The sequence below is a fragment of the Odocoileus virginianus genome, chromosome 14 (genome assembly GCF_023699985.2).
Source record: "Odocoileus virginianus isolate 20LAN1187 ecotype Illinois chromosome 14, Ovbor_1.2, whole genome shotgun sequence".
NCBI lineage: Eukaryota > Metazoa > Chordata > Mammalia > Artiodactyla > Cervidae > Odocoileus > Odocoileus virginianus.
The window spans coordinates 60475358-60547446 of NC_069687.1; the positions used below are offsets into that span (position 1 = coordinate 60475358).

Consider the following 72089-nt stretch of genomic DNA (forward strand, 5'->3'; position numbering starts at 1 on the left):
GAAAAGAACGGGCCCCTACTCCTCTTAACTCCTCCCATCCCCCACCCCCAGGCTCTAGGAATGGCCCTAACTGACCTCTATTATCCACAAAATAACTCCATATGTATATGGTGGGTGAGATGGGGTGCTGGGAGACAGGAGAGGGAAGAAAGAGAGTGAGCAACACAAATCTCATTTATTTTGAAAGCTTTCAACGTCCTCTTCTTGTAGGAGAGCAGATCCCAAGCTAAGTCCCCAGCTCCTTTTGCTGCCTGGGGAATCTAATGTGAGAACAAGAGAAGGAAGGAAAGGAGAGCATAGTTGTGCATCCACACCCACATCCAGTCCTGTCCCCCTCAAAATTCTCTTCTCCCCCAACTCCAATCCACCCTTTCAGCTTTTAGAAAGCCTGGCAGCAATTCATTCCCGCTCAGGCCAACACCCTCCAGGAGACTCACTGGTCTTTGAGATTTGCTGAAATCAGAACAATGAATTCCTGTGCCTGGGTTAAAATCAGTGGGGTTGGGATGGTGTTCGGGGAGTGCAGAGGGCAGTTTGGGGCTGTGGTGCTTTGGGGGAGCGAGATGAAAGAGCTGCTGTGGCTGAAGCTCTGTAGAGGTCAGCATGAGAGCTCTGGGTCTTGGGACGACTGTTCTGCTTCTCCCAGTGTGGGTCAGATGTCTCTCCTACATGCCTGTGGAGGGCCTCCTCATTAGTGCCAGCGCCTGTCCAACTGCCTGCTTTTCATATGACCCTCCTCTGACGCTATAAACTCCTCAATGATGTAGACTGCTTCCAGGTGGGCACAGCATTCCCAGCCCCTAGCCCTAGCTCCCAGGTCAGTAATGTCACTTGTCTATGAATGGAGTGGGCTGCCATAATGATAAGGTCCCTGGACTGAGACTTAAGAGACATGAAGAATTCCTGTTCCTCATTTATTAACATGGCTGGAACAATCCCTCTAAATCCTTTTTTTTTTTTTTTCCCCAATAGCAAAATATCAATTCATCCCATCCTACTGAGGAAATAATGGGGCAAAGTGGAATAATAGAGGATTTGTAGACCATGTAGATTTAGTCACAGGGAAGATATGCTGATGAAGCTTGAGCAAAGAAAAGCACAAATCTGGCCATTGTGTGAAAGCAAGTCCATGTACTCATGTGAAGAGTTTCATAATACCAGCTCTTTAGCCTCGGAGTAAAAGTAAAAACAAAGAAGAAGAGGAAGAAAATTATGACAAACAATTATGAGATAATACTTTAACATTTTGTGAATATTGTATTCACTATGTGTCAGGAAATGATGTGAAACACTCGACATGCATTGTCTTATCTAAAATCCCTAATGATCATAGAAAGTAGATGCTCTCATTTCTCTGAAGTTTAGAGGGTCAGGTGACCCGTGGTGGGCCAGAATTCAAATGAGATCTACCTGATTTGGGAGCCCAGCTCTAAACCAGATCACTAAGCCATGTCAAGTAATCACTAGAACTAGTTGGAAGTAGTTGACCTAGTTTGAATCTCCTTAGAAATGAAGTCTTAACTAAAGACAAGCAGTCTTGTGTTCAAATCTTGCCACCTCTGAAACAGTAGTAAGTTGGTTTTTGCAAAGGACTATAGGAAATGCTGGGCTTCCCCAGGGGCTCAGCAGCAAAGAATCCACCTGCAAGGCAGGAGCCCTGGGTTCGATCCCTGGGTTGGGAAGAGCCCCTGGAGGAGGGCTGGAAACCCACTGCAGTATTCTTGCCTGGAGAATCCCATAGACAATAGAGCCTGGTGGGCTACAGTCCATGGGGTTGGAAAGAGTCAGTGACTGAAGTGACTGAGCCTGTAGGCATGCAGAAGGAACGCTTGTTTGTCAAACACCAAGGGTACCAAGGGTCCGTGCTGCATGGGAGGGCAGGGGTGGCTCACAGGCCAGGCCAGCTGACCTTCTAAGTTCCTTGATTAATTCTGCTTTTTTCTGTTGTGAGAGTTGTTTGAGGCCTAGAGGAGATTTCGTTGTCTGAAGAGAATTTGCATTGGTTCCAACCAAAGGTCCCTGAGAGCTTCTCATTTGGAAAACATCTACTTTGGATGTTCTCAACTATGTAGGGGGTGTAAATTCAAACCCCAAATCCCCAGAATGGCAAGCACAGGCTATGGATTTTCCAGGAAATCTTGTGTCACCACTAAGAACCCAAATCCAGCAATGCACGTTTCCTTGTCCTCTCCCTTTGCCAATACACTATTTTCCCAGGTTTTAACAGGAGTCTTAGCTGTACCTACCTACCTTGCTCAGACCCTGTCCCCTGCATGGTTGACAAGACCCAAGGGCATCAGAATTCTCCAACACCCTCAGCACAGCCTGACCTGGAACCCACCTCCTACTTTGAGTTCTGGCCCCCTCTTCATTTTGAGCCTTTTAGGGTTTGCTTAACGCTCCTTCTGTGATATTTTCCCAGCATTTCTAGGCAGTTGTAGTACGACAAGGTTTCAGAATACACAGTTGGCTGCACTGGCAGAAACAGAACCCGCACCAATACTTTTACGCAAGTGAAATCTGGTTAAGAACTGACATGAGAAGAGGAAAAGAAACCAGTTGACTTGTCAGTGGTCCTCCATTTCAAATCAGAAGTCAGGGAGAACAACCTTGGAGTTGTTTCTTTGGAGTTCAAGGGATGGAATGTTAAAAATAAGAACTAGCTCAAGAGATCCTTGCCTAGAGGGGAGACAGGCATCGCTACCAGCAGGACTCAACATGGTCCCTGGGTAAGGAGAATGTCTCCAGAGACCAGCACCCATGTGAAACTATACCTGCCTCCCAGCCCTGCCTCTCATGAGGGGAGTGCAGGGGTGGACAAGAATCCCCATCTCCTGACCTGGAAAGAGTCTCTGCCCTAGCCTTGAGTGCCTCTAAGGACAGACTCTGCAAAACACAATGTGTGTGCAAACGTTAAGTCTTTCTTCCTCTCTCTTTTCTTATGACCTGCTGGGAAAGAGCTCAGCAATTGGCGCTTGCTGTAGGACCCCAAAATTAAAACACTTGAGTCCAACATCCAGTTCTTTGGTCACATTAATGGCTTGACATAAGGTGGCAGGGAATGTTCTTGATTGAATCACATCCATTCAGTCATCCCCAAATGTCTTCCTAAACAAGCAGATGGCTAACCTTGGGAGGCTTGGTGGTTGGTGGGGAGTGTGTGAGGAGGAGGGCACGCCTTTGTCCACTGTTCACTGCCCATTTGACTGACATCTGAGCTGGGTTGACTTCACCTTCACCTTGTACATAGTCACCCACGAAGCCCATTTGTCTCATTGAGCTCTTCGTAGACTTCCTCCAGTGAATTTTCATCTTTGTTAAGGAATCAGGGCCACAACTGGCAAGCTTAATGTGTAGGAACCATTTTTCCTCATGTGAGTTCTTCAGCTGGGGGAGAAGAAATGCCCCCACAAAATTAATTAGCCTCAGGTGAGTGGCACAGGCGGCGCTTGCCATGTCGGACCTGCTTCAGCAATTGAGAACAAATCCACATTTATCCTGGAGATGGGAAACTTTGGGCCTCAAAGCGCAGTGCTCTTAGAGTTCACGTTTTCTTCTCATTCCCCTTAAGGCTACTAAAGTGTCTCAGCCATTGCAGAATCTACTCTGTATTTTAAATTCACAGTCCTTTTGGTTAATTTTAAGAATGGAAGGGTTTCTCTCTCCTCCTACCTCTTAAACCAAGGCCCAGAAAGATCTGGGGATAGACTCAGGATCACACTAGTCCCCAAGGTGGACCAGTTCTTAGGGCAGTTTTCCTTCCTCCATATCCTCAGGGCTTCCCATAAAATGGTAACAGAGAAAGCAGGCAAACAGCTGGAAAATATTCCTCCCCACCCACCCCAAGCCATGGAAGGAGTGGCCAAGGGGCCTGCTTGCCTGTGGTGGAATTTTGCTGAATAAAGACACCAAACAGACCAAACCATGGGCTCTGTCTTTAAATCTTCAGCTTAACACTTTCAGTGTCCAGTGAGGGGCCTAATGAAACAAACACTTGCTTTTGATTTTCATCATAGGCTACTTGTAAAGAGGGACCGGCATTTAATGGGTACATAATATCTCCAACTCTGTTCCCCCCTCTCCTTCAGAGGAAGCCAAGGCAACAGTGTCCACGCCTGCCTGTTCCAAATGGCCTTCTTGTGAACTTTCCTGGACAAACAACCTCAGAGCTGAGTTTCCTGTAAACCCAGGTCAGAGAAATCTAAGCCTCCTGGAAAGCACAGAAAGCTGACCATTATACCAGTCTTTGGCTCATTATGCTATTGGGCACTCCTCATTCTTTGTGCCCCTCTGGGAAGAGGAGATTATAGAGGAAGCTCTATGGTAAACATCTGGCAAGTTTGCCCTCAACAGCACTGGAATCCTCAAGGTTATGTTGCAGGCAGGGCCCTCCCCTCACCTCTCGTCTCTCTTCTCTCATCTCTCATCTCAAAGCAGAAGCAGGTTAGATAGTTCCTCTCTCAGCAACCTGGCATGTGGCATTGGGTGCAACTGGCCTTGGAATCTGAAATGGATGACACAAAGAAATGTGGGGGTACTTAAAGATGAATCTTGGCAGGACCAGCAACAATCAGGCTGCAGTGACATCCAAACCCTTCCATGGCATTACCATGGCTGTGTATCTAGCATCTGGTCTCCCTTAGCACCTGTGTATCACCCAGACCTGGTTCTCGTGTGGCCTTCTCATCAATTTTGCAGGTTATCCAGTCTCTTCCCAATAAATTCCCTTTCTGCTTAAGTTAGCCAGAAATGGTTTCTGTTGTTTGCAATCACAGATCCTGGCTTGTCCCGCTTCCTTGAAGTTGTTTCAATGAATGGATGAGTATTTGAGGACTGAGCTATGCTCATGGCATCTATATTAAAATGGAATGAGGATGTGAGAGCTTCATGATTGAGGCTTGAAGGACTTTTACGTCTCCAGCTGCTGGCAGTGGGGACAGGAAAGGGGACCATTTAATGTCAGCAGGAGGTGGTGGTCTATGTTCAGTCACCCACGTGACTTTGCTATAGCTCCCAACCCCCAACTTAAGAAAAGGTACTGACAGGCATCTTGTGGATTTATTTTTCCAGCTCTGGTCTCCCTCTTTCTCTGGCCCTCCTTTCTAGCCAAAAGTCAGGCCCCACAGCTGGATGAAATAAAACAGTTATATTGGGAGGCCTTAAAATTAGCATGGCTCAGTATGTTTTAAACTTGGGGCCTTTCCCTGAGTACAGAATGGAAGCTTTTCTCACTTTCTCTGCTGCAGCTGCTGGGAATGAAGTCAGGAGCAGTCTGCTCCAAGGGCTCCCCCAACCCAGACCTAACACCCACCCAGGCCCCCCTCCAAATCCAGCCACTACCACACCCACCATGGACCTCAGTGAAAGACAACCCCACTCCATCAACGGCACATTATCATGTGGCTTTCCATTTTTCTTAATCACCTTATTCTTTTGCTCTTCCAAAGTTGAGGATAAATTATTTAACAAGTCTCCAGGGGTTAGCTTTATGAGAACTTAAAGCCAGTGCCCATATGCTATAGGTTAGGGTAAGCCAAACGCTGAAAGTTAATCCTTCTTGTTCCACTCTGGAAAGCACCCAGCCATGCACACACACGTGTGCACACGTGAGCAATCACAAACCCACACACCCCACAACAGCACCTCCCAAACCACATGGCCTAAGCAGTAAAACATCAAGGTTTGAATCACCCTACTTAGGCCAATAAAAACTTAACTTTGGGCCCTTATGTAGTTGAGCCTGTGCTTGCAAAGTATCCCCCACATGCCTGGCTCTGTGAGAAAACCATTGTCATGCCTTTCAGAAAAGGGAATAGGTTGTGTTTAAAAGCTTATGCATTCATTTGCACCTATATCTTTCTGACATCTGCAGTGAAGTATGGAATATCAGAATTGAAAGGGTACATATGCGACATATATAACGTTGTACATACACTGTATTTTATCATTTGATAATGTATTAATTCCACCACATTTTATTTAGTTTTAATTTAAGGGGCAGAGAGCAGCTAATGCAGTAGTTTTCAATCTTCGGCAGAAGAAATGGATTTGAATGTTGGCTCTGCCATTTTCTTACCAGATAACCTCGTTAAGCCAGAGCTGCTTCTTTATCTGTAAAAAGGGGATTGAAAATAGTACCTACCTTGTATTATTGTGACAACTAAATGAAATAGCAAATGAAGTGTTAGCACAGAGTTTGGCAAACAGAAAAAGCTATTATTAGCTAGAAAAATGATAGCTATTATTATTATTCACCCCCGAATGGATTCTATTTTGAAGGAGATAGACAACAAAACTATGTTTATGAATTAGTAATGAATTTACTCTCCATATCTTTTAGTTTTCACACACATTAATATCACCCCATCAGAACTTCTCAGCTGAGAAATCAGTTGCTATAACTCTGGTAAAGGTAAAGACCATTCTAATTAAGTTTAACCCAATGAGTCTTATTGTCAATGATGATAGACATTATAATTAAAAAATTTTGAACATTAAAATTTAAAATATTTTAAAATGTTTCATAACTACCTAGAACCAGCCTAATGCAGTTTCTGTATTTTTCAGAAGAAGAAACTGATATCTAGAGACAGGACCTTGCCTTAGACCACCGAGCAGAAACTAGAACCCGAGTCCCCTAAGACTCTGAGACCAGCTTCAGTCTCCTTCATTCTGCATCCAGCTAGGAACCTACAGCCCACTTACAAACCACTGGTTGGTACCTTTATAGGCCACATCCGAAACCAGGAACTGTGGCTACCCTACAGGGAACCCTACTCGGTTATGTGTCCAGCAAGTCACCCCTATTCCACCCACAGTCCTTTTGGGGAACTGCTTCACCCCTCCCACAACTCCCCACCCATCCCCCTCCATGGCTCCTGGCTGCCATGTTTGTATCAATTTCGAATCAACTCCTGGCCACAGGAGTAAGCACCAGGACTAGGCCCGCACTGGGCCAATCGGAATAGCTCTTCTCCTGAATATGGAATGAAGTGAGGGAAGATCTTTTTCAAGTGAGGAAAGAGTCTTTTTCAGATCAGTGGACACCATTATTTTTTGTGTTTTCAGTGGTGCTGTCCACAGAAGCAGAACAGACCAGGGTATAAAAAGAGAAAAGAAAACTGACCCATCAGGAGGAGATGGAAGAGTCAGATTTCTTATGGCTTCTGTCCTGCAGGTTCTAGTTTATTTTGAGGTCTGTTGCCTGCTAACCCAAAGATTTTTTGAAATATTGTTGAATGAACTCTTTCCTGATTTAAACTAGCTTGAGTCATTTCTCACCTCCTTGTACCCTCATAGTGGTTACGTTCCAGGAGGTGAGAGCATTAGGGAACCTACACTACATTGCCCATTTGAACCTCATCCCAATGGGGAGATATTTTCTCATCATTAGAAATGACATTTCCAGAGTCTTCCTGTGCTTTCTCAAGAGTGGCATGAACTGCCCTATAGCCCCAGTGATGAGAATCAGAACAAAAGCAGTTAAATAGATTTTCTCCATAGTCAAGAAGGTCTGACTCTGGAAGGTCCCTTTCTTACACAGGCCCCCATGGATGCTGGGAGTTGCTGGGATTGCAAAGGTCTAGGTGAGAAGGAGAGGTTAAGCTGCAATCATGAAGTATTTCTATGTAAGCACATAAAAAGGTCTGAGAAGAAACGGACCTGATTTGTTTCAATCTGTTCTCTCATCATAAATAAAATTCTCGTACCCCCAAAAACGAAATGGCATTTCCATGCCTCACATCTCATTAATGCGTGGCACGCCTCTGTCTGTGGTCTCTGAAGCCCCCAGGTCTACCATGACCTGTCGGCCCTCCCAGGTCCTCTGCTGTTTCTCCAGCAGATGTCTAAGGAAGCCTACCAGACCCCCACACACTTCCACTCTTCTTTTCTGCTTTTACCACCATTGTCCTGAAGGCCTTTGGGCTTCCATGAAACTTGCATTTTACCTTCTAATAGAAAGCCCTGATCCCTCATAGCTTGGTTGGTAAAGAATCCACCTGCAATGCAGGAGACTCCGATTTGATTCCTGGGTTGGGAAGATCCACTGGAGAAGGGATAGGTTACCCACTCCAGTATTCTGGCCTGGAGAATTCCATGGACTGTATATGGGGTCCATGGGGTCGCAAAGAGTCAGACATGACTGAGCAACTTTCACTTTCACTTTCAGAAAGCCCCATGCTTCCCCTGGGCAGCTATAGGTCCAGCACTTGTCAGCCATCTGAGGTCAGAAAACTCCTGTCATCTATCTGGGGCCCAAAACTGTCCCCCTAGAACACAAGATGAGTGGCTGGAAGAGAGATCACAGCAGAGAAGACAACATGCATTATAGGAGAAGGACACTATAGCCAACTGTTACGTGGCCTGGACATGAAACAGCCCTCACACGTCCTAAGTCTCACAAGGTCCCTACTCTATGTCCAGCCAAACACCGTCTTTGAGCCTACATCCAGGAGGAGGAAGCCTGGAGTCAGAGGCCCTTGCATACATTCAGGTGGCAGAGTACCAGGGAGACATGCATTCTTTGTGGAAACTTGTGCATCATTGAGTACTTAGAGTAACCAAGTACTATGACTTTGCTAAATGATGTACCATCTTGCATTTGTATCCCAACAAGTATTAGCAGGTGTTAGAATGTAAGCCCAAACCCACAAGTACACACACACACAAAGGCCTTACAACAGAAGAGATGCAACTCATTAATGTACGTGTGTGTGTGTGTGTGTGTGTATGGATACAAGAGAGAAAGAGGGAGACTGAGGTTGGAAAGATGACCGTGTATGGACACATCCACGTGTGGCAGGCATAGCCCATGGATGACCAGTATTTTGAAGGAACTGGCCTGGAAAGCCTTAGAAAATGGCCGAGCCTTTGGGGGTCATTTGGGAGACCTGGTGAGTGTGCATTGGGGCTCAGAATCCATGTAGTGTCATTCCTGGGAATCTCAGCTCCTTCTCTGTGGACACGAAGTGGTTAGACTTGAAGCCCTACTGGTGCTTCTCTAGTTTCAACCTTCTGAGATTCCTCCTGAAGTTGGTAGGCCAAGAGAAGGTTTGGGGTAAAAGAAAACGTTTTAGGGAGGGAAATGCCAAGAGAGGAGGTTTATTAGGTGGGAAGACGTTTATAATATGGCTTAGGACCTCACAGTGGTCTGTTATCTACAAGGGTGGCACTGTAATTACAAGGTATTTTAAAGGGGAACATTCTCAGCCAGGAATAATATAATTCCAGCCTTTGCTCCAAGCTGCTCAGGGCCTATGCACAGGAACTTATTAAGCCCTACAGACCCCTAGAATGGGCTATAAGTATCATTGTATCTTTCAGGCAATAAAAGGCACTGTGGCTGCAAAGAGGGCTGCCTTTGTGCTCCCAGAGTTACCCACTGGCCCAGTGGTCTTCTGGGGTGGTCCAGGCCTCCCTGGTGTGGTCTGCAGTAGACTTTCAGAGGTCTGTTGGTTGGTCTATGCTTTGTCTCTATTTACACTCCAGAGGGATTTATAATTTACTCCTGCTCCCCCTTCTGAGAGTTTGCCAGATTTTAATGCCATTCTTCTTGCTTCCCCTTATGACACTGTCCATGCAGACCCTGTGCCTCATTTTTACAATGCCAAGGCGGCCTGAGTGTTCTCTGGTTCTGACAAAGTAGGCCTTTAGTCTAAAGTGTCAGCTTCTCTGGTTCATTCTGGCTTTTAGCTAACATAATATCTTATAATGCTGAATTTCAGCTCCATAACTGGGCACAGCATCCCTCAAGTCATCTCCTCTTTTACTAACAGCCGTTTTTCTCCTCCAAAGGCGGGTGTTGTCAAGACATCATCCAGACTGTGCCTAGTAAAAGGCCAAGAAAGGAAACCAGGAAAAACAGAGAAATTATTTGTGGGTCAAGGTTTGTTATTCAAATATAAGTTTCATTTTAGTGGACAGACAGGAAAAGAACATATGCATGCCCACCCAGACAGCTTATTAATAAGCACAATTGTTTTCCTTTGTTATTGGCTGTTATTTCAAAGGCTCTTGAAAGTATTCACAGAGTCATTATTTTTTAAAGTAGTAACTCTTTGCAAAAGTTTACAGAAGCATCTATCTATTGGCCTAATTTTTCAATGAAAGAACATTTAAACCACAACAACCTGAGAGTCCCAGAACCTTTTCAACTTTTTTTAGTCTGTTTGTTTGACAATGAAATTTCACATCTGGGTTGACAAGCTTGGTGCCAAGTTTTAACATAACGTGATTTCAAATGGATTAGCTATTATGTTCGAGCAGGAAGACTCAGACTTCTAACGGACCTCCTTGACAGTCCTTCACCCAGAACTTGCTGCTGGAACAAAGGGTCCATCACTTTGCTTAGTGGCCGGTGAACACGGGCTCTTGCCCTAAACTATTTTCCTCAGTTCAGTTCAGTGCAGTCGCTCAGTTGTGTCCGACTCTTTGTGACCCCATGAATCACAGCAAGCCAGGCCTTCCTGTCCATCACCAACTCCTAGAGTTTACCCAAACTCATGCCCATTGAGTTGGTGATGCCATCCAGCCATCTCATCCTCTGTTGTCCCCTTCTCCTCCTGCCCCCAATCCCTCCCAGCATCAGGGTCTTTTCCAATGAGTCAACTCTTCGCATGAGACTATTTTCCTAGAGGGGACCAATTACTTTTTCATTCACTGTTTGTCAGTTGTTGGGCAGGGCCCAAACATCCAGGCTCCTCCGTTTATGTCATCTGTGTTAATGTGCTCCTATGAGCCTAGGTGTGAGACTCAAGTCAACACAATCCAGTTTATTCAAACTTGTCCTCATTGAGAGGGCCACTGCTCCCCTATTAACTATGCACAGCAATAGTACCTCACCCAAAACCTACTGTAAAGATTCTGGAACAAATTACCCCCCACATGCTAATGGCTCAAATGTGATCAAGGTTTATTATTTTTTGCTTCTATCAAGTGTAAAATATGTTCTCCATCAGCAGCCTGCTCTGCTTCAATATGGGACACGTGGGCCTAGGGTGACTCAGCCGTCAGTCTCACATGGGCCGTCTGTAATAACCCAGCACAAGGAGAAAGAACAGGGCAAAGCACATCTGGAGGTGTTTGAGGGCCAGGCCTACAGTGTCACATATCACTTCTGCTCACATTTCTTCAGTCACAAGGCCAGACTGAATCACCAAGAGCCACGGAGGAGGAAGAAGAAATGGGATTGGTGAATCATGAACCGGTGTCTGCCCCTCTTTGTTCTAGCCCCAAAGCTCAGCTTTATAGCACCTCCCAGCTCCACCCCCTAGAGATGATAGGGGTCTCTGGCACAGGAACTGGAATAGAATCATGTCTACCCTTCGTCCTCATCCTGGTCTCTGGGGGAATGAATGGATGAATTTCAGCCAAAAGAGTGAAAGTGTAGACACATTTTATGAATCTTGAACCTTTTGATGGTAAGGACAGATGGTGAGGCTCAACAGATGTAGCTGTTAAGGTCATCTTTTGCAAATTGAAAAAGGATTCTTGTCTTTTCTAATTGTATAAAGCTAATATGCGCTCATCATACAAATTCAGAAAAATGCTGAAAATAAGTTAAGGAAGGAGATTAAAAACCACTCATAATCCCTTTTCCCAAGAGACGCTAACATTTTTCTTGCTTATATTCTGATAGAATCTTTATGTGCATGTCATTTAAATTAATTTGTGTCTACAAAACTGAGATCATACTGTATAGTATATGCTATTTTGCAACTTGCTTTTTTACTTAACAGGATACATTATGAATGTCTATACATGTACAGAAAAATAGGTCTGCATCATAATTTTTGGTTATGTATTATTTGATTGTGTAGACAGGGATGAGAATGATTGTATAATACACTGAGCTGAAAAGTTATAAACTAGGTGGTCAGTGAGACCTGGGATTATGTCTGTTTTATTTATCAGTTTATTCCTGGGCAAGATATGATGTCTTGCTCAGAGGGGGTGCTCAATCGTATTCTAATTAAGCTGGCCTCAGCAAGATGAACAGAGCCTCTCAGACCTTCAGTGAGTGATAGTCTCTCATTTGTGTCCAATTCTTTTCAATCCCGTGGACTGTAGCCTGCCAGGCTCCTTTGTCCATGGAATTCTCCAGGCAAGAATACTGGAGTGAGTTGCCATTTCCTTCTCCATTTCAGACCTTTGTGTGCATACAAATTAAGTGGCTTGCTTATTTGCTTGCTTTGCTTCAGTCATGTCTGACTCTTTGCGACCCTATGGGCTGTAGCCCACCAGGTTCCTCTGTCCATGGGATTCTCCTGGCAAGAATACTGGACCGGGTTGCCACTTCCAACTCCAGGGAATCTTTCCAAACCAGAATCTTCTGAACCCATGTCTCTTGTGTCTCCTTCTTTGGCAGGGGTGGGGCGGGGTGGGGGGCGGGGGGTTCTTTACCACTAGCACCATCTGGGATGTGGGAAATCTTGTTAAAACACAGGGTGTCATTCAGAATGTCTAGGTGGGCCCTGAGATTCTGCAATCTCACCAAACTTCCATGTGATGCCCCTGTTACTATACATACAGTAGCAAGGATTTAAACTAATGGTTCTCAGCTGGGGGTGATTTTGTCACCTGGGCTCACTTGGCAAGATCTATAGACTTCTTGTGTCTGTGTGTGTGTGTGTGTGGTGCTAGTGTTAAAGCCATGAAATTAAAAGATGCTTACTCCTTGGAAGGAAAGTTATGACCAACCTAGACAGCATATTAAAAAGCAGAGACGTTACTTTGTCAACAAAGGTCTGTCTACTCAAGGCTTTGGTTTTTCTAGTAGTCATGTATGGATGTGAGAGTTGGACTGTGAAGAAAGCTGAGCACCGAATAATTGATGCTTTTGAACTGTGGTGTTAGAGAAGACTCTCGAGAGTCCCTTGGACAGCAAGGAGTTCCAACCAGTCCATCCTAAAGGAGATCAGTCCTGAATGTTCATTGGAAGTGCTGATGTTGAAGCTGAAACTCCAATACTTTGGCCACCTGATGTGAAGAACTGACTTATTGGAAAAGACCCTCATGCTGGGAAAGATTGAAGGCAGGAGGAGAAGGGGACAACAGAGGATGAGATGGTTGGATGGCATTACTGACTCAATGGACATGAGTTTGAGTAAATTCTGGGAGTTGGTGATGGACAGGGAGGCCTGGAGTGCTGGGGTCACACTCCAGTCCATGGGGTCACAAAGAGTTGAACACGACTGAGCGACTGAACTGAACTGAGTGTTTAAGAACATGCCTGCCAATGCAGGAGACAGACAGATGTGGGTTCAGTCCCTGGGTCTGGAAGATCCCCTGGAGGAGGGCATGGCCACCCACTCCAGTATTCTTGCCTGGATAATCCCATGGACAGAGGAGCCTGGAGGGCTACAGTCCAGAGGGTCACAAAGAGTTGGACATGACTGAAGCGACTTAGCATGCACGCATGCATAGACATTTTCTGGTTGTTATGACTGGGGTGTGTGTGATGGGGGTGGGATGCTCCTGGCACCTAGTTAGTGGACAGAGACCGGGGATGCTGCGATATATCCTCCAATGCACAGAACAGCCCCCACATAAAGAATTATTCAGCCCAAGTTTTTAACAGTGCCACTGCCAGAAACTCTGATCTAGCCTTTCTCAACCAGTATTTTTCATCTGCACACAGACAGATAATTTGATTTCTCAATTTTCCCAAGGATAGTACATAACTAGTACTAATCTGTATACATAGGGTAAGTTGATTGATTACACATAATGGATGCTTTAGGTAGTTCCAGCTTAATTCTTTCCCAGAACTTAGATTTACAGCTGGCCATACGGCTATCCTGTTTCACGGATTAAGGGAAGACAAAAACCTCACAGTTTCACTTCTCTCTCTCTCCCTTTCTCCCTCCCTCCTTCTTTCTTTTTGTGGAAAGAGGTATTGAAAATTACTGCTTGCACTTAAGCTTTTCTTGAGAGTTGAAGAAATAACTTATTAGAAAAATATAGACTGCATTGATTATTCAGTTGGGGAATATTCATAGGAGTTTTTTATAAAGCCATGATCCTAATATATTACTCTTCACACAGAGTTGCAGCCAGTAAAACACAGTTTAGCCACCAAAAATTACTCAAGTTCCAAAAAGGAACTTTTTGAACACCATGAAAGAAATAACAGAATACAACAATATTTAAAAACAAAGAAAACAAGCAAAACTTATGTACTTGTTTCCTCCTATTCTTAATGCAAATACCCCTCAACTTTTCAACCAGATTTAACTTAGGTCTTTTCTACTTCTCCCCAGTTGCTCTTAGTTTGCTGTCATAAAAGGCCAAAAGAACTAGCTTTGATGAGGATAATTTTCCTTGATGGGCACAATAGATAAGAATTTTTATGAACAAAGTCAGAATTTTCTTTAGAAGACAGGGGAGAGGATATAGACAAAGATATAGCTACAGATACAGTATTAGCACTCTTCAGAGAAACACAACCAATAGATGTATAAAACAAGGAACTTGTTCACATGATTATGGAGGCCAAGGAATCCCAAGATCTGAGGTCTGCAAATGGGAGATTCGGGAGAGCCAATGGCATACGTCTCAAGGCCCAAGAACCAGAACTGATGGGGTAAGTTCCCATCTTAAAGCTGACAGGCTTCAGACTCAAGAAGAGTCAGTTTTCACTTCGGTCCGAAGGTAGGAAAAGACCAATATTCCATCTCAGCAGTCAGATAAGAGGAGTTTGTTCTACTCAAGTCTTCAGTTGACTGGGTGAGGCCCACCCACATTAGGGGCTTCCCTGGTGGCTCAGATGGTAAAGAATCTGCCTGCAATGCAGGAGATGTGGGTTCATTCCTTGGGCCAGGAAGATCCCTTGGAGAACGGAATGGCCACCCACTCCAGTATTCTTGCCTGGAAATTCCATGGAGAGAGGAGCCTGATGGGCTACAGTCCATGTAGTGGCAAAGAGTCAGACACAACTGAGCAACTAATACTTACTTACTTACTTTGTTCAGGTTACCATCTCAAATGTAAATCTCATCTAGAAATACCCTCACAGACACACCCAGAATAATGTTTGGCCCAACATCTGGGTACCATGTGGCCCGGTCAAGCTGACACAGAAAAATAAGCATTACAGATATAGCTATTAAACATACATGTGTGTGTGTGTGAAAGTCCCTCAGTCATGTCTGGACTCTTTGTGACTCCATGGACTGTAGTCCGCCAGGCCCCCCATCCATGGGGATTCTCTGGGCAAGAATACTGGAGTGAGTTGCTATGCCCTCCTCTAGGGGATCTTCCCATGCCCTCCTCTAGGGGAATCCCTAATCTTTGATCTAGGGATCAAACTCAGGTCTCCCGCATTGCAGGTAAATTCTTTACTGACTGATCCACCAGGGAAGCAAGCCCTGGTGTGGGTAGCCTATCTCTTCTCCAGGGGAACTTCCTGACCCAGGAATGAAACCAGGGTCTCTTGCTTTGCAGGTGGATAATATTGCTAACATAGATACTATTGGTCTGATCCCTCAGTATGCACCTATGACAGTGTTCTGGGTGTCTCCAGATAAGGTTACTTCTGTTGATCTAAACTCTTCTGAAGATTTCCTCCAAAGTTATAATATTATGGCACAATGGTATAATATTGCTTTCCTACAGTGACCCACAGAGAAGGGGGAAAAAAGCAAATTTTTAAAAATTTGGGACTATCTGAACTGTGATGAGCGGCTCAGAGGACAGTGACCTTTCTCAGCGCCTTTGCCTAGAATGATACACCATGTGCTTGGTCCAAAGGAAACCAAGCCCCTATTGATCTCACCAAGCCCAGTGTTATGCCTCACAAGGAGCAGCTGTTTTCTGATTGGTGCACCCAGAAGGATGCCTTTTTCTGATTGGTTTCTGGAGACCAATGGTTCTGTGTAGTCTTGGGCAATTACTTGCTGTTCCTAGGGAGAGAGGGCTGGGGGTACTCCTCACCCTCACTGAGAATTCCTCTAAGAATGAAAAGGGTAAGTATTTTTAGAATGCCCAGCACCAAGTTTGAAACACAGCAGTCATCACTCAGTACATAGCAGGGGCAAGAGGAGGAGGGCAGGCTGGTGAGAGGATGCTGGGCAGGGAGGGGGTTAAGGTGGTTAGAGCTTGGCCTCAGGAGGGGCACCGTCTCTAGATCCGACTTCTCACCAAATGCCTTCAGGTTATGTGACCTTGAACAGGTTGAAAACTACTCTACTTCTCAATTTTTGAGCTGGTGATGGGGTTGTTTGGGGATTAAACCAGATATCAGGGGACAGACTAACGTAGCATTTAACATGAAGTGCTTCAGACACTTTCAAATCTAAAGCACAGCATGTTGATGGTTAACAACTCTTGCGCATCTTAGGGTAACATGTATTCTAGACTTAGCGAATAAGAGTGGGACCTTGTTTTAAATCAACCCCTGGCCAAAAATCAGGAACATACCCTGCTCCTTGCCAGACCCCAAATTACTTATTAGGTAGCAAGTGAAAAGATTTAGAATTCGAAGAAACAGGGAGCAAGCTGAAGGGATTTTTCAACAAACTCAGATCCTATTTCTACTCGAGACATTGTCTTGAATAATTTCAAAGGTCCCAGTGTATCTAGAGAATGCTCCCTTCTGAGGAGGTTCTCAGAGAAATACGTCATTTAAGGTCATGCTCTCTTTCTGCAATGCAGGAGACTCTGCCTGCAATGCAGAGAATTTCTGCAATGCAGAGTCCACCTGCAATGCAGGAGACCCCAGTTCAATTCCTGGATTGGGAAGATTCTCTGGAGAAGGGATAGGCTACCCACTCCACTATTCTTGGGCTTCCCTTGTGGCTCAGCTGGTAAAGAATCCGCCTGCAATGCAGGAAACGTGGGTTCAATCCCTGGGTTGAGAAGATCCCCTGGAAAAGGGAAAGGCTACCCACTCCAGTATTCTGGCCTGGAGAATTCCATGAACTGTATAGTCCATGGGGTTGCAAAGAGTCGGACACGACTGAGCGACTTTCACTTCACTTCACTTCTTCACTTTCTGCAAGGTGACCAGCCTCCATTACTGATAATAAGGATGACTGACAGAGATGACATCTAATTATAGCCTTTCTCTTTCCATTTGGCACAAAGAGACACTTCCTCTCCTTATAAACAGAAATATTAAGATGTAACCAGTATGCCAGTAACCATGTCATGAGGTCCAGTCAGACATTAAGAGTGATGTTTTCTTTCCCTCCCCTTCTGCATTCTATAAGTGATCCAGTGGGCATAGAATGGTCCCAGCTCAAAGTTCCATGTGCTCCTGATGGCAGGTTACCAAGGCTGTGTGTTCACAGAGAAAGGAAGTATTGTAACTTTGCAGCTGACCTAGTGGGATTGTCATGGCATTGTCTCGGGACCAGGTATATTAGCACTCCATGCTGCTTTTGACGTGTGGTCTGGGTTGAGACCAACAGACTAAAGGCTCTTGGATGTTCAGGATGGTCCATTCCTTCCCAACATAGGCCATGTCCTCATTTAACCGAGTTTCTTGCTAGTATCTGTTGCATAGACTCCTTTCCCGTTTAAGAAACTGACCTCTATGGGGCCAGATGGCCTTGTACCTCAGGGCTCCAGGTGCCTGGTGTTTATCCTGTAGCCAAGCTGGAGTCCCCATGGTTACGTAAGCCAGGGGCACTTCCAAACATGACATTAGCTGGAGTATATTTGCTTAGCAAATTAATAGCGTAAATAAGATTAAAAGGAAGCAAGGAGTGGGTTTAAATGTTAAAATGCCTGAGGACAGACTGTGTTTGAGCATCTTAAAAGCCTCTATTAATATTTAAGTAATTTAAAATTACTTGTACACGCATCATACCTATGACACCAGGCCAGGCTTGATTGAGCTGTGTATATTTGTACATGTAGCTGGAATAAAGAAGAAGCTGCTTTTTCACTGTTCAGTGATCTACATGTTTCACTTACATCTCAAACATCCTTTGTGTAGCAACCTATGGATTCAAACAAAAAGATATGACTGCTACTGCCCAGGTCTTGGAACCACCAAACTCCCATTGTTCATGCAGGACCTCCCATGGTCTCCCCACGTATGTATGGAATTCATGGAGAATGACTTACATCCATCTGTGAATCAGCTTAGGAACATTGATCTCACTGCCTCTTCTCCCCTTGTTCAGCCTCCAAGGGGCCCTGCCGCCCTTTGCTCTGACCTCTGCCATCCCGTACTGTTTGCAGCTGCAGTCGCCTGCCTCCCAAAGCCACATTCCTGCCTTTGACCTGGGTCCTTTCCAAAAGCCCTCTGCCTGGCCAAGTTTCCTCTAATGCGCCTGGCCACCACCAGGGCTATCAGTCAGCCTAGGACTGTGACAGCTTCAGTCTCCTGTAAATTAGGAAGGAAAACATTCATTCCCTCTATGTCCCCTTCTGACAGATGGGGGTGGGGGACAGGGTGTTCCCACAGCATGGTTCCTTGGCTCTTGGATTGTTCTGAGGTTTATTGCAACACCTGTCAGTTTACACACCCAGCTCCTATTCTTCAAGGAAAGGACAAAGGTCACCTGGGGACCGTGGATGGGAGGATTTCACAGCCAGACACCATGCTGCATGTTCCAGAAACATCTACTGTTTCTGGAGGGAGAAACAACAGGACTCTAACAATAGGACCCTGCTCTTGGATCTGGCTTGCTGGACCATATTTATCCTTTTATTCCAAATAATAAATTATTCCTTGAGGAGGCTGCTTTTCTCTCTGCTCCCCACCCATCTCCCACCTCCTAATCACCACCCTCCCACCCCAAAATACATCCACACACATTTGAATCCCATGGGAGACGCAGGGACTCAGGCAGCAACTCACCCCCAAGTTTATCAGTTGGTGCAAATAGATTTGGGGGGTGGAGTTTTGGAGATTTGGGTAGGCTGGTGGCAATAAAAGGTGGGGCAATATCTACCACATTCCACAAATGAATACTAGCCAGGCCCTTTGTTTTTTATTAATTCATTTTTGCATTTCTCCAATTAGTCTGCATCAGGGAGGTCATGCACGAGAAGTTCATCTTCTTATAAGCTGCTGACCAGAGAACACTAATAGAAAGATCCAAGGACGGGGATGGCATTTTGAAAAGTTAAGGTATATAGTTTCCATTGAGATAATTTTTAAAGTTGAAAATGATGAAAAATGACAGGCACTTGTGTGTGAGGTTATTTATTTAGTACAAAAAAATCCCAAGGCTCAGACAGTGAATGATACAATATGTAACATAATAATATAATTCTTCTCTATGTATTTTTCTAAGGGCTCTTAATTCCAAGTTTACTCTGATTTCCCAACTCTTTATTTAGAAGGCAGTTCCAAGAGAACTGTGGAAAAATAAATAGTGGGAGACTAGAACATCTTGGGTTGAAGTCTTTGAACACCACCCTCACCCCAGCTCTTCCCCTAAAGAAAGTTTCTCTAGAATGCTTAAGAAGCCAGGAAAAGAGCTGCCCACACTTTGTCTTTGATTCTTTGGTTTTGCCAGCTACAGCCTTGTCCTTCATATTTTATCTTTGCCTTTGGGGTTTCAACTATCACCCAAATGAAAATGCCTTGATTTCCATCTCCAGCTCTGATCTCTACTGGACCTTGGATATGAAACCCTCCAGAGCCACACCTTGTCCTTTCTCCCATCATCTAAAACACAAGATCTAGAAGCAAATCTATTCATTTCTTTTTTCCCAAACTAGGTCTGTATCTGGACTTGTTCATTTCAGTTAATCACTGTTTTGTAAGTTCAGTTACAGTTAAATATATGAAAACTTTTCAAAGGATTGGGAGGCTTTATTTTTCCAAAAACTGAAAGCTTTTTAAAACAAACAAACAAACAGTTGGTTTTTTCCCCTAGCATTGAGTTGGAAGTTTTTCCATTTCTCTTATTTCTTTTCTAAGGGAAGGAACAAAGTTGAACAGCAAGCAGACATGGATGGTGGCTGCAGGAGAAAGCCTGAAGGAAAGTAGTTACCGTGTCTGTTGGCTGAGCTGATGAGTGGACAAGGAGTCCAGCCCCAGATGCCATTTCAGGATAAGATCAGTGGTCTAAAGCCATTGCTCCCACCTTCCCAGCATCCCTGGGGAGCAGGAGCTGGGTGTGGTACCCCTCTTGGATGCGATGCCGAGTTTCCAGCCAGCAAGGCCACATGCGGATGGGCATCAACTAAAAATGCAAAGGATGTCACAAGCACAGCTGCCGCTGTGTCCACCCTTGGGTTTTGCTCACAGCCTGGCTTCGGCCTGGTACTGAGCACATTCTCTGCTTCCTGGTCTTCTCCAGGCCATGCCTTGCTTCTCCCACCCATCTACTCCCAAGCGGGAGGCTGCAGCTGCCGCTGCTTACAGCCTGTTTCCATGGTCTCTTTCCAGGCCAGTGTCAAGAGTGGGAATGTGGACTCACAGCTGACACTGGCTGGCTCTTTGTCTTCTTGTCAAATGGAACAAATTAGGGGGCAGCTGAACTATCTGTTCTTTTTATATTACTCCTCCAACTTCCAAATTTTTCTTAGTGGCTGAAAGCTCAGTCTCTGTCGCCAGGCTTTCTGGGTTCAAGCCCAGGCTCAACCATTTTACAAGCTGTGTGAAAACTGGGCAAGTCACTTAACCTCTCTGTGCCTCAGTTCCCCATCTGTTAAACGGAGATAATAACAGGACTTATAAAATGAATAAGGGGATTAAAGGAATTAATATGTGTAAAGAACTTAGGATAGTGCTTGACCTATAATAAATACTGTGCTGTGCTTAGTCGCTCAGTCATGTCCAACCTTTTGCGACCCCATGGACTGTAGCCCACCAGGCTCCTCTGTCCACGGGGATTCTCCAGGTAAGAACACTTGGAGTGGTTTGCCAAGCCCTCCTCCAGGGGATCTTCCCAATTCAGGGATTGAACCCAGATCTCTTGCATTGCAGGCAGATTCATTACCATCTGAGTCACCAGGAAAGACCATGAATACTGGAGTGGGCAGCCTATCCCTCCTCTAGGGGACCTGCCTGACCCAGGAATCAAATCGAGGTCTCCTGCACTGCAGGCAGATTCTTTACCAACTGAGTTACTAGGGAAGCCCATAATAAATGCTACCTATTACAATTTTTATTACTGAAAAGATGTTCACTCTACAGCAGTAGGTCATATCATGATTGAAATTGTCATTTCTAAGAGAGGTGTTTATTACCAGTAGCAAACTTTTTTAAACATTTTACAATTTTAAGACAGGATATTCACTATTTCACTAAATCCTATAATACAGACAAGGAGAGGTTTTTGTTATACCCAGAGAGGAAGCTCAGAGAATTTTAATAGCTTTCTAAGATCATTGAGTTTGTCAGTACGGAGTAGAAACAAACTTACAGCCAATGTGGCATTGAAGAAGACTCTTTAGAGTCCCTTGGACTGCAAGGAGATCAAACCAGTCAATCCTAATGGAAATCAATCCTGAATATTCATTGGAAAGACTGATGCTAAAGCTGAAGTTCCAATCCTTTGGCCACCTGATGCGAAGGAGTGACTCATTGGAAAAGACCTTGATGCTGGGAAAGATTGAAGGCAGAAGGAGAAGGGGATGACAGAGGATATGATGGTTGGATGGCTTCACCAACTCAATGGGTGTGAGTTTGAGCAAGCTCTGGGAGTTGGTGATGGACAGGGAAGCCTGGTGATGGACAGGGTGCTGCAGTCCATGGGGTCACAGAGAGTCGGACACAACTGAGTGACTGAACAATGACATCTCCACATTTCATACTCTTTCTACTCTATTAAGCCACCTCAATTTTTATTGACTTGTTCAATCAATTTTTGCTGAGGAAGAACATGGTACTAGGGTGAAGTGAAATCAGGTATGATGAAGAAACAGACGCCAACAAAAAGACAAGTAGGCAAACGGAGGTACAGCCTTTCACCCAAAGGCAGTACCCCTCAAATGTATAAAATTTAATTGCTATAATTGAATGATGGATTGGATCCAGTTAACTATTTAAAGAAACTTTTCTAAATAGATGACCTCCTAAATCAAATTTTGGTCAGAAAATCAGAAAATCATCTAAATATTTTAGCAGGAAGGGATTCAATAGTAGGAACTATGTGCCTCTGAAACTATCAGACGAGTTGAAGGCATAAGTCACAGAGATGCTCTGATTTTTTTAGGAGATCACAGAGAGCCTCTATCAGACCCTTAAGAAAATAGACAAATCACAAGATCTCAGTGGGAAGCCATTGCAAACCTCACTTACTACTTTCCATAGTCTGCCTCCAGCTTCTAGCAAGAAGAAATGGCTGATTCTCTTCTGCCATGGAAATCTCCTATCAGTGCCTTTCATTGGCTGCATCTGAAGAACTCTCCTGGCAAAGAAGTCTGAGAAATGTAGCTTCTAGGCTTCCAGCTCTGTGATAATTGAACACACTTAGAAGGGCAAGGACACTGTTGTTCAGTTGCTCAGTTATGCCCAACCCTTTTCAACCCCATGGACTGCAGCACACCAGACTTCCCTGTCCTTTACCATCTCCCCTAGCTTGCTCAAACTCATGTCCATTGAGTCGGTGATGCCATCTAACCATCTTATCCTTTGTTGCCCTCTTCTCCTCCTGCCCTCAATCTTTCCCAGCCTCAAGGTCTTTTCCAATGAGTTGGTTCTTCACATTAGGTGGCCAAAGTACTGGAGTTTCAGCTTCAGCATCAGTCCTTCCAATGAATATTTGGGACTGATTTCCTTTAGGATTGATTGGTTTGATCGCCTTGCTGTCCAAGGGACTCTCAAGCATCTTCTCAAACACCACAGTTCAAAAGTATCAGCTTAGGTGCTCAGCTTTCTTTATGGTCCAACTCTCACATCCATACATGACTACTGGAAAAACCATAGCTTTGACTATATGAACCTTTGTTGACAAAGTAATGTCTCTGCTTTTTAATACGCTGTCTAGGTTGGTCATAGCTTTTCTTCCAAGGAACAAGCGTCTTTTAATTTCATGACTGCAGTCACCATCCACAGTAATTTTGAATCCCAAGAAAACTAAGTCTGTCACTGTTTCCTTTGTTTCCCCATCTATTTGCCATGAAGTGATGGGGCCAGATGCCATAACACTAGCTTTTTAAATATTGAGCTTTAAGCCAGTTTTTCACTCTCCTCTTTCACCTTTATCAAAAGGCTATTTAGTACCACTTTCTGCCATAAGGGTGGTATCATCTGCACATCTGAGATTATTGATATTTCCCCTGGCAATCTTGATTCCAGCTTGTGCTTCATCCAGCCCAGCATTTCACATGATGTACTCTACATAGAAGTTAAGTAAGTAGGGCCTTGATGACAATATACAGCCTTGATGTACTCCTTTCCTAATTTGGAACCAGTCTGTTGTTCCTCATCCAGTTCTAACTGTTGCTTCTTGACCTGCATACAGATTTCTCAGGAGGGAGGCAAGGTGGTCTGGTATTTCCATCTCTTTGAGTATTTTCAATAGTTTGATGTGATCCACACAGTCAAGGCTTTAGTGTAGTCAGTAAAGCAGAAGTAGTTGTTTTTCTGGAATTCTCTTGCCTTTTTTATGATCCAACAAATGTTGGCAATCTGATCTCTGGATTCTCTGCTTTTTCTAAATCCAGTTTTTATATCTGGAAATTTTTTGTTCACATATGTTGAAGACTAACTTGAAGGATTTTGAGCATTACCTTGCTAGCCTGTGAAATGAGTGCAATTGTGTGGTAGTTTGAACATTCTTTGTCATTGCCCTTCTTTGGGATTGGAATGAAAACTGAATTTTTCCAGTCCTGTAGCCACTGCTGAGTTTTCCAAATTTGTTGGCATATTGAGTGCAGCACTTTCACAGCATCATCTTTTAGGACTTGAAATAGCTCAGCTGGAATTCCATCACCTCCACTAGCTTTGTTCATAGTGATGCTTCCTAAGACCCACTTGATTTTTGCACTCCAGGATGTCTGACTCTAGGTGAGTGATATTGTTGGGTATCTATAAATATGATATATAGTACTCTCCCATTGACTTGAAAAGTACCTGCAGATGGGGATGATTCTCTTCTTCAGGTCCGGAAACCAAAGTTTCATGGAGATAGGTGTCACATTGTCTACTTCCATGCCCATAAAGGGCTTCCCTTGTGGCTCAGTCAATAAAGAATCCTCCTGCAATGCAGGGGACCCAAGTTCCACCCCTGGGTCAGGAAGATCCCCTGGAGAAGGAAATGGAAACCCACTCCAGTGTTCTTGCTGAGAAAATCCTATGGACAGAGGAGACTGATGGGTTACAGCTCAGGGGATCACAAGAGTTGGACACGACTTAGTGACTAAACCATCACCACCCACATTAAAGAGCTGAAAGCTTTTCCTTGTACTATCTTATTGGAATTAAAGTCCCCAGAGATGATGTTTGAGGGTATTGCTTTGAGACAAGTGGGTCCATATCAAGGAGGATGTCCTTCTGAGTCTCAGAAGATCTTGGGGTTTGGGATACTGTTCCTTTTGTTAGATGATAAATACATGGGTGACTTGCACTCAGCAGTCAGGGGAAAACCCTCACACTGTGCATCGCTTACGGGGCTTCGCGGCCTTGGTTGTGGGTCCTGTTCCTGAATCGGTGATCCAGAAACAAGCACGTGATCGCCACACCATTGTGTTGATCTCTTTTCATGCTGATTTCTTTCCTCCCGACAAAACGCTTGGTCCACTCTCCAGGCTTCAGGTGCGCATGCCCCATCCCACTCTCTCCCTCCTCCCAGCCCTGGTCCAAAGTGATCCTCAGGGATGGAGTCTTTAGCCAGCATCTCTATCTTCTCTCCAAGTCCAAGTTGTCACAATGCTGATTTCCTTTCAGTTCCCAAGGGCTTTCCCTCTCTGGACCAAATCTATTCCAACAAATGAAAAATGTTGGCCTTCAAAACAATCATTTCTGGTTTAAGATGCAAGAGCTTACTCTGGAAGTGAAATCTGCACATCAAATACTGCTCTCTAAAAATATTTCCCAAAACAGATACATACATATGCAGTTGCTTGGTTTATGACAGAACCACAATTAAATGAGAGGGAAATCTTTCTCATAAGTCATGTTGGAACAGTTAGATATCTGTATGGAAATGTTAATCCCAATAGCCTTTATTTATTAATAAACTAATAAATATCTTAAAAAACAGAGTATTCTGATGACCTTGGCACAGGCCATAATTTTTAAAAGTCAAGACATAAAATGGACGAAGCACAAAAGAAAAAAACTAAAAAATTGGACTTCATTAAAATTAGGGACTTTTGTTCTTCAAAAGTTCAAAAATGGCACCAGTGAGAGATAAGGCACAGATTGGAAGAAGATACATGCAATATATATGTCTAATATGAGATTGACACCCACAGTATCCTACGAATCAATAATAAGAAGAAAGATAAATAACTGTAAATATACAATGAGAGGGAGAGTTGAGCTGCTGCTGCTACACTAGGTAAAAGAGAATGTATAAAGGACCAAAAACCATGTGGAAAAGCCCTCAACATTGTTAGTTATTAGGACAGTGCAAGTTAAAACCACAATGAAATGCCATTACACACTTACAAGAATGTTAAAATTTTAAAAAGATGGACAAAACCAAGTGTTGGCAAGGTTGTAAGCAACTGGAACTCTCATATCAATACATTGATGCTGGGAGTATGAAGTGATGCAATCACTTTGGAAACGCCCCGTCAACATCTAATTAAGCTAACGATTAATTGTTTTTCTAGATATAGGCCCAAGGGAAATAAGTATTTGCATCCAGCAAAAACAAAATCCTTAGAAGCCTTATTCATAATAGTCAGAAACTGGAAATAACTCAAATATCATCAACAATAGAATGGATAAATATATATGATATATATATGATATATAAATATATATATATATACATATACATATACATATACATATATAAATATATATGATATATATATATGTATATATATATCACAAGACATCAAATAGGTATATAAAACTATATTTTAATGATTTAATGTAAGTAAACTAGAAATGGATTATATATATATATATGTATACACATATATATATAACTCAGCAATAAAAAAGAATGAGCTAATGCTCAAACAGCATAGATAAATCTCAAAAACATTATGTTGAGTGAAAGAAGCCAACAAAGAAAGATACTCTCCAATTTTAATCAATATTGTATTGTAATCAATACTCTCAGATTACATTTATATAAAATTCAAGGACAGGCAAACGGGTCTATGATGATAGAAGTTAGAATGGCTACCTCTTGAGAATGAATGGCTGCTGACCAAGAAGGAGCCAAGGGATCCTTCTAGGGTGTGTGGGAATGTTTATGTCTTGATCTGGGTGGTGTTTACATGCATGTATACATTTGTAAAAATCTAGTGAATCGTGTTCTTGATACCAGTGCACTTACTGTAGGCATCTCATACTTCAACTTAATCAGAAAGGGAAAAAGAACTCATTTGAGAAATTAAAAAGATAAATATTAAATATTCCTGTCTCTTTCTCTTCTTAGAGCAATTTAAATTCTTCCCCAAGAAATGTATATACCTCTGACTGACTTGGGGAAGGACTCCAAGCAAGAGAGTCTGGAAAAGAAAAGAGCACATGTTTGTTTCGTTGCTGTTTCATATCTCTTTAGCCTTTTGCTAGAGACGTACATGCTTCAGGATCGGGGACAGAAAGAAGAAAGAAGGGAGCACCCCCAATCAGGCTGCCCTCTAGAGCGCTGGTACATACCGTCATGCTACAGACACACGATAGTAGGTAAACATTTGCCACTTTTCTGATTGAGTCTTTCTAGGTGGACTGGGCCCCATTAAAGACCAAAGAGACAAGTCTGATTGCATGAAGGTGCAGGCTAATTTCACAAGACGCCCTTGAGTGGACTCCCCGCTTTCAATGCAGAGCTGGGTGCTGTGCTCAGAGTAGCCCCTCTCTCTTAGGTTAGCACTCAACTTCAAGTGGGTCAGGATAGCTCTCCTGATGAAGATTCTGGGCTCACCTGATTCTTGCCTCTGAAGCCTGGGAAAGTCCTTTTTCTTTAAAACTTCCTGGCAAGCCTCCCACTCCCCCTCCTGCTCTGCTTGGTGGCCTCTGGGTAAATTAGACATGCTACATTTGAACAACCCCAGCATCCGCAGACAAGCTTATCTCAGTCTGGCCACAGACTTAAAAGTACCTGCACTTCACATTTTGGGTAATCCATCCTTTGTCTACAGAAATGAACATCCCCGCCCATGAACTCCTAATAAATATCTGGAAGATCTCAAGGAATGAACCTTGGCTGACCCCCACGTGCACATCTTTGAAATCCCTCCCTTCCGCACTTTCTGTGGAGCTGGGCGAGTGGTCTGAAAACCCTTGAACACTTTTGTGAACCATAAATTCAGAGAACTGTGAGTTTGGGGATTTGAGGAACAGATTTCAGGAAGTAGCAAGGAATAATCATGTTTTGGGTCATTTCATCATTGTCCATTCCCAAGAGATTACATATGTTCTCTGCCTGTATCCCTACAGATCCATACTTCCTGTTGGAAGAAAAGAAACCAAGTCAGTACTTGATTTGCAAATGATATTAATCAAAATTTTATTTTAAGTGACAGCTCTTGGTAATGTGGGGATAGCTCCATCTCTCACAGAAGATCAATTCTGTCTGTTTGAATGTGCATGAAAAGCAATGTATGTCCTCTCTGCATAAAGAATCATCTCATAAATACATATTCCTTTCCCATATGGCACGTTTTCAGCCCTTGTTATGTGTGTAGTCAGAGGAACAGCAAGCAGTAGCTTTGAGCTGCATGACCAAATTCATGTTATTTTAAGAATCTAAGAGTTTGACCTCAGTTCAGAGCCATACTTAAAATGGATAGGTTTTATGAGTTGCAACTGTAAAATGGGAATTCTTTGTTTGATGAGTTTATTTCATCATTGCTATGGGATGGAATAAGTGACAATAGTGATCATTAGGGAGAGAAGCATTCATTTTTCTCTGTGTAGAATTTACCAGATCCACAGGGTTTGGGTTCTAGCCTAGAAGTAGAACCCTCTGGTGCTTGAACTTGTTTACTGTGGTCAAAAATATGACTACAGGGGAAAAGGATTAGAACATTTTTTAACGACTTCCAAAAGCATCTAAGACATCAAAAGTGTTACATGAAGAAACATTTTAATGGTTTAATGTAAATGAACCAGAAATGGATATATTGCATTTCGTTTAGAGGTACATGGGGATTAAAATTAAAGGGGAAATGCTTACAGAGAGGGTTTCTGACTTTAATAAATCACAAATGTTTCTAAGACCAATTCTGTGCTGCATAGGATTAAGAAAGGATCGCTTGATTTTCCTAAAAAAATGTTAATCTGTCGTATTTTTAACTCATAAGATTCTGTGTTAGCTAACAGTGTTTAAATACCAATCATCTCTACCCATCATTGAAAATACTGAGGCTACCATGGAAACAATAGATTTCATTTTTTTTTTTTTTCAGTCTAAATAGCGACATTATCACAGCTCTGAAAAACGAAGACTGGAACATGGTATCAACAGAAATTTCAAGGATGTGTCAAGGTGGAGATTGCAAGCTTGTGGCCCATGACTGAATCTGTTTGGCACTGATGTTTTATCTGGTCCAGAGAGCACTCAAACTGTTTTTGAATTATTTTCCAGCATTTAAACAATCTGTTGATGGGATCAAAACATTAAGATTTCTGGTTTCTCTGGACAAATAGAGAATCTGGCCCCAGTGACCTTGATTGCCTGATGGCCACATCGGCAGGAGCTAAAGCCAGACTGACTCTTCAGAAAGCAAGTTCTCCAGTTTGCTACAGCCCCCCTCCTGAGCTACTTCAAGCAGCCACATCACCTTGTCCCTCTAGGCTTTAAATGTGAGCCAAACCAAAGAACAGAGGAAGAATGCAACACCCGCTGAAAACCGCATCCATCTTAAAAAGCTATGGAGCATTTCTGCTCTGTGTCCTTCAAACGGAATATCAACTTTGTGTCTTCAAGTACAGTTTCTTTCCTTTACCAACACTCAATCCCAGATCTCTCAGTTTACTGTTCAGAGCCCCTTCATTGAAGAGACAAGGAGAAACACAGGGAGTGGTATCTCTGCTTAATACTTTAACTCTTCATTCAGTCGATGACAAAGATGGCCCTTGAAACTAAAATCAAATTATGGAATTAACTATGACAATTATTTCTCCAAGTTCTGTCTTCAGCCACTGAGATTTGGGGGCTACACATTCCACTGGCTATTTAATTATTACCAGGAATCTTTGGTAAGCACAAGATAACGGTTCTGCTGGCCCAAGCTTATAACTAATTTAGACATTATCCTTAGGGGGGAAAGATAATGGGATCAAGTGTGGCATGGGCCAGTTACAAACTATGACCACAGAAAACACCCTTAAATCAAGCCAACCACCTCACCCAAGTAAACTGCTTCTTATAAGGAAAAAGAGGTTAAAGTGTACCTGAATCACTGCAAACCTATTGTCATCATGGATAAGTAACTAAAAACACACTTGTAAGCAGAGAGGTACCATTTATATTTGCTTCATAATCTTGATTTGAGTAAAATGGCTAAAACTAGGCAAGGTGTCCAGTTATAACTCATAAGGCAACCACTAATTACACCCTAGAATAAGTCCACCTTATAAAAGAATGACACAACCCCTGGGTTGTGACTTACAGCACTGAGGTGAAGGTGACTCATGATTTCAGCAGAATTCGGAGCTAAAAACAATGTCCAGAAGATTCACCTTCATGGAATGACAAGAGTTAGCATTTGGTCTGGACCCTCTTCCTCCAACTGAAACCAATGCAGACAAGACTTACTACAACCTTTCCACGAGTTATCTTCTCTGCTTGTGCTTCTTCTCAATCTTTTTTTGCGTTTGAATATTACTACTAAAAGATGATGCTGTGCAAGTGCTGAACTCAATATGCCAACAAATTTGGAAAACTCAGCAGTGGCCACAGGACTGGAAAAGGTCAGTTTTCATTCCAATCCCAAAAAAAGGCAATGCCAAAGAACGCTCAAACTACTACACAATTGCACTCATCTCACAGGCTAGTAAAGTAATTCTCAAAATTCTCTAAGCCAGGCTTCAACAATACATGAACTGTGAACTTCCAGATGTCCATGTGGTTTTAGAAAAGGCAGAGGAACTAGAGATCAAATTGCCAATATCCGCTGGATCATCAAAAAAGCAAGAGAGTTCCAGAAAAACATCTATTTCTGCTTTACTGACTATGCCAAAGCCTTTGACTGTGTGGACCACAACAAACTCTGGAAAATTCTTCAAGAGATGGGAATACCAGACCACCTGACCTGCCTCTTGAGAAATGTGTGTGCAGGTCAAGAAGCAACAGTTAGAACTGTACATGTAACAACAGACTGGTTCCAAATAGGAAAAGGAGTATGTCAAGGCTGTATATTGTCACCCTGCCTATTTAACTTAAATGCAAGTACATCATGAGAATCGCTGGGGTGGATGAAGCACAAGCTGGAATCAAGATTGCCAGGAGAAATATCAATAACCTCAGATATGCAGATGACACCACCCTTATGGCAGAAAGTGAAGAGGAACTAAAAAGTCTCTTGATGAAAGTGAAAGAGGAGAGTGAAAAAGTTGGCTTAAAACTCAACATTCAGAAAACTAAGGTCATGGCATCTGGTCACATCACTTCATGGCAAATAGATGGAGAAACAATCAAAACAGTGAGAGACTTAATTTTTTTGGGCTCCAAAATCACTTCAGATGGTGACTGCAGCCATGAAATTAAAAGAGGCTTGCTCCTTGGAAGAAAAGTTATGACCAACCTAGACAGCATATTAAAAAACAGAGACATTACTTTGCCAACAAAGATCTGTCTAGTCAAAGCTATGGTTTTTCCAGTGGTCATGTATGAATGTGAGAGTTGGACTATAAAGAAAGCTGAGTGCTGAAGAATTGATGCTTTTGAACTATGGTGTTGGAGAAGACCCTTGAGAGTCCCTTGGACTGCAAGGAGATCCAACCAGTCCATCCTAAAGGAGATCAGTCCTAAGTGTTCATTGGAAGGACTGATGTTGAAACTCCAATTCTTTGGCCACCTGATGTGAAGAACTGGCTCATTGGAAAAGACCCTGATGCTGGGAGGGATTGGGGGCAGGAGGAGAAGGGGACGACAGAGGATGAGATGGTTGGATGGCATCACTGACTCGATGGACAGGAGTTTGAGTAAACTCTGTGAGCTGGCGATGGCCAGGGAAGCCTGGCGTGCTGCAGTCTATGGGGTTGCAAAGAGTCAGACACGACTGAGTGACTGAACTGATTACCACTATTGCCCCTCAAAAAATTCTTTGAAATTGCCTTTTCTCTCTATTGCACAAAACTCAACTGAGGCCCAGACCTTGCTGTCCTTTCTAGATGAAAACCCCAGGGCAGGGCAAAGATTTTGGTGTGCAAGTGAGTCCCTGTGGAGATCAGTAATTGTGATTTGCTTTCATAATTGATGACATCTGTTTACTTTCCCATTTTAGATTTATTCAACAAATATTTATTGACTGTGTATTCCAGGCCAGATATAATCCCTGAGTTATGGCATTTAAATTAGTTCGCTGGCTATTTCTCAATATCTCCAGGGATGGAAAATGAAACCCTCACTTTGCAACGCTTGTTAGTATATGATCTTCCACTTAGTGACATACTTTCTCAGGACTAGTCAAAGATTTTCTGACTTATTCACAACGTATCGGTTGACTTAGCAATACTCATTGACCTTTTTTATTGTTGTTGTTCTCGAAAATAGTTTTCAAGAACATGTCAGGCGTAGCAATCTTAGTCACCATTTGAATATCCTTTTTCTTTCAAATGAGTTAAATCCATTTAGTAGGAATGTTTTTGGTAGGTATCTTGTCTCCTACTGGAGAAATAAGGCAATGCCTTTGTTATTTTAAACAATTTGTCCCACTCAGGTATGCAAACTTGTTTCTTTGTTGCTACCAGTTTGTGATGTGTGAACTGGGCATATCTCGGGGATGGTATTTTCATTGTCAGCTCTCAGTAACTACTGAGTCTCTCTCAGTACTTACTATACTTGTCCAGAGTTGAAGAAGAATCTATATAATAAGACAAGAGGTTCCAACCAGTTAAAACTATCAGCTGAGGAGTCAGATAACGAAGCACAGTGCCACTGTAATGGTGTCCCTGCATGACAGGGACATCTAGCATCATGCTGGTGCACGTGCATACTCTGCCTCCTTGTAACTCTGATTGACAGAACCTGACCTTAATGATGCTCTTTGGATGTCCATAGGACTTCCCAACAAAGTCACCTTGCAGGGCGCTCTCAGAACTCAAGTGCGCATGAAGAGAAAAAGAAAATTGCAGGAGATGTTGGATACCAGAAACCTGGACACAAAAAATACTAAGAGAAGCATGAGAGAAGAAAAGTCTTCCACTCTTCTCTCACGATGGATGCTTGGTTATTTTGAGATGCAGTGTGTTGACATGGAAACTGATGTGAGGGTACAGTGAAAGCTAATAACTATCAATTTTGGTTAAATATAGAACTTACAGATAAGTGAGATGTACAGAATATTGATATTGATACATGTGATATTGATATTGATACATGTGATCCAATGGAGAAAAAATATCTATTAACTTGGACTCCACACTCAACAATTACTTATCCTTATTTTTATGAATGTGTGCTGTGCCATGCTAGGTTGCTTGTCATGGCTGGCTCCTTGTGACCCTGTGGACTGTAGTCTGCCAGGCTCCTCTGTCCATGGGATTCTCTAAGCAAAAATATTGGAGTGGGTTGCCATGTCCTCCTCCAGGGGATCATCCCAATCCGGGGATTGAATCCACATCTCCTGGATTGTCTGATGTGTTCTTTACCACTAGTGTCACCGTGGAAGCCGTTTCATGAATTTACCTTTTGCAGAAAAAAAAGTCATGTGATAAGTGCAACGGAGACCAGTAGGCAGGTAAGAGGCTCCACAGCACAGTGTGAAGAGAAAGAATGCATTCAGCTTATTTCAACTCTGCAGTCTGCATCTTATAGTGAAATAAGCTTTCATTCTGTGCAATAGTCTGGCCAGCCACCAAGAACTAGACTTAATTTTTACCCAAGAGTATAAATTAGTCCAGCACGCTGACTGCAAGACCCCAGAGCTCAGCTCAGACGGAGCGTGCTTGAGCCCCACCATGCGCTGCAGCCAGGTGTCTTAAGCCCATCAGCTAATTAAGCTCACTTCCTGAAGGGAGAATTCCAAATGAGTGGGGGTCATGAAATAGATATAAGTGAGATGCTACTGAGATGGTCGGTAAGAGGAAAGGTCATACCTTCACTAGAAGTCTGATATGACTTATAATTTTGTAAATACATATTTCTTGAACACATACAGGGTGTAATTCATGTCTAAAACACAGCAATTACATTAAGTCTTTATCTTTTATTGGAAAAGACTGTTAAAGGAAGTGAGTGAGTGAAAATTGCTCAGTTGTCTCTGACTGTTTGAGACCCCATGACCTATACGGTCCATGGAATTCTCTAGGCCAGGATGCTGGAGTGGGTAGCCTTTCCCTTCTCCAGGGGATCTTTCCAACCCAGGAATCAAACCCAGATCTCTCCCGCATTGCAGGCGAATTCTTTACCAGCTGAGCCACAATGGAAGCCCAAGGAAAGTTAAAGGAAAGAACTGTGTTTATCTGACTTGGCTAAAGGAAATGTTCAACCCCAAACTGCTTCAGAAGCATTAGGCCAGTTCATGTGAAATATTATTAATGACTCAGTTTTATTGAGGGGAAACTAAGTTGCTATGTTGATAGTTTTCTTTCTTGCATGGTGGAAAATTCAAGAGTAGATTTATATTAAGAACAGAAAAAAATATACAGAAAAGAACTTCAAAAAGCCAGGAAGACACCTTAAAAACAATCTGAAACATTGCTGTTCAGAAATAATGTAGGAAGAAAAGGGTCATCAACAAAATAAGAGTCAGGGATTGATTTGGGCAAAATATCAACTACTTTATATTGGGACAATTTCACTCTAGTTGTCAGGTGAAATGTGATGATGGCTTTTTATTCTTGTGACAGCCTCATAGGAAATACCAACACATGACTGAATGTTAAAATTGATCAGGAAGACACCAGTGAAATGAGGTCAGCTGAAGTGGGGAACTGAGTGGAAGCCTACAAAAGCCCAATAAGAGTGAAAGTCTCTCAGTCATGTCTGCCTCTTTGCCACCCCGTGGACTGTAGCTTGCCAGGCTCCTCTGTCCATGGGATTCTCCAGGCAAGAATACTGGAGTGAGTAGCCTTTCCTGTCTCCAGGGGATCTTCTTGACCCAAGGATCGGACCCAGGTCTTCTGCGTTACAGGCAGATTCTTTACCATGTGATCCACCAGGGAAGCAAATGTCATTCCAAATAACAAGAAGTCTCAGTGTGAAAAGGACCCCATGAGCCTTTCTGCAGAGAGCTGAAAAGGGGAGCTTGCACAGGAAAGGAAAAGTTAAATATAGCTTGATAAATCAGAGGAGGAGACTGAAATCAGTAAATGTCAGCCATGTGAAAGGGGGAAAGGGAAGGTGGTGAATGGTAGCTTGGCTCTGCAGGCCTCACCTGGGGGTGATGTGATGAAAGCAAATGATGCTACAAACCTTTTAAGGAATTGATGCAAAGAGAAAATTTTAGATGCATGGGTATACTTGGGCCACAGGGGAGAAGGCTGATAAGTGGTGTTTCTGCAACTCCACAGATACTGTCTATAGATTAATAGATGCACCCTCAGGTGTATTATTTTTCAAATGCATGCACATGGAAGCATGAGGATGTCAATGACGGTGAGGAGTCTGAGACTGTGCCGTATCTACAAATTATGAAGTTAGCCTGCTGGTTTCATGGCTGCTGCCGAGGACACAGAGACTCTTGGATCAGAGACGAAGGACATCTTATTACTTACGTCTTGGACCAGTTCCCTGAGCCCCAAGTTCTGTGGGGGTGACAAGAGGAGGGCCAGGCTACACCTGCACGTGCACTGGACTGTCCTGTAGGAAAGAGATCTTGGACTTAGGAAACCTGGATCATTGTAGTGGGCTGCAAACAAAGCTTCCTCTTGCTTCAGAGGGAGACATTATTTCTATCCTCCAAGAATGATCTCTATACCAATATTGTGTTTGTGAGATTCATCCACATTGCTGTGTGTAGTTTGGGATTATTTATTCTCATTGCTGTATGCTATTCCATTTATAAACATTTCACAACTTATTTTTATGCAGTCTACTGTTGATGGCCATTTGGATGATCTTCAGTCTGGGGTTATTATGAGTAGTGTTGCTTTGAACATGCTAGTTCATGTCTTCTGATAAACAAATGAATTTCGGTTGGGTACATCACTATGGGTAGAATTGGGTTGGTCATATGGTATGCATGTATTTAACTTTAATAGATGTTGCCAAACATTATACCGAAGTAGTCGCAGCAGTTCACGCTCCTCGATAGTATCTGAGGGTTCTGGTGGCTCCACATCCTTGCCAACACTTGGTATCTTCCATCTTTTTTCTATTTGCTACCCTAGTGACTGTCCGTGCGCGTTAAGCTCAGTGTGCTTTGAACATGACACAGTTTTATTTTTCTAGTCCATACTTTCAACTCTATTGTCAAACCCTACTTTCTCGTCACTTAGTGGTATCTTAAGAAGATCTCACAACTTTTAGGTCCTTTTCATTAACTAAAATTTAGTTTGATTCAGTGTGAAGTTCCAGTCTCTGATTCAGAGCTCTTTCCTTTCTCCAGTCCAGACAGACAGGTTTTGCAGCTTAAGAGGTGTGTGGAGGAGAGAGGTGTGTGGTCTTCTCTTTTTAACGAAGCAAATTCTCCTCCCTTTAATAGGTTCCGGTTCTGGTTTGGAGGCAGGGAAGATGGTAGAGGTTTTTTTTTAATGTCTTGCTAATTAGCTTATATGAGCTCACAAGTAGTCATCTTTTGGTTGTGGCTCCTTCTCTGGCTATCACTGGTTCAATTCAGTTCAGTTCAGTCCAGTCGCTCAGTCATGTCCAACGCTTTGTCACCCCATGGACTGTAGCACACCAGGCTTCCCTGTCCATCACCATCTCCCGGAGCTCACTCAAACTCATGTCCATTGAGTTGGTGATGTCATCCAACCATCTCATCCTCTGTCATCCCCTTCTCCTCCTGCCATCAGTCTTTCCTAGCTTCAGGGTCTTTTCCAATGAGTCAGTTCTTCGCATCAGGTGGCCAAAGTACTGGAGCTTCAGCTTCAGCATCAGTCCTTCCAATGAATATTCAGGACTGATTTCCTTTAGGATGGACTGGTTTGATCTCCCTTGCAGTCCAAGGGACTCTCAAGAGTCTTCTCCAACACCAATAATCGGAAATATATCCAGTGTCCCTAGTTCCAGGCACAGGGCTTTAAAATCCCTTGGAATTTCCCCTAGTGTAAGGACTGTCTTTGTTATGCTAATGAGATGACTCTGGTGGGTTCCTAGATTGCTTCAGGGTGGAGGCTGGTCCCCAGAAAGACCAAAAAGTCTGTGATTAGAGTTGGAACTCTCAGCTGGCTTAGGAAGGGAGAAGATCTGGAGAGGAGCTGGAGATTCAGTTAAATCTCATGGGGAGGGATTTAATCAATCCTGTCTATGCAGTGAAGCCCCAACAGAAATTCTGGATGCCAGTGCTCAGCAGAGCTTCCTGCTTGGTGCACACACTGATGTGGGCTGGCGTAGCCTGATCCTGTGAGGACAGGGCTTACAAATTCTTCATTCCCTCCCAGACCTCACTCTGTGCACCCTTTATAATCAAACTAGAGTGGTAAGTATAGTTCTTTCCTGAGTTCCGTGAGTCATTCTAGTGACTTTTTGAACTGGGGGTTGTGGGAACCCCCAGATTGGCAGCCAGTCAGTCAAAATAATAGGTGGCCTGAGGACCCCGTGTGCAGCTGGTGTCTGTGAAAGTGAAAGTTGCTCAGTCATGTCCCACACTTTGTGACCCCACGGACTATACAGTCCTTGGAAGTCTCCAGGCCAGAATACTGGAGTGGGTAGCCGTTCCCTTCTCCAGGGGATCTTCCCAGCCCAGGGATCGAACCCAAGTCTCCCTCATTGCACGCGGTTTCTTTACCAGCTGAGCCACCAGGTGCCAGGCCCCTAAACCTGAGGTGTCTGATACTGTATCTGGCAGGTACTGTCATCACTGGACTGTAACACACCCCTGCTGAAGTGGGAACGAAACACCTGAGTAATCCCCAGGCTCCCTCTCCATGGCTGTTGCCCAGGACTGGTTCAGTGGTGGAGCTGCACGTGGAGTTCAGCAGAAGCCCATGAGGCCTCTTATAACTCAAAACCTCTAGCTCCAGCTTGACCATTTCCAGCTCCTCCTGCTCTCAACACAGTGGCCGGTCCATCAGCCTGTTGCCATTGGAACACCTGTGGCAGCAACCAGCCATTTTAGGGGAGAAGCTGGCAATGCAGGTCCAGTCCAGGTCCCTCCCTCCATGCCCGTGAGATCCTCGGGAACTATGCTTGTGGGAGTGCAGAGAGCTCCACCAACGCCCTTCCTCCCGCTTTGCCATCCCTCTCACAATGGCACAGGGGCAGGGCCTTCAGCCCACGCCTAAGCCCAGCTCCAGTCTGGAACATGATACATCAGTCACCCCTTCTCGTAGGTACTCCACAGTCTTTATGTTGCTGTTGTTGTTCAGTCACTAAGTTGTGTTCGACTCTTTGTGACCCCATGAACTGCAGCACGCCAGGCTTCTCTGTCCTTCATTGTCTCCTGGAGTTTGCTCAAACTCATGTCCATTGAGTCAGTGAGACCATCCAACCATCTCATCCTCTGTCGCCCCCTTCTCCTCTTGCCCCTTACCCCCAATCTTTTCCAGCATCAGGATCTTTGCCAATGAGTCGGCTCTTTGCATCGGCAGTCTTTATAAATAATTCCTTTGGGAGTTTCCCTACTCCCCATTTGGATTAAGGAAAGGAAATATACCCTTCCTTAAATACCCTCCCTGTCATTCCCCTCTGCCCCTAAATTTAGATTTCCAACAACTCTCTTCCCAGTCTCTTTCTATGGGCTATAGAGGGACCGGTGCTATGGAATGAAAATGGAAAAAGAGTCACATGATTAGGTGTGAGAGGCCTTAGTAGGGAGGATAAATATCTATAGTAAGAGATGGGATTTGGAAACTGCAGATAAGAGAGAGAACTGGTCCTGCTGGGGACTAGATGTAATTCTCTGTTGCCAGTTTATCTCATTTTCTTTCTCTGCTTCCTCCATTGTAGCAGCACTAATTACTGGCAGGGAAGGTGAACCCTGCATAACTAAATTGGATTATTTTTATTGTTTCCACAGGAACCACACCATGTGGGGAATGTTTGTTCATGAACTATGCTGTGTTTGTATTCATTTCATTCAATTGTCCACAAGAGTGATTGAGTTTTATGTCCTACAACTTTAATGCCATGAAATATGCTTAAAGTACATTGATTTTAAACAGGATATGAATTTTGAAACTCCTGAGCTTCCCATTTCCTCATGTTCTGTCATTATTTTATTTAGTTGATCTCCCCTCTTGATCTCCATTGAGCTTTTAAAAAATATAAAAGCCTGAAGGCCGTTTACAAACCCCTGGTCTCAGCCTTTCCCCCTGGTGACCACTCCCCTGCTGAGGAGTTTAATGCAGTGGTGCTTCTGTTCAGATCCTAGGAGGGAACAGGACAAGAACACTGGAGTGGGGAGCCATTCCCTTCTCCGGGGGACCTTCTCAACCCAAGGATGGAACCTGGATCTCCTGCGTTGCAGGCAGATTCTCTACTGTCTGAGCCACCGAGGAAATCCCGAACGGGCAGCAGGCAGTGGAAAATCCTGGTTGGACTTGGGACGTATGACCCTGTCCTCTGCAGCTGAAGTCGACAGTGCCACCATCTCCGAGGAGGCTGGCTGCACCTAGCTGCCAAGTATGTTATGACCACGTGGCCTAATGGATAAGGCGTCTGACTTCGGATCAGAAGATTGAGGGTTCAAGTCCCTTCGTGGTTGGTTCCATTTTGTTTAAAAAAAAAAAAAAAAGGAAAGTCATGCCTTAACCTGAGTTCACATTCAGGTACCACCACTTTGGGAAGTTGCTTCCCCCTTTCTGCCCGTCCATTGTGTGTGACTTGTACAATGGCAATAAAAATACAACATCCCTAACAGGGCTGATGGATTAGCTGAGATAATGCCTGTAAATCCCTGAGGGAACTGCCTGAAATATAATAGTGCTTAATAAATATGACATGCCCTTCTGAATAAGGGAGTAGGGTGGGGTGGGAGTGGAGAAGGAACGTTCTTAGTGAATGTGGACAGAATCATTACAAATTCTCTAAGTACTGTAGCATTTTTGTGGACTGTGCTGTCTCCAGGAGGGATATATAGCTTTTCATTAGGTCGGAGGGCCTTCTTGGTGAAGAAGGAAATTATCTCATCCGGGTTCGTGTTCCGCGGTTGCAGCGCCTGCTGATGTTGATTTAGTTCACTTAGCAAGCCACACACCACGCTGCCGCGCTCATCGCCCTCCGCATTAGCTTATTAATCCTCGAGTTATTCCTCTACGGTTCAAGGGCATATTGGCTTTCCAGCGGAGGCAGGAGAGGGGCTCCAGCCTCTCCATTTCCACAGAAATAATGGGCTCCAGCCAGGCCGAGAGGGAGTGGCCGAGTCAGCTCTGTCCCTCCTGTGCCCAAGGCGCTTGGAGGTTTCATTTACACTGAAGATTTTTTCTCCCGAGAGCTGAGGTTTCCCTTGGAGGCATTTTATTTGTTAAGCGAGAAGGAAGCCGTGGGAATCAGAGAGCAGAAACTGGACTGGTCATCGGCTTGGCGTTTAGTCCCTCCTGCTGTCCCGGCTCTGTGCGTTCTTAGTCGCTCAGCGGTGTCTAACTCTTTGAGACCCATGGACTACTTAGCCTGCCAGCCTCCTCTGTTCATGGGATTCTCTGGGCATAAATACTGGAGTGGGTTGCCATTCCCTTCTCCAGGGGATCTTCCTGACCCAGGGATGGAACCTGGGTACAAAAATCGTAGATTTCCAGCCCTCATTTCCACCTCTATACTAGAGCATACAGGATCAGATCAGAAAGATCTCCATGTTCCCTTTCAATGGGAACACTCCAGGGTTCAAGCTTTTGGAGACAGGAGATGGCCTCTTGCGATGACCCTAAAATCTTGTTAAATTAGAGGAAAATTTAACTTTAGAATTTTCTTTGTAATTAAATAGTATTATGCAAGATTTGACAATGGGTCAAATGCGTCACTATGTGTCAGCAAGTAACAGTGGAATACTGCCCTGGGCATCTTTAGACCCAAAGGAAGATCAAAGCAAGCCATCAAAGAGGGTGTCTCTGCTGCACTGAGGCTGAGCATCCCACCCTGGGCTCACCTGACCCTTTTGGCTTTATCCAGATACAGAGGGTGGGGCTGCTTCCTGCAAAGCTTCCAGGCAGCTGCTGCCCTTGGAGCTGTGTGTCTGATGGATGCCAAAGACAGTGAGCTCATGGCATGGCTGCCTGGCCCAGCATTCGTCTCCAAGGGCTCTTCTCAGCAAAGGCGCCTCTCTCGGGCAAATGTACAGATGGTTTAGGGAGCATCTAGCTGAATCACCCAACTGTTCTCTGGAGTGTTGGTGGCTCGGTTCTACCCACCCCGGCACAGCACCCAGCAATGCCCAGGGTTATCTCTGGGAGCCACTCGTGGAAACCTGTTGCTGTTTCTCACGAACATCTCCAGAAGGCAGAAGCTCTGGAATGTGATTTGTGAGTCTGGGGTCATTGTCTCAAACGCTGCTTTCACTGCACTCTGAGTTTCTGAAAGAGCAGTCTCTGAGTAATTCTGCAGAGATTTAAGGCTGAGTCTTTATCCCTCATGGCCTCCCGTGAAGTGGGGTGGACTCCAATTTCTCTGGCCTCCAGACAGCCCGCTCTCCTGTGAGGCCAAGTTACTTGGCTATTCAGACTGGAAAAATCTGTTTCTGAAGGAAGAAGTGAGTGAGGATGGTAACAGGAGGAGGAACCTACCTCTTGAGCTTCTTGTGTGTTGATTACCTTGTGTGTCCAGCACTCCTGCTCTCATCACCGTCCTAGAGAAGAGAAAACTAGAAAACGGGAGAAACGCCTTTCTTGAGACCACAAAGCCTGTTAGGTGGCAAAGCTGGCTCGAAACCAGGAGGGAAGGTTCTGCAAGGGTCACCCGCCTGCAGCCCCGGAGAGACCGCAGTCTTACGCTGTGGACAGTGACTGCCCTCATGCAAGGCCTGTGGGTGCCCGTTCATTTGTGGGGTGCTCAGCTCTGGAAGCATCCTCAGGCTCCTCTTTGAGTCCCTTGAGCGGTGGTAAACCCTGCCTCAGTGCCGGAGAAGAAAAGGAGCCTGCAGGCGAAGCTGCTGCTCTTCTTGCAAAGGGGCTCCCCCATCACTCACTGTGCCCCCCCAAACAAACTTCAGAAAACCCCGCAGAGTTGGGGCCAAGTGCACCGACTTCTCTGAAAAAATTCACTGGCATCTGTTGTACCTCCTCCGGTCCAGTCTCTGTTTTCTCAATTTCAGATTTTTCCATAGGTCTTGATATTTTTTCCAAGTGGTTTTTTTTAATAATGAAAATCATTTTTTAAAAATTAGTTCTTTTACCCTCGTGGTTTGTCATTTTGACCAGTCTTTTGGCAAAGGGGGAGGGCACACCATACAGCTTGTGAGATCTTAGCTCCTCAACCAGGGCCCTTAGCAGTGACAGAGGGGAATCCTAACCACTGGACCGCCAGGAATTCCCCCAAGTAGCTTTGTGTTAAAGTATCATGCTGTGATGGCCAAGCACTCATAGGTATGTGCTCAGTTGCTCAGCGGTGTCTGACTGTGTGACCCCAGGGACTATAGCCCGCCAGGCTCCTCCGTCCATGGGAATTTCCCAGGCAAGAATACTGGAGTGGGTTGCCACTTCCTCCTGTAGGGGATGTTCCCGACCCAGGGATTGAACCCATGTCTCCTGAGTCTCCTGCGTTGGCAGGGGTCACCTGGGAAGCCCTAAAAATATGTATACATATGCAAAAGTGCCCTGGGTTCACCAGTGGCTCAGACGGTAAAGAATCTGCCTGCAATGCGGCCTGGGTTCAATCCTTGGATTGGGACGATCCCCTGGAGAAGGAAATGGCGGCCCACTCCAGGATTCTTGCCTGGAGAATGCCCACGGACAGAGGAGCCTGGTGGGCTACAGTCCGTGGGGTCGCACAGAGTTGGACACGACTGAGCGACGAAGCACACACAATAGAGCAGAAGTGCCCGCATCCTAAGTGTGCGGCCTGAGGACTGTGTGTGTTAGCACGTTGAACACTCTTGAGTTAAACAGCACCCAGCCCGCGAAACAGAGCATTACAACATCCCAGAAACCTCTGTCTGCTCCCCATCCACAAAGACGACACCTGTCTTGACGTCATCCACCATGGATCAGTTTTGGTTGTTTCTGCGCTTGGGAAGGACACTGCAAGTCTCTATATAGCAGACTAACACACATATGCTTCTCTGTGTTTGGTTTCTCCTGCTCGGCGTTATGTCTGTGAGATTTGCCCACAGCGCTAAATGAAGTTGTAGGTCGTTCATCCTCATTGCTATCAAGTATTCCACTGTGTGAATACAGCAGTTAATCCCTCCGTTCTTCAGTTGATGCACAGTGAGTTGCCATTTGGGGGCTATTCTGATTGGTCACAAGCCTCAGTTTTGAAAAAGTATTTGGTAAAGCATCACAATAGGTGCTGAGTAATTAGGATTCCAGAATGATCACCCCATCATCAGTTTGGCTCCCCAGATGCTTGGGGTTGGCAGGTGAAGTCAGGGAAGACTGGGACGCCTACAGTGCCAAGTTTATTTCGAGAAGAACTGCATTAACAAGCCTAGGTGGGAAGGAATACGGGGTCAACTCACGCCCTGAGATGTTACCAGAAAGGAGCCCGACTCCTGGTGGTCAAGAATCCTGCTGGTCTCAGTCCCGCAGGGAAGACCATGTTACAACCAAAAGTCTTTGAGACAATGAGGAACGTTATAATTAATGATCCAGATAACTCAAGTGTCATGACATTGTTGGAGGATGGGGACCTTGAGACCTGTAGATTACATTTTGAGGTAGAACTCTGTGACCACAAATTCAGTGCTGTTCTCTGCAGTCAATATTTCAGGGAAAGCTTGGCTGTAGGTGACCTGGAATGGCCAGCATTTTAAACTATGTATTTTAAGTTATGGGCATAGCTCCTAAGTAAAAATGACATAAACAAAGGATGTTCTAAAGGTCGTTAGTCTTTGGAAGATACCCAATTACATACCCGACCATGTTTGGAAAAGTCGAATGAAGTCAGAGAATCTTCGTTCAGAGAATTACCAGGAGTCAGAGAATCTGATGACAGCAGAGTGTGGGGACAGGTACTGTAAACCAAGGCTCAGAGATGCCGGATAACTCTCTGAATCATGTACACAACTACTGGAAACAGAAATGCATCTTTTATTTTATAAGATTTTTAAAATTTTCTTATTTAAAAAAGTTTTATAAAATGTGTGAAGGTTACACTCCATTTATAGTTATTACAAAATATTGGCTATAGTCCGTGTGTGGTACAATGCATCCTTGTAGACTGTCTCACACTTGTGGCCTGTATCACGCCCCTCCCCTCCCCCTCCTCAGTGAGGAGTGAAAGACTAGCAATCACTAGTGTTTTTAGTTTTTTGAGAAACCTCCATACTGTTTCCCGCAGTCGCTGTGGGTGTGGAGCAAAGGGAACCCTGGTACACTGTTGGTGGGAACGTAAATTGGTGCCGTCACTGCCAAAATACCGATTTAAAATTATTGTAGTTTTATAAATAAGCTCTTCCTTTCTTCCCTGGTTTCCACACAATTTCACAAAATTAGTAATAGGTATGAAATTTCTTTGACCTAATAGCATTAAAATTTTGTTTTCTGATGCTTGTTAACACATGATCATTTTGGCAAAATTGAACATTGAGAAATATATAAGGGGGAAAACAAAAAACACCCATCCCCCATCCAGTTGGCCTCTGTTCACATTTTGATAAACTCTTAAAGCCATCATGGTTTTCACTTCTCTCTCTCATGTAGTCTATTATACAGGGTCATACTGTATAATAGCAATTTAAATCCTCTTTATAACTTACTGTCATATTGTGAATATCTTCAAATATTATAAAGAGACTTGAAAAGCAGCATTTTTGTCTATCATATGGATGTGTCAAATTTCTTTAACTACTTCTTCCATCACAGTGGAGTACAGTACACTTCCAATTGATTTAACCAAGACATGGCTCCAGATTCAAGGCCAGAAGAATGATGCAAACTATAAAGAAATTGGGTATTGTGGGATGTTGCATGTGTTAGTGATGACAGGCAGAGAAGAAGACCTGAAAGCGCTGTATTCAGGGTAAGTAGACCCTTGTGTGTTTATACTTCTCTGCTGATCTTTCAAATGAACAGGCTTCACACTAAGACTTTATATAGAAAAAGTATAAGTTTGGGGTGTATTTGAAAAGAGCAAGTAATGATGGTTGATTTTTTTCATTGTTCATTTCAATTTTGTTTTCTGTATACACATTTTATGTAGTGAATATTGTGAAACTTTGTTTTAATTATTTTCAAATACAGATAATAATACAAAAATTATGTTTGTTTTAAAACATTCTGTAGTTTCCTTTTTCACTCTGAAAATAGCCGACCCCTAGGTTCTTCTGAATTACGGAGGTTTTTTTCTATAAGGAACCAACCTATTTAGCATATTAAAAAGCAGAGGCATTACTTTGCTGACAAAGGTCCATCTAGTCAAAGCTATGGTTTTTCCAGTAGTCATGTATGGTTGTGAGAGTTGGACAATAAAGAAAGCTGAGTGCCAAAGAATTGATGCTTTTGAACTGTGGTGTTGGAGAAGATTCTTGAGAGTCCCTTAGACTGCAAGGAGATCCAACCAGTCCATCCTAAAGGAAATCAGTCCTGAATACTCATTGGAAGGACTGATGCTAAAGCTGAAGCTCCAGTACTTTGACCACCTGATGTGAAGAACTGACTCATTGGAAAAGACCCTGAAGCTGGGAAAGATTGAGGGCAGGAAGAGAAGGGGATGACAGAGGATGAGATGGTTGAATGGCATCACTGACTCGATGGACTTGAGTTTGAACAAGCTCCAGGAGTTGGTGATAGATAGCGTAGCCTGTTGTGCTGCAGTTCATGGGGTTGCTAAGAGTGGGACAGGACTGAGCGACTGAACTGAACTGAACTTGCTATAAGGAAAATGTTGCGGTATTCTCTGTGGATAAGAGGTGCAGTGGGCTTCCCAGGTGGCTCAGTGGTAAAGAATCTGCCTGTTCAGTCCCTGGGTGGAGAAGAACCTCTGGAGAGGGAAATGGCAACCTACTCCAGGATTCTTGACTGGGAAATCGCATGGATAGAGGAGCTTGGCAGGCCTGGCAGGCCCCAGTCCCTGATGTCACAAAAGAGTCGGACTCAGCGGCTAAACAACAGCTCCCATATTACGGCTGATAATATTACCCACCTTGCTGCATTCTGGGTTTCACTGTATCAGTTATAATAGATTCTCCCCAAATTATAATTTATACATATGAAAATACTCCTGTCAGTATAGTGTGGCTGTCTGTCTTCTTTCCTGTTTTCTCTAAGGGAGGAAAAACTGTGATTTGTGGGTTTTCCTTTAGCAAACATGTCTGTACACAGTAGTGGTGAGAATCCATTTACTAGAGTTCTCAGTTTAGAAAAGCCCGTGAATTTGCTACCCAGAATCCCATGCCGGCCAGGAGGGAGCTCAGGAGGTGAGTACCCTGTGGGGCTGGATGCAGTGTCTTGGGTCTCCTCCCCACTCCCCACCTGAGTGTTCTCGCAGGAGAAACCAAATCCTGTGTGCAGTTGACAGCATGTACCACATAAAGTGCATGAATGCATTACCTGCCACGATGCTATCATGCTGTATTATCATCTGAGCTCGTCTTCTCCAACAGCCAGCCCGCAGCCCAAACAAGTGAAACCGATACCCAGAGGAGGGTTAGTTCCAGGGAGTCACGGCAGGTTAGAGGCCTAGCAGCTGCCCCTGAAAGAGGAGGAAAACTGCCTTCGTTGGAAGGTGGAGGGGGTCTCCTTGTTGGATGAGCAGGGGACACAACTTAGCTCAGGCAGCCTCGGGCTAATCCACTGTCCACAACCCAGTTGCTCAGAGGATGCAGGAGAGTCCTAATGAGGTCTGAATGACCCCCATGAATTTTCCAGATTGTTACATGCTTTCAGAGCAAAAAATGTTTCTGTGTGTGTGTTTTCCTTTAAAAATTTTTTTGACATACAATACTGTATTAGTTTCAAGTATACAGCTTCAGATTCTTTTCCATTATAGGTTATTTTAAGATACTGAATATAGTTCCCTGTGCTGTATAGTAAATCCTTGTTTATATGCTTTGTTTATAGTGGTATGTATCTGTTAATCTCATGCTACTAATTTGTCCCTCCCTCTCTCCCCTTTCCCCATTGGTAACCTTAAGTTTCGTTTCCATGTCTGTGAAAATATTTTGTAACTAAATCCATTTGTACTATTTTTTAGATTCCACATATAAGTGATTTCATATAATATTTGTCTTTTTCAGTTTACTTCACTTAGTGTGATAATCTCTAGGTCCATCCATGTTGCTGCAAATGGCAATATTTCATTCTGTTTTAAGATTGAGTATTATTCAATTGTATATGTGTATGTGCCATATCTTCTTTATCCATTCATCTGTTGATGGACAGTAAGATTGCTTCCATATCTTGGCTATTGTAGATTGTGCTGCTATGAACATTGGGATACATATATCTTCAAATTAGAGTTTTTGTCTTCTCCAGATACATGCTCAGGAGTGGGATTGCTGGGTCATGTAGTGACTCTATTTTCAGTTTTTTAAGGAACCTCCAGACTGTTCTCCAGAGTGGTTGCACCAATTTACATTCCCACCAACAGTGTAGGAGGGCTCCCTTTTCTCCGCACCTCTCTAACATCATTTGTAGACTATTTGATGGTGGCAGGGCAGGAATTAGAAGTCACTTATTCTACACACACACCTGCACACATCCTAGGCTCTCACTTCATGCTGGTGAAGACATGTAACCTTGACATGTGGACAAGCAGAATGCAGTGAGAGTTAAATGATTCTTTTCAGAAGAAGCTGTGGTCTCTCAGTGTCTGTGTCCTTTTTTGATGTGTTGAATCATATCACTTCAGCCCCGGGCTAGCCCCTCTGTTTCCTACCACTTTCTCTGCTCCACCAGTATGCTAGCCTCTTCTCAGTCTCCCAATAGGATTGCTAATATTTGTTCAGGAACGTTCCTGCCACCTGGAGTCCTCTCTCTGTATCTTTCTCTTTGTTTCATTTCGGTTCACAGCAGGGTGCCAGTTTTCTCCCTTTCTGTTAATAAAAATTAAGCAATCAGTTTCCTTCCCCTCCATTACACTTAATTCCCTCTGTAACTCAATTATTATTGTAACTCTGGCAAGTGCTTTGCAAGGCAGATGGCAGGAAAGACACATTGCCAAAATAAAGGGCATTGTTTGCAGAGGAACATTGTTTACATGAAGGTGATGATGCTCTCCTTCCAAGGATAGATTATTTTTTCTGAAATCAAGTTCATCTTTAACTCTATTAATGTAATAAGCTTATGCACGTGCTGCCAAGGTTAATATAAGCACATGTGACGAATGATAGGAACCACTGAAGATGCTGCATATATACTATATTCCTTATTCAGGGGTCATAGGAAGTTAGGATAAACCTATTATATGATTTTTTTTTATTCCAAGAATAATAAATACAATGAATGCAGTGCCTTTTGCAAGTGCTGGTATATCTGATTTGTAAAAGTGTCCTAGATTGCATGCAATGTGTTTGTCACAATGGACAGCAAGGCTGGCAAGTTAAAAATATGGTCGTTTGTAACCAGACTCAAGAAGATGCAGTGTGGCCAGGAATGGCCAAAGGGTTCTAGCTCTAGTGAAAACTCCAGTTGTTTGATTGATTGATTGATTGCCAATGATGGGGTGGGAGAGAGATGTAGGAAGAGGACAGGGATCCTTTGTAACTTTCCTGACTCCTGGTGACTCCCGGAAAGAGGGGAAGGGAGACGTCCTCAGGAGATCCTCCTGCCCAGGTCAGGCCCTACTGGGTATCAGCAGCCTCTTTCTGTATTGTATTATGAACCAAAGTGAAAATGCTAGCCGCTCAGTCGTCTGACTCCTTGCAACCGCATTGACTGTAGCCCACCAGGCTCCTTGATCCATGGGGTTTTCCAGGCAAGAATACTGGGGTAGGTTGCCATTCTCTTTCCAGAGGATCTTCCTGCATCGCAGGCAGGTTCTTTACCACCTGAGCCACCAGGGAAGCCCCCATTGTATTAGGTTTGTCTATTAAATTAAGAGGCTCTTTTCTATGGTTCAGCTACAAAATTGATCTTCTTACGTTTATAATCACACAACATTTGTAATGCTTTCTGCCCTGTTTGTAGAAACACTTCCATTTCTTCCTGCCCCTGCCTTTCGGGCCTGTATCTAGAAATTTGTTTCTCGCAGAAAGCATGGGAGTTCCTGAACTAGGATCTCAGAATCAAGTCTTACTGGTGGAGAGGTCTGCTACCACATCTCCTGGCTTTAAAGAGAAGTTGGACACCTGTGTCCCATTAATTCACATAGTGGATGTGAGCTTATCAGGGCACATGAAGCTGGAGTGTCTGGCCAGAATTTCCCTCTCCTAAAATCACACGGATAAAAATTACAGAAGTAATTAATAGACAGAAATGTAACAAGATACATTTTCTTTGTTTTAGAACAGCAAGAAAACATATTCACTGCTGAAAAGCCAGAAAATATTAGTAAGCCTAAAAAAGAAAACCATTAAATCACCTATAATTCTACCCCATGGAATTAACAGCCATCAACATTTTATTATACCTCAACTTTTTTTTATGCATTATATGATCTTAAAAGTGGAATTTGCCACACATTTTCCATTGTAACCCATTTTTCCTTCAGTAGCATATTATCAGTGCTGTTTCCATTTTTTCTTTCTTCAGTAGCTTATTGTCAAAAATTCTGCTTCAGGGCTTGCCGTGGCCCAGTAGTTGAGAATCCACCTTGCAATACAAGAGACATCCTTGGTCCGGGAAGATCCCACGTGCCTCGGGGCAACTAAGGCCATGTGCCATAACTACTGATCCTGCGCTCTAGAGCCTTCAAGCTGCAGCTACTGGGCCCACGTGCTACAGTTACTGAAGTCTACCTGCCTAGAAACTCTGCTCCACAACAGGAGAAGCTGCTGCAATGAGAAGACCATTCACACAAGAAAGAGTAGCCCCAGGTCGCCAAAAGTAAAGAAAGCTTGAGCGCAGCAACAAAGATGCGCCACAGTCAAAAAATAAAGTAAATAAATAAGTCTTTTTAAAAAATGCTGCTTCAGAATCATTTTTAAAGGCAACAAGGTTCTCTGCTACATGGATATACCATAATTTAACCAGTTCCCTGTGGTTGCACATTCAGAAAGGCATGTAGCTATATGTACTGCAACTGACTTTTCCATTGTTAAGACTTTGTAGATTATGTATCTGTGACCCTAGGACAAAGTTGTAGAGGTGGAACTACTGAGTCAAAACTTATTGGAAATTTTAAGGATTTTGATATCTATTGCCAAGTGACTTCCTGAAAGGCTCTATGATACTTTGGAAATTATAATTTTTCAAGGCTGCATTCTTTTATGTTCAGTATGTGAAGAAGCACTGCTTGGATACATGTTTCTCGTATGTTCCATTCAGCTCTGTGGCCTGGCATCCTTGGCCCTGGGGTTCTTTACCAGCAATTGTAATTAGGATTCTTCTTAGTGCAACCAGTTTTTCAAGGTCACCAGTTATTTTGAAACGTATCCCTCATTTATCCCACTATTACCATGTTTAGCATTACAAATCAGTGGCCCTAGGCTTGCAATGGGATTCAGATGTCTGTTCTCTTAGTCATTTTCATAATTTATTTGAAGAATTTTGCTCAATATTCATAGAGCCAAATGTTCAAGCAGTTGATCTGCCAGGCTGTGATGGCCCTGTCACTGCACGTGAGGCCCCTGCGTCTGGGGCAGGACAGGGTGTGGGGGGCGGGGGGCTCTGAGAGGCACAATACAGGTAACGTTCTTTTGGCTCCATCCCAAGACCACAGCACGCAGATGGTGCGGGACAAAAGGCGTGCATGGCCCACCTCATTCAGCTGTTCCTCCAGCCTTCCCCTCAGCCCTCCTGGGTCTGTCCCCTCTCCCCCCATCTCTACTCCACCGCAGATTGACAAAAGGCCATGCTCAAAATACCCCAAATGTGGGTCCAGGGTGGTGAAGTCGAAAGGGGAGTGGTTTTCTGTCACTCAGTCCTCTCATTAGACTTTGTCTTCCCTCCCCTCTCCCAACGTCAAAGAAATAAAGTCCATCTAGGTGCCAACAAATCCTTCTGATAGAACGGTTGCTATAGCAACTTTATAGCAATGAATTCAGCAGCAAACCATTCAGTCGGAAGGTGTTGGCTCAGAAACTGCTCTGCGTGGGGCCCCACCTTCTTTTGAGACGAGATAGTCCTCCATGACCCAGAGTCTTAGTTTTGTTACTGTGTTTCAGGCACAATCCTTTGTTAAGGTGTTTGATTTAAGTGGAAATAAGACTCCCAGGGTGCAGCAGTGGGAGGGGGAGTGTGGAAAAGTGGGGTGGAGAATAGCTGAAAGACTGGAAAAATATGACAAATACAAGAGGATGATTTTTTAAAGGGGAAAGGGAGGAGGGAAAGCTTAAATAGCATCAATTCATTCAAAACCAGGTGCAGAAGAATAACATAAATCCTGTGCTCTGTGAGACGGTCAAACAAAATCAGCTCTATCTAATGTATGGGCTGGTTTAAAACAAACCTCATGTTATTATTAATATAATCCCTGCTTTGTAAGCCATGACATTTAGCCGGGTAATTAAATAATAATTGAATGAGTCTGCAAGGCAGAAAGGCATAAAACCAGGCAGAAAGGCATATTCCCCGGAGGTGATTTTGATCAAATATTGACTTACTCTTCAATATTAATGATGGGAATTTAACATTATATTTTATATTTACATATTAACTTGGTTTGAAAGACCTTTTGTAATTTATAAATTCTCGAGTTACACATGTGACTTGAATTAAAAGCACAAAGGAAGAACGTAGGGGATGGGGGACGTGCAAACACAAGGTGTATGTGGGGGTGGGGGGGTGGGAAGGTCGGCACACCTTCACTGCAGTTAGTCCTGCATCTGCTGAGGTCTTTCACCTATTGTGGTCTTCATGTCTGTGTTGTAGATACTCTGAATGTTCTTTTTTTTTTTTAATTTTTTTTTTCCCATTTATTTTTATTAGTTGGAGGCTAATTACTTTACATCATTGCAGTGGTTTTTATCATACATTGAAATGAATTAGCCATGGATTTACATGTATTCCCCATCCCGGTCCCCCCTCCCACCTCCCTCACTCTGAATGTTCTTATTCTACAAAGATGCTCACTTCACTCTGGGCGGAAGAGGAGCTCCCTTTTCAAGCAAAGTCCGTTCCCCTCCTAGCCTTTCCAGCAAGCCAGATAGAGAAGGGCACGATGTCCCGAACCAGGGGGGGTTGTAAAGGGTTAACAATGGCTCTCCAGAAAGAGTGTGCGTGTGTTCACACACATGCGCTGTGCTGTGCGTAGTCGCACAGTCATGTCTGACTCTCTGTGACCCCATCAGGCTCCTCTGTCCCTGGGATTCTCCAGGCAAGAATACTGGAGTGGGTTGCCATGTCCTCCTCCAGGGGATCCTCCTGACCCAGGGATCGAACCCGGGTCTCCTGCATTGCAGGCAGATTCTTTACCAGCTGAGCTACCCAGGAAGCCTGCATACAGACATAAATTTATTTTAAATTTCACTGATATAAAGGATATATGGCAGACAATTTAAGAAGAAAAATAAAATGCAACATTATAGCTTCCTAAATTCATAGTCAATTTATTTTCATAGAGGGCTTTTTTGTTTTTTGCTGAAATTTTGTATCTGTAGTCAATCTACAGTTATCACTAATTTGTTCAGTGCTTGTAATGAACAAATAAGAATAGTCCTTAACACGAATGCTAACTGATATCTTTGTTTCTGTCGAGTATGATAAAAGCAAACCAACATGTCTGGTCGATGCATGTGAGTGATTTCTTTGCTGAATCAGGTTGTAGGTTTCCAATGCTGGAAGAATATTCCCTCAATGTTTGATGCTATTCACAACTTGATGGCTCTGCACATGACATATATTTAAGTTTAGTTCGCCTTATTAGCATTTTTCATCACATTCTTAAGTCTGAACATAGATAAAACAGTAAGTTAAGCCTTGATTTGTATCATTTGCAATTTCCATTCTTATCCCAGCAGATTTTCAGCTCCCAATGTGATGTCACCAAACACAGGGTTAAGAAGAGATGAGCAGAGGAACACTGTTAGACAGTATCGCCCTGTGTAGGCACAAAAATTTCAATAACCTCAAGAGCATAGCTAATAATAAAATGCAGTAAAATAATTAGGAAATGACCAGTTTTGAGTATTTATTGCTTTTAGTAAGCTCTTTAATTAACAAATGATTGAATTTTAATAATTGCCATATTTAATGATTGTCTCACAGAATTCCTGAAAATTTTGCACTTGACTCTTGGGAGCTGGGAAAGACTGGCTCCAACACACCGGTTCTCCTGGACCCCTAGTGTGCTCACCTCTCCGGGCAGCCTCTGTCTCGGGTCACACCCAGGCTGCTCATACCCTCGCTATCCCCTGCCACCTGTTTGCACTCTGCTGTCCTCCACCAGGAAGCGCAGTACTAGCTCCCAGGGACCCAGCACCTGCTCCATGCTATGCCCCTTGAGTGCCTGGCCAGACCCTGGGGCTGTGCCCTGGGTGGCTTCTTAGCTGTCGTATCCTATGGCTGTTTCCCTCTGCCCTGAGTCGCCACTGTCTGCAAATGTGTAAGCACATTCGTGTCCCCAGCCCTGCTCTGCCCTCTGCCTGACTCAAGACCCCCACCTACTTTGCCTGAGTTCCCTCCAACTGGCTGCACAGGCTCTGTTCTCTCCACAACTAGGGAATTGGAATTTTTTTTTTTTTTCCTGCTTGGCGGCTCTCAAGTGTGTACTCTGTAAAAAAGGAGGAATGAAAGCTTGTATTTTCTGGGTTCCCTTCCAGGGCATGCTTTTCCTTGCTTGGGACACTCTTTGTCACAGTGGCAACCCTTCCCACCACTTTCAGTTTGGGCTACGCTGCTTCATTTCTCTCGGATGGCATCAGGGGCAACAAGCTCAGCTTTCTAGCACGTATATGTTTCAGGGATAGATCCAACCCCCTTGTGTGTATATGTATTAAACAGGAAAGAAATGGCATAGAAAGCCATTCTTATATTAGGCTAAACCCTTTTGCTTACAAATAAAAACTGGCTAAAGCAAGAAAACAAAAGGAATGTATTAGTTCATATTTAAGATGTCCAGAAATGAAGCTGGATCCAAGGGTCAGAGGAAAATATTGTGACCTTTCTCTCTTTTATTTTCCATCTCTTTCTCCTGTCTATTGGCCTCATTCTTTCCTCCTACAAATAAGGTTTCCTAGGCGCCAGGAAAGGGGCCTCAATGGCAACTCTAGGCTGCCCCGGCCTCACTCAGCAACCACAGTGGAAAGAGAGCATGTATCTTTCCATGAACAGAAAGAAGGGAAGGACTTGCATTGGCCCTGCACTGGTCCTGCACCCAAGCCAGACTGGCCATGTGAGTTCTGCTGGAACTGGCTTCTAGCAGGCGAAGAGGGAGGGTACAGCCAATGCTGTCAGTTACCCCCGCCCTGCCCTCTTGGCCCTGTCCCTTTCAGGGCTCACCTGCTACACATCTAAGTGTCAGGCCCTGCTTCTCTTTGCCTGGGGGCTTTGGCATTCAGGCAAGGTAGGCCAGAAGTGCCTGCCATCTGCCCCCAACCAGGGAGTTGGTGGATCAAGACCGCAGTCCTCTGGCCCTGCATGTGGGCCAAGCCTGGGTTCCATGAGCATGGATGGACATGAGCTCCATGCCCACAGAGCTCACTAGCTTAAAGACACAGCCTTGGCTGAATTCCTTCCCTCTCTTGTCTCAGGTCCTCACTCTCTTACCAGTGTTGGCTGGCCTTGCCTCATGAACAGACTGTGTTGCTAAGTCACTTCAGTCCTGTCTGCCTCTTTGTGACCCCCTGGACTGTAGCCCACCAGGCTCCTCTGTCCTCGGGATTCTCCAGGCAAGGATACTGGAGTTGGTTGCCATGCACTCCTCCAGAGGATCTTCCCAACCCAGGGATCCAAGCCTGTTATATCTCCTGCATTGGCAGGCAAGTTCTTTACCACCAGCGCCACCTGGGAAGCCGCATGAACAAACTACTTACCCTTGAAACCTTGTATCAGGATCTGCTTCTGGGAACCTCAAGCTAAGACACAGAGGACCTACAATTAACCCCTCTAGGAATATGTGGCCTGTGAGGGACATCCCTGCATGCCTCACCTCGCCTGCCCCAAGGAAAGAAGGTGCTGGCAGACCAAAACAACAGAGACCTACAGCATCTCCAACTGTTCTAATCACTTTCTTGGCACCAAGGGTCTGCTCTTTCCCTCCCAACTTTCAGAGTTAGGTGATAGGATCTCCCTCTAAGATCCCTCCCATCCTTTTTGTCCTTCCACCCTAGCACCCCAATGTGGATTTGATTCCTCTGTGGGGAAGATCCCCTGGAGGAGGGCATGGCAACCTATTCCAGTGTTCATGCCTGGAGAATCCCGTGGGCAGAGGAGCCTGGTGGACTACAGTCCATAGCTTGGCAAAGAGTCAGACAGGACTGAAGCGACTTAGCATGCACACCAGCACTGCCCCTCACCATCATAGAAATACTGATGCCGAGAGTGGCTGGACCACACATCCACAGGAGTCCTCCAGCTCACCCATTCTTTTATTCCAGTTTCAGACAATTAAATAAACACTTGATTTCTAAGATTTCCCAAAGGATATTTTTAGGTTGTAAGTAAATATACATAGGGACAATTCATATAAACTTGCTATTCATGAAATTTATTTTTAATACAGGGTTTTTTTTTCCTTCATTTTACCCCATGATTGTCTGTGAAACACCAAGCTGTTGGTTGACCTTCCCAAAGAGAGTCAACAGAGAGGCTTGTTGTAGGCCAAGGATACACAGATAGGGTGCCTGCCTCTCTGTGTTCTGTGAAGGATCTTGGGATTTTTCTTAGGTTCTGATTTCTGCTTACTTTTTCCAGAGGTTGGAAAATCATTTATACATTGGCTTTTTTTTTTTTTAAACCTTAAACTTTTCCTTTCAAAATTCCTTTAAAAAATCTTAGTATTTCTTAGAGAAAGCCAAGCTGAGAGCAAACATAAAACCAGCCAAACCTGTGGCTTAATTCTGGGTACATTTCCCTACTTCTGGTGCTTAGCTTTCAAAGTGGCATAATTTCCCACATTGCTTAAAAAAGAATCAGGAAGCTGCTCTACAGAAGTGAAGTTCAGAGAAAGCTTCAGTCCCATGGGGTCTCCCACCTCTCTCAGGAGCGGCCACATTACCTCTAGCTGCTTCTGCAAAATCCCAGGGGAATGTGGGAGTCAGAGGATGTGATCCTTCTAGCTGTAAGAAGGGGATGGAGCAGAGGGACACGTGTGCTGTGCGCCTTTGCTAATATAGCAACTTATCTATCAACTTTGCGAATCTGTTGTCATTGGGCTAAGTTGTATTCTATATACGTGGAAATGTAAAATTTAGAAAACCTGAGTTTTAACAATTTAAAACAATTGCAATCATATTTTTGAAAAATATTTTTCAGGTATTTTGTTTTTCCTCTGTCTTGAAAGGAGGATATGGATATGTTTTAATTTCTATTTATTATGATGTCTTGATGATTTAAGTTTATCGTGATAAATAGCCATCCTATCATCATCATTATTTAAGGGGTAAAACAATGATGTTCTCAAGAGCTCTCAAAGTATGTAGAATTTTTTGATGCTACTTAAACTGTTCTTAGACAAATGTGCTCTAGGAGAGCTCTTCTGTCTTTGCCCTCTCTTCTCTTCTTTTTCCTACTATTCCTTAGCAGGTGGTCTATAAAAGCCAATGCTTTCCGTTGCTCGCATTAATTAGCAAGTATTTACTTGGCACCTTCTCCAAGCCTAGGACTATTCTAGATCCTAGGATTTTAGCAGTGAACAAAACAGGCCAAGTCTTTGCCTTCATGAAGCTTATATCCTGGCAGATAATGCCTACCTGTCTTCTTCAATCTGCTCTTTTCCTCGTCCTTGTCTTGTCTTCCAAACCAATGAAACATAAAAGTAAAGAGAATTATGTTTACAACAGAAGTAAATCAGCTCATGTTGCACAAGGGGGCAAGGGTGTAGCCCATGACTCATCTCATGAAGTTCAGTACAAATACTACATGATAGGAATTTTTAGGTAGTGAAAACTCTACTTCTGGTGTTTTCAGCATTGTGCCAGATGGTTCAGCTTATGAGACAATGGCCTCTGGATAAAGGCCATTTTATTTGATTCAGATGAATATACTTTCAGAGAGAACCATTTCTCTCTTTAGCCCAATGGAAAAGGACAATGATACGATACATAATAAGTCATATGAAATTTTGCTCAACATCCAAGAGGACTTGTTGGTTGTATGAAAAGAGGTGCACCTTGGGGCCGACTCTGCTGGTACATTCTACATTGGTTCAGTATTGAACACTGATTCCAAAGTGGGATCATAATGGGCACATAGTAAAGAACGAAAAGCTACTTTCCAGCCCTACTCCAACTATGACTCCACTGTAGCTTAAAGAAAGTCAGACCCCAAGACCCAAACCTCACTCTTTAGATCATTCCATGTTTAGGAACAGCCTGGTGGAGGCCACCTGGTTGGTCCCTTGATTTGGCATCTGGAGCAGAGCAGCCTGCTAACATGTCACCTGAAGGTTGTTTTTCTTTGTTAACTTGGTCACTGATTTTTTTTTTTTTCATTTGTTTGATTTTCTCACATGTTCAAGTTTGGCCAAATGGAAAAAAAATTAGTCTTCAGTTAATCTCAGTAATCATGCTATGTGCATGGGAGAGAGAAAACTTAAATCTTTTCCTGGCTGCCTTACTGACTGCTATAAATTGTCCTCCAACACGTGTAGAGAGAGTGGAGCCAGAATTTCCATAGAAGGACTCCAACCAGCAAACTCTGGACGTGCTTCATTTTTTAGAGAACTACTCTGGCTTGCAGTCCCCCCTGCCAACTCAACAACCATGGAAGACACTTGACTTGTTTTTAAGTAGACGTTGTTGACTTCAGACAGAAGTTAAAATGCAATCCAAGGACTAAGAAGAGAGCAAAACTTCTAGAAAATGAGTCAAAAGTAAAGGAGCTCACACATTCTCTGTTACAAAGGCAAAAAAGTAAAAGCCTCTTGAAAATATTTTTGAAACCAGGCATGACATTCTATTCCTCTAAACTATATATTTATAAGTAATTTAAAATGATCAATTCCCTTCCTCCAGAAAAGTATGAGAATTTGAGGTTTTAATTATGGAAAGGCAAGGGGAGGGAACGGGTTTCCCAGGTGGGTAAAGAATCCGCCTGCAATGCAGGAGTTGCAGGAGACCAGGGTTTGATCCCCAGGTTGGGAAGATTCCCTGGAGAAGGAAATGGCAACCCATCCCAGGATCATTGCCTGGGAAATCTCATAGACAGAGAAGCCTGGTGGGCTACAGTCCATGGGGTCTCCAAGAGTCGGACATGACTGAAGTGACTTAGCGTGCTTGCATTCATTCATCATGCTCACAAGAACCGCTAACAATACATTCACAATACCATACTGCAGTTGTTGTTTATATTTCCTTGATTAGTGATGTTGACAGTGTTCCATGTGCTTATTGGTCATCTGATTATCTTCTTTAGTGAGGTGTTTGTTAAAAGTCATTTACCCATTTTACATTGAATTTTTGTTGTTGATTCATAGTTCTTTATATGTTCAGGATACAAGGCCTTTGTTAGCTGTATATATTACAAACACCTTCTCCCAGTCTCTGGCTTATCTTTTCATTTTATAAATGTGTTTTCAGTGAGTAGGAGTGTTAATTCATCAATTATTTATTTTATATTTAGTAATTTTTCAGTCCCTCTAGTAAATCTTTTCTCAGCACTTAAAATCATGAAGATATTCTCCAACATTTTCTTATAAAAGCTTTATAGCTTCACCTTTATATAAAGCCTATGACTCAGTTTAAAATAATTTTTGGAAGTGGTATGATTTAGGGGTAAAAGTTCATTTTCCCCCATACATTTATCCAGTTTATCCAGCATTATTCATTTTAAAAAATTTAACTTTTCTCATAGACTTGCTTTGACAGTTTTATAAAAATCAGTTGATCATATACATGCAGGCCTAATTCTAAACTCTTCATTTTGTTTTATAAATCTGTTGGACAGTTCTTTCGCCAGTATCAGAATTTTGAAGACCTTATAGTAAGTCTGGAAATCAGGCAATGAGAGTTCTTCAGTTTTGCTCTTTTTTTTTTTTACTTCAATTGTTTTGGCGATGCTAGGTCTTTTGCTCAGATTTTAGAAAAAACATTTAAATTTTTACAAAAAGCCTTATAAAATTTTTATATGGATTGCATCTAATCTATAGAATAAGATAAGAAAAATCAATCTTAAATTATTGGGTCCTTCAGTCTATGAAAACTTTAAATCTCTCATTGGAGAAGTTCATTAAGAAAACGTGACTGTGGGTTGATCCTTGAGATGAACCTTAGCAATCAGAATCTCTTTGCCTCCTCCTCTGTCCTTGGAATATCCACTCTGCCCACCATTTCTCTCTTGGGAGCCATTTTCAAGGACGCAGTCTTGAGAGTGTAAGATGTTATTAAGACTGTCTGATGGTACACAGGGGACTTCCTTGGTGGCTCAGTGGTAAAGAATCTGCCTGCTAATCAGGAGACGTAGGACATGAGGGTTTGATCCCTGGGTCAGTAAGACCCGGGGGAAGGAAATGGCAACCCCACTCCAGTATTCCTGCCTGGGAAATTCCATGGAGAGAGGAGCCTGGCAGGCTATACAGTCTATTCAGTCACAAAGAGTCAGACATGCCTGAGTGACCGCCCCTGAAAGCACAATGCTACACGTGACTGAAGCCCGGTAAGGCCTCCATACAAACTTTTAAGATTCCGCTGGGTGGTGGGGAGATCTACTCATCTACTGGCTGTGTAAGTGAAGTTCCCTTGCTTATTAAACTTGCCACCTACCAGTCTGGAGTGATTGTGCCCCTTCCTTCATTCTCTCCTTGCCATGTGTGTAGGGAGGCCTATTTGTGAATCAATATCTCTTTATCTATTTAGCTCTTCTTTAATTTCTGTAGCAATATTTTACAGTTTTTGACATAAATGTATAAAATGTCTTTTGTTAAAGTTTTACATAAGTATTTAATTTTTTGGATATTATTGTAAATGGAATTTTTTTCTATTTCACTTTCTAGGTATTTGCTACATTATATAGACATACAAAGGATTCTTTTATTTTTTTAAAATTCTGTTCTAATTGCTTTACAATGCTGCATTAGTTCCTGCTGTAGAAGAAAGTGAATGAGCTATATGTATTCATATATCCTCTTGCTCTTGAGCCACCCTCTCACCCTCCTACCACCTTCCCATCCATCTAGGTCATCACAGCACTGAGCCAGGCTCCCTGAGCTATACAGCCGGTTCCCACTAGCCATCTATTTTACACATGGTAGTGTATTTGTATTTTGGTTTTACATCCTGCAATCTGCTAAATCCACCTATTGATTATAGTAGGTGTTTCATAGATACTTTAGGATTTTTTATGTAAACATTGATGTCATCTGAAAAATAAAGATATTTTTAATAAAAAATAAAAATCTTCCTTTCTGATACACATGCCTATTATTTTTTTTAGAAATTGACTAAGCTCTCTAGTCCAGTTTTGAACAGAAATAATAAAGATAGGCATTCCTGCCTTGATCTGCATCTCAGAAGGAAGCTTTTGGTTTATCATGCTCAAGTACTATGTTACTTCTAGATTAATTTGTAGATCCTTTCATCAGATTGAGTAAATTTTCTTCTATTTTTAGTTTGCCGAGATTTGATTATAAACAGGTGAATTTTGTTAAGCACTTGTTAAACAGAAGCCCACAGCATGCTTAATTGATTCTTTCCAACTAAGCAGTGCTACCCATCTGCTTAGTTTTGTCTGACCTTACAAAATCTCCCCCAAAGCAACCTCTTCCTCTTGCCATGAGAAAGTTGTTCTTCCTGCCTCATGTCCTTCCTTCTATCCCATGCTTCAACAATGAAAGATGCAGAAAGCCAAGTACCCAGAATTAAGAGGATCCCTGCCTCCAACAGCAGTTCTCCAAAGTGAGGACTGACATCTTCATGAATCCACATTTAAAGCTTAATGTTTTATATGTTGTGTATGGCTTCCACAGCGTTGAAAGATGGAACACAGCTAAAGCATAAATGAAGCAAGAGGTGGGCAAGAAAAGCTGGTCATCCATTGCTGCACCTCTCGATCTTGCTCTCAATATCTTAAAATTACCTCTGCTTCATCATCCACCTCCTGCCTCATCCACATTTCCAACAACATACACATGCGCTCCCTTTTCACCATCTGTTCAGAAATGTAAAATCTAAACACTTTGAACAGATTAGAAAATCTCTAAAATGCTTAATAAAAGTGCTCAGCTATTTAACAGATGACTAGGACACCTTGAGAGAGAAATGCGGCTGGCAGAGAGCTGTCCTGATGTCCCTCACCATCATGGTTTGCACCTGCCCATCTGCTCAGGCAGCGCTGCTGACAGTTGGCAAGGCGCTCGGGTGCAATTGGAAAGACCCACAACTTCCAAGCAGCTTTCGCTCTTGCTTTCTGTGCATCATCGTGCCTTTTTGATTATTCTCCCATCTATTTTTACGGCTTCAATGCAGTCTTATTTCTTTTCCCACCTTGCCAATGCTCACTTCTATCACTTCTATTTTCCAGGGATACGTGAATAGATTTTATGGTGCATACAGATGAGAAAACATTTGCAGCTGTGCAAAGTGTCAGGGTTAAGACAACAGAGGGGACCATTGTACAACCCACTGGCCCATGACTTGACAGTGATACAGCAAGAGTTGTTAACAGTAGGTTCCAAGGAGATCTACATGGGTTTCAACATCACCTCCATTGCTGGTGGCTTTGTGACCACAAGTCACCTTAAAAGGAACAGGACTGGCTCCAAAATTTACAGGGCTCAACGCAAAATGAAAATGCAGGACTCCTTGTTCAAAAAGCAGGAAAAAAAAGTGTCACAAAAGACACTAAAATATAAACATTTTTTCTTTCTCCTATGGTTTTGAGCATTAGCTTGGGCAAATGACTCTATGTGAACTTCCTTAGTAGCTCAGCTGGTAAAGAATCCACCTGCAATGTGGGAGACCTGGCTTAGATCCCTGGTTTGAGAAGATCCCCTGGAGAAGGGTACAGCTATACATTCCAGTATTCTGGCCTGGAGAATTCCATGGACTGTATTGTCCATGGGGTTGCAAAGAGTTGGACATGACTGAGCGACTTTCACTTTCACTTCACTTTCATTTCCCTCGCTGGTTGTAAGGTGGTGAGTTAATTCACATGAAAGACTTAGAGCAGCACATGTACATGACTGGCCTCACTCAGTGATAGTTGTGTGGTTATAGATGCATGCTGGGTGACCACAGGCTTTCACAGATGCCTGAGGACCCCTTCCTGTAACTTGGCACCCATACACAGCCCAGCAACTGCCAGCTGTCAGTTGGAAGGGAGGAAATTGGACCAGGCACCTTCCCTTCTCATGGGTCTTCTGGTCAACCCACAGCAACCAGGTGATTCTCCAAGGGATTGAAACCTCTTCAAAGGGCTCAACTAGTACTTGGGTCAGGGGTGGGCAAGAAACTTGCCCCAGCAGAGTCACCTGATGAGTGCCCATGGGGCTTCATGAGGCAGCGGGGATGGTTGCTGCCCTGGCTGAAGGCACAAGGTACCTGCACTTGATCCCATCTCTCCTTGTGATGGGGTGGGGGGTGTGGTGGAGGGCCTCAGTGGTTACTGTGTAGGGGTGGGGTGGTGGGACAGTGTTCTGGCACCAGGGAGCAAGAGAGTAGTTGGGTGAGAACCCGCTGATGGGGAGGAAGCGAGAACGTGGGAGGCAGAAAGATTCTCTAAGACCCCGGTGCAAACTATTTTGGCTCATTGGACTTCACTTGCAAAATGCAAATTCAAAGATAAAATTATAAAGAATCTTGTCGGAACACAGACCATTAAACCCCAAGTACAGGGCTCTTCTGAACATGGGACCATTTACAGCTCTACTAATGACATACTCATGAACCAGCCCTTGAGGTAACGCCTGAGGCAGAGTCAGGAGCCAAGAAATATGAGCTATTAGTATTATCATGACTAACTAGGTGGTCCATATGGAATAGAATATATAATACATATTTCAAGCATGTTTATAGATGTGGATATGTTGGTGTCTAGGAGAGCAGTACTAAAAAGACTGCTCAGTCCTGGGAGGGCTGTGATTCTTGGCCTCTCAGAAAGTTGTGACCAATCCCAGCACTGGGTGTACAGCCTCACAGCGATCCAGCAGCCGGTCAGTGAGCTGCTTGTGATGATTTTAGTCTGATTTGGAAATATTGGGGAAGCTATCTACATACAATAGACATTTAGGGTAGATAAAAATGAGTTTTCCAAAGTGGACTGCTCAAGGCAGTTCAGCCTCAGCTCTCTTTTGAAAACTGGCGATACGATGAAGGTCTAGTCACCATGGGATTGAGCAAAGCCTTTTCTGTGTCCACTTGTTCATATCTGCAGCTTCATTTGGCATTGCCGGGTGAGGTGACTCTGGACTGCCAATCTAGAAAACAAACGTATGCATCTTGGCAGTAAGTGTCAATCAAACTTTTGCTGAAAGCAGATTGAGTCCAGGTGAGTGCCAGTCATGCACCCTCAAAACCTTCACACTTTGAGGGCCTGCCTTACAGAAGTTAGGCGTTCCATAAGCTGGCGGAAGTGAGTTTACATGCTTTCCAAGGACATCTTCTTAGATGAGCTTGAACAATGTATGTTATCCAAGCAGCAGTGCTCTCTTGTAGACCTGAGCCCGCCTTGCTGTGCATACAGATACCCACACATTGTTGTGACTATACTGGGCATGTTTGTTTGCACAGGCTTTTTGAATGTTTGGCCTGGATATAAAATGACTGCTATCATTCAGACAGAAGGGTGGTCTTCCATATCCAGAAATCAGGCAGGCATAAAAGGAGCTGTCAAAGAAGAAAATACGTGAAACGCCAAGAATTTCCCTTCGAAAATACCTGAGAAAGAGTACCAAATGGGAGGGAATGCCTGTTGTTTCCCACCTAATAATTCATTAAAAAATAACTTTCTGTCCTTGCGCATGCTAAGTTGCTTCAGTCGTGTCTGACTCTTTGCGACGCTATGGACTGTAGCCCACCAGGCTCCTCTGTCCATGGGATTCTCCAGGCAAGAGTACTGGAGTGAGTTGCCATTTCCTTCTCCAGGGGATCTTCTTCCCAACCCAGGGATTGAACCCATGACTCAGGTCTCCTGCATCAACAGGCAGGTTCTCACTAGCGCCACCTGAGACAGTTGACATTTTCACGGTTAAGTTCAATGACAAATCCCCCTGATGACCAAGGGAAACAGCGAGTGGAACAATATGCACAATTTATTCTGTAATATTCTGAACTGAGCAAGAGTTAGCCGTCCTAACTCTAATTGAGCAAGGCCAGTTATGTGCCAGGTGCTGCTCTAAGCCCTGTGTATGAATTAACCTTGAAATCAGATGAAGAAGCTAGCTGAGAGCAAGTTGCTCAAGGTAATGTCAGCGCAAAGGTTCAAACCCTCCAGTCTGTCTCTAGAGCACACAATTTTAGCTACTAGACCCAAGTTCAAATTCTAGGACAGCGAAGAAGTTTCATTTCACATGAACTGTATGACACGTAGAAACGCTCTAAAGCCTGTAACAATATAGTAGAAATGTAAAGATGTGAGAAAGGTGACTTTCCTCAACCTTCCTGGACCTCTGTGTTTCACATCCATTTCAAGCCCTCATTCCAGGGGGTGGCAACATACAAATCTTAGGCAATTCAGGTTTCCTGTCCCTTGTCCAGGCTTGTGTCTCCGTCCCCGGTGATCACAGTTCTAAGGCCTTGGGGAAATGGATAAGTGAATCTGAGTCCTCTTTTCAGGCTGACATTTCCTGAAATGCATGTTGTGCCATCCAAACATCTGACATCCATCTAGACCGTGCGCTTCCCAGCTGCTTCTTCCCCTTGGACATATTTAACTGTACTCCCACAATACTGGGGGGCCTCAGAGGTCGTGGGGCTGCTCAAGGTCCTTCACTATTTCCTTTCTTTTCCCTGTGCTTTCCCAGGGACTGGGGCACAGGCTCCTCATCCACTGAGATTCTCAAGCTCAGCTGGGACTTGGCCAGTGTTGGGGAAGGGAATCATGCAGTGACCCACTGGATTGGCATCTTCCTTCCCTTGGTCTGGACCATTCTCCCTAGTCCTGGGAAGAAGGGCTGGCACTGGAAGGAATGGAAAATAGCTTTAGCTGATTATGTATCTATCCAAACTTTTGTTTGTATCCTATGCCTGGGCTTCTATCAGGGAGGAGTCAGGAGTTTGGTGCCTTTGTCATCCTTGCTTGGGTAACAGCATCCCTTCCTAGAGGCATGGGAGAGAGGATGTTTAGGTGCTCAAGCATTAGAGAGACAGGTGAATGTGGGAGAGGAAGCCAGGAGCAACAACTCTTACCTCGAAAGTATCCCACCACATGGGCATGGATGCCTCAGTCTAAAAATGGTCTGTAAGGTTATTCCACTCTGAGTGATAAAAGTCAGCACACGGTCCCATGGTGCAGTGGTACTTGCCCTGGGGTGACCACACGTGGCGGGTAAGGAGCCCTCAGGCCCTGGAGGCTGCAGGATGGTCCTGATGGCAGAGCCAGAGGCAGAAGACCCAAGCACAGCGTGCAGCAGGCTCTCGTATGAATCCTGGAGTCTTGCTAAGAGTACATTTTCTATTCCTGGGGAAACTGACTTGTATGTTTCCATGTGAGGGGGGCTACCTGGGAGGCCCCATCCCACTTGGCACTGTCCCACTTCAAAGAGGGCCTGCTTGGAAAACCTCATTTTTCTTCCAACAGATGCTGAGTTTCAGTCCAGATGCCTTAGACACTGTCTGCAGTGTCTGTGTGGTGCTCTGGCTGGGATGGAAACAGAGCACAGAGTGCAGAGAGAGTGTGCGAAAGGCCCCACTCCATGCCTGGCTCTTTGAACATGTTTGTTTTATCCCAGGAACTTGGCTGGTAGCAGTGAGGTTACCCAGGTGGGGCCTGGAAGACTTTCCTAGATTTCCCTTGGCTTTCCAGGGGAAGCACTCCTGAGTCTCTGAGCAGGATTATTCCATCTCTGGGGTGGTTTTAATGGTGAGAGCAACTTGAACTTTCATCAGCGTAAGAATAAGCTGGGGGGGCTGATCACTCACACAGATTCCCAAGCCACCAGGAGATCTGGGGTGCAACCCCAGAACCAGCATTTTTAGTAACCTGCACAGGTTTCCCAGGTGGCACTAGTGGTAAAGAATCCACCTGCCAATGCAGGAGATTCAAGAGTCATGGTTTCAGTCCCTGGGTCAGGAAGAGCTTCTGGAGGAGGCTATGACAGTCCACTCCAGTATTCGTGCCTGTAAAATCCCACGGACAGAGGAAACTGGCGGGCTACAGTCCATGGGGTCACGAAGTGCAGGACATGACTGAGCGACTGAGCACGCATATACAAAGTAAGCCCTCCATGGGATTCTGACACAGATGCTCCTAGATCGCACCCTGAGAAACACTGAGGTGGGGTTCTGGGGAGCCCTTCATGAGGACAGTGGTAAGGATCCCTGGGTTGAATAAAAATTAATAAGCAGAAACCCCCAATTAACACGTTATTGGCCAGAGATCTGTTAATACCACAGGCACTGATTTGGTGGTTTAGTCGCTCAGTCCTGTCCAACTCTTTGCGACCCTGCCAGGCTCCTCTGTCCATGGGGATTCTCCAGGCAAGTATATGAGAGTGGGTTGCCATTTCCTTCTCCAGGGGATCTTCCCAACCCAGGGATCAAACTCTGGTCTCCTATATTGCAGGAAGTCTCCTGCACTGCAGGCAGATTCTTTGCTGACTGAGCCACCAGAGGCATTAGTTTCTGCAAAAATCCCCCGGTCAATAATGTATTAAAAAAAGAATTGGGCATTCAGAAGGGGGAGCTGTCATGCCCTGTAACTATAGCAGAACCTCACAGGAAGAAGAAAGACTTCCCCTTCTTGCCTGCTATCAGTTCAGCCAGTGAGAGACTGTCACAACCCTGCCAATGAAAAGCCACTATTCTCTGAATTCTCTGTTCTTCCAAGGGATCTGCTTACTGGAGCCCTCCCAGCTTCAGTTACCCATTATACATGAGCCCTCTGCTTGTCAGGGAGGGGACTTGTGGAGCTCACCATAGTTATGGACCCAGATTGCCATGCTTTGCTGATCCTGAATAAAACCATCTCTGCTGTAGAAATTACTGCCCATCTATTTGTCAATAGTTTGCATCAAGCCACCTGGCTGTGCTCCCCTACAGTGAGTTCCTGAGCCCCAGGACCCATCTATTCCTGATACTAAACATCTAGGGGAATACAGATGCTCCCTATACCTGCCCACTCCTTTCCTGTTAACAGAAAACAGCTCCTGGGTAATTGTGAACAACATGTGTCCACGAGACTTCTGCAAACAGGTGTCTGGAAGCTGTTGTAAGTAAACAATGAAGAAGAACTTCCAGGCTTGCTTTTATAACTGAGGCACTTGCTGATCAATCTCACACAAGTTTAGATGCGCTTATAGATGGCCTTGCCTGTCTATTGTCTCTTACGTGTTTCTGTCTCTCTCCCAAACAAAGTATAACTTCTTTGGAAGAGGCCACACTCATATTTTTTTTCTCCTACTTACCCCACAGCATCTGCTATATAATTGGTATTCAACATAGGATAAGAGTTTCTAATTTATAACCCGTTTGCTTCCAAAAGTTCATTCTTAAGTCAGATATTTGGATCTTGTTTCCCATTAGGACAATGTTATAAAAGGTAATTATGTTCCCAGAGCAGCCCCTACATGTTTATTTAACTAGCAATGTAGCTGAACTCCAGTTCCAATAGTACGACAGAACCTAAAATCATCTATAATACTGCTTTTATGGAAAAATGTGTTCCAGATTCCAATGGGAGATGCCAGAACTCATTTTTCTGGCTACAGTTCCTGAACAAGTCTTGACCTATTTGCAGTTAAGACTCCTTGTGTTGTGTGTGTGTGCGTTCATACACAGTGGGCTGGCTCTCATGATGGGATCCAAAGATGGGGAAAGGGTGGCACAAATTCATGTTGAGAAACTGGAAAGGGCAGGGGTGCTCATGCGAGAAATGCTTCTGGTTGGCTTGTCTGAGTCAAGAGGAATATCTGGAAGAAGGTGGAATTCAGGACTGTGAGGTTATGGAGTGACCCAGAGGGCACTGAATCTCTCAGCTACAGTAGCAGAGTCCAGCCGGGGCTGTCTCAACAGCCACCGCAGTAACAGCACAAGATACAGTAGCCACATTGGCCAGGGTCCCAACTCAAGCCTGTAGATATGTTTGGGGAGGTAGTGGTGTCTTGGTTATTTATTGTTAAGTACAAACCACCTCAAAACATAGTGACATAAAACAACAGCCACTCATGATTCAATCTGGGTTTGCCTGTGGTCCTCGTGTGGATGCATTCAGCTGGCAGGGACGCTGGGATCTGGTCTTTGCTGGATGCTGAGATTACTAGACTGCCAGTCTTCTAGGAGTCTCAGGGTTTTTTCTTCTCGACGTGGCCTCTCCGCTGAATCTCTGCACGTGGTTTCTCCAGCAGAGTAGCCAGACTTTTTTCGTGGCAGCTTGAAATATTCAAGAAGCAAAAATAGAAACTTCCAGGCCTTCTTAAAACTAGTCTGGCCACTGGCACAGCTTTGCTCTGGTTAAAGTGGTCACAGGGCAGCCCTGATCCCAGGGGGGGACTACACAGAGGCATGAGATCCAGGAGGCATGGTCTGCTGTGGGTTGTGAAAGAAGCAGATGGCCACAGTGGGTGCCATGTGAGAATCTCCAAAACCAAGAGCATTTAGCCAGGGCGTCTCCATTACAACCACCCCAACCACATTGCTGACATTCCTAGAAGGAGCTACTAAACCACTTTTTTTTTTCACTTATCATATCTCTTCATGTCTAAAAGATAGATATTTGGCTGCAAAATTTCATCCTATCACTTTCTCCTTCACATCTTCTTGGCTCTGTTTCTCCTCCATAGACACAGCTACCTACTTTATATAGGCAGTGCTCTCTCAGACTTCACGGCAACACACCTTGGTCAATTACAGTGGATGTTGATGTGGATCTAGAAAATAGAACATAAAATCCCAAAGTTTGTAAATGGTAATTTTGAAATAGTCAACTGAAGCAGGTTCAAGGTTGGCCCTATAATAATGTTCCTCTCAGAGTCAAGCACGTACCTGAGGGAGAGAGAAAGAAGTGAAGTTGGGGTTAGTGCTTTGGGAATTATGTATAACCCTGGCAGAAACAGACCTAGCTGCTTCCCCCAAGTCTGTCTTCTTCAGGTAAAACGTCTCTTTTATTTATGGTGTCAATAAGCCCAGCCTCTCTTCCAGCAAAATATGGCAATAGGGCTAAGTTCTGGCTAATGAAATAGAAGGGCAAATCACGCCTGGGACTTCCAGAAAGCTTGCTTGAAGGGAGCTGACTTAGCTGAGAAGGAACCCTTGGGTCCTACTTTGGATTCCTTCTTCCTGCTGGCTTGCATTGTGGATGCAATGGTTGGATCTCCAGCAGCTATTTAGGATCATGAGTAGACTAGAAGCCACACTTCAGGGTGGTAAAGTATAAAGACAGATGAATTCTAGGTTAGTGATTACCATGGAGCTGTATTCCAGCCCTGAACTCTATTAATAGACAGAGATCTATATCACGAAGGAGATAGAGAGGTTCTTCTTTAAGCCATTGTTATTTGGCATTTCCTGTTATAATTCATATTATGTACCTGGTCATAGCCCATTATGAATGTCATCTGTTATATGTAATTGCACCAGAAAAATGATTAAGAACCACTTGTTAAGACCACAGGGAATTCTCACCTGGACCATTTCCCAATCTTTCTCTGTGTTTGTTAGCTCTCTTCTCTAATTAATCCTTAATGGATTGAGGAAGTGTTACCTCTTTGGATTTTAATGGTCCCTGGAAACCAATGATGATCTTTTTTCTATCTCCATAGGTTGCCTTTTCCACAATGTTATAAAGTTGGAATCATACAGTATGAAGTCTTTTCAGATTGGATTATTTCACTTAGTAACATATTTATGATGCATTTAGTTAACATTTAGTATGTAGGTCTTTTCACGGATTGATAGCTTATTTCCTTTTAGCACTAAATAGTATTCCATTGTCCATGCAATAAGGTTATATACCACAACTTACTTATCCATTTACCTGCTGAAGGACATCTTGGTTTCTTTTAAGCTTTAGTAATTAAGAATGAAGCTGCTTTAAACATCAATATGCAGAGGTTTTGTGTGGGCAAAAGTTTTCAACTCCTTTGGGCAAATACTAAATAACTCAATTGCTGGATCATATGGTAAAAGTATATTTAATTTTGTAAGGATGTGCCAAACTGTCTTCCAAAGTGCTGTACCATTTTGCAATCCCAACAGTAATGAATGAGTGTTTCTGTTGCCCTGTGTCCTCTCCAGCATTTAATGTGGTTGGGGGTCAAGATTCTGGGCATTTTAATAGGTATATAGTTGTATCCCAATGTTGCATTTCCCTGCTGACATATGTGGAGCATCTTTTCCTATGCTTATTTGTCATCTGCATATCTTCTTTGGTGAGATGTCTATTAAGGTCTTTGACCCATTTTTTAATTGGGTGTTGTTTTCTTATTGTTAGTTTTAAAAGTTCTTTGTGTATTTCGGATATGTGTGCTTATTCACTCAGTCATGTCCAACTCTTTGTGACTCCATGGACTGTAGTCTGCCAGGCTCCTCTATCCATGGGATTTTCCAGGCAAGAGTACTGGATTGGGTTGCCATTTCCTCCTCCAAGGAATTGAACCCATGTCTCCTGTGTCTCCTGCATTGGCAAGTAGATTCTTTACCACTGAGCCACCTGGAAGGCCAATTTTTTGGTAACAGTCCTTTATCAGTTATGTCTTTTGCAAATATTTCTCCTAGCCTGTAACTTGTCTTTTCTATCTGTTAATATTGTCTTTCACAGAGCAGAAGTCTTTAATCTAGTGATATCCAGCTTATCAATTATTTCTTTCATGGATCATGCTTTGGTGATGTATCTAAAAAGTCATCACCATATCCAAGATCATCTAGATTTTCTCCTGTGTTACATTTTAGGAGTTATATAGTTTTGCATTGCATACTTAGGTTCTATGATCCATTTTGAGCTAATTTTAGAGAAGGCAGTGAGGTCTGGGTCTAGATTCCCATTTTTGTATGTGACTGTCCGGTTGCTACAGCATTATTTGTTGAGGAGACACTGTTTTGTTTTATCTGTGTTTTCCCATGTCTATCCCCATTGATTAGCACCGTGTCTGATCAAAAGTATATGTTTAATATTTGTTGAATGAATGAATGAAACACCAAACTCTCCCTGAGGCTCCGTGCTGAGTGTGAAATGCCCCTTTCCTTTCCTGTTGGCAGTTTCATCTCTTGGCTGTACAGTTTGAGTTCACCATTCCCAGAAGAGAGCCAGATGATCTTGGTGGCCAAGTTCCTGTTAAAACATATGAACGATGCTTGCCAAATGAGTGATGCGGTTGTCTAAGGCATTGTTTCCTGCAGGCTCTATAAGGGAAGGGGCAGAGTCTCACTGGAAGAGGCGCGGTCATTCACTGCTACCCCATCATTCTCTTCGGGAACACAGAGGTGGGCACACACCTGGAATCAGGGCAGGGGGAGGCTGAGGTGGAGGTGACTAGAAGAGATGGTTACCAAAGCAACTGAGGAAGAGGGATCTCAGCCTCAACCTCTCAGCCATGGAGGAGACAGGGGAGGCAGTTCCCAGAAAGCAAGAAATCGAATAGCAGCCTCTCTAAGAATGTATGAAACAAGAAAACCACTTAGGCAGTGACTAACTCTATGGCCCGGCCAGGTAGACCTCTGTGACTGGGCTGTTCATCTGGCTTCTCCAGTCTAACTTCGCTGTAGTAGTTAAGTGACTGCTTAACCTGATATCTCTTTATATTTCTTCCTATAGGGTTTTCACTTCTTTTGTTTATGACTAAGACATTTTATTTCAGGTTTTTGAATTATGAAGATAGATACCTTCTGTAACAATTCAAGTGGTAAAAGTGATAATCCCTCACCCTTGTTTTATTTTATCTTTTAGCTTGGGACTTTATGAGGAATGATAAAAAGACCCGAGGGTGACTAGACTCACATTCTGAAGTACAAGCCAATGTAATTTAGATATTAATTGTATTCAATTAATGAAGAGGTAGAGCCTGAGTCCTATATCAACCTCAAATCTCTTTTTACTGAGGCCAGAGACAACCTTTACAAGTGGCTAAGGGAGCTGTTTTTGTGTGGTCTAGTCTGGAGCCTCTTAGATCTTCCATGTTGACCTCTTCTCGAGCAGCCTTGTCTGTGCAGAACATCTGCTTCTTGTTTGAGTATCCTCATGATTAAATTTTACTTTTGGCCTCCAATTTGCCCAAATGTAGATTTTAAAGACTATGTCTTTTTGAATTGATACGTACAGAAGCCGCCACTTCTTTCTAATATGTTCTGCGAAATACTGACTGTCACTCAGTGATGCGGTGCCTCTCTTTCTCTAACTCAGGAGC

General features: G+C 43.7%; 1 long non-coding RNA gene and 1 other non-coding gene across 2 annotated transcripts; both read left to right on the plus strand.

Moving 5' to 3' along the window:
* The first annotated feature begins 38945 nt into the window (after window positions 1-38945).
* On the plus strand, window positions 38946-39018 carry TRNAR-UCG (transfer RNA arginine (anticodon UCG)). The gene has a single exon. It is a non-coding gene; the product is annotated as a tRNA-Arg (tRNA).
* A 3762-nt stretch (window positions 39019-42780) lies between these two features.
* Window positions 42781-49423, plus strand: LOC110126034 (uncharacterized). The gene is made up of 3 exons (XR_011491267.1): window positions 42781-42894; window positions 44267-44423; window positions 49122-49423. It is a non-coding gene; the product is annotated as an uncharacterized lncRNA (long non-coding RNA).
* The last annotated feature ends 22666 nt before the right edge of the window (window positions 49424-72089 follow it).